The sequence below is a fragment of the Gossypium arboreum genome, chromosome 8 (assembly GCF_025698485.1).
Source record: "Gossypium arboreum isolate Shixiya-1 chromosome 8, ASM2569848v2, whole genome shotgun sequence".
Classification (NCBI taxonomy): domain Eukaryota; kingdom Viridiplantae; phylum Streptophyta; class Magnoliopsida; order Malvales; family Malvaceae; genus Gossypium; species Gossypium arboreum.
This window is the reverse complement of record NC_069077.1, coordinates 17922131-17993214: the sequence shown is the minus strand read 5'-3', so window position 1 is coordinate 17993214 and position 71084 is coordinate 17922131. Positions and strand designations below refer to the sequence as shown.

Below are 71084 nucleotides of genomic sequence, written 5' to 3'. Positions count from 1 at the left end.
GTAACTATTCTAGTTGGTATCAACTCGTTATTCTCGTTCTCTACGACTGTGATACCTCCCTTTTTTGGCACGCACTGGACCGGACTTACCCACGAACTGTCTGAGATGGGATAAATGATACTCACATCTAACAACTTGATAATCCCCTTTTTCACCACGTCCTTTATGATGGGGTTCAGTCTTCATTATCTATCAATCATCCCTTTTTCGCCATCTTCCAGGATAATCTTGTGCATGCATACAGATGGACTAATATCGTGAATATCGGCTATGGTCCATCCGATAGCCTTCTTAAATTATTTCAAGACTAAGATAAGTTTCTCTTCTTGCTCAATAGTCAATTCTGCTGAAACAATCACAGGCAAAGTAGAAGCGTTACCTAAATAAATGTATTTTAAATATGAAGGTAATACCTTGAGTTCTAATTTAAGTGGTTCCTCGATTAACACTTTTGGTTGGGCATACTCCCTCTTCTCTAACTCCAAAGATTCAAAATGAGATTGCGGATTAAATCCCCTTGATTAGCCTCCAGCAAAGCTAAGTACTCATCCTCCTCTTCATCATTTGGAGGTTCTGATGTCAAAATTCTTTCCAATGGATCCTCAACAGAGTTGAGTTCCTTTACCACTATTAAATCCTCTAAGTCGGGTACTGCAAAACAATCATCAACCGCGTCAGGAAATCGCATAGACTTAAAAACATTAAATGTTACCTGATTGTCCTGAACACGCATCGTAAGCTCGCCCTTTTGCACATCAATAAGGGTCCTTCCAGTTGCTAAGAAACGTCTTCCTAGGATAATTGGTACTTCTTTGTCTGCTTCAAAATCTAGAATCACAAAGTCAGTAGGAAAGATGAATTTATCTACACGTACCAATACATCCTCAATTTTTCCTTCTGGATGTGCTAAGGATTGATCTACTAGTTAAAATGTAACCGTAGTAGGTCTAACTTCACCTATCCCCAACGTTCTAAATGTTGACATAGGCATCAAGCTTATACTTGCACCCAAGTTACATAGTGCCTTACCACAATATGTTGCTCCAATATTGCAAGGTATAGTAAAACATCCAGGATCCTTTAGTTTTGGGTGTAGTTTTTCTTGAAGATATGCGTTGCATTCCTTCGTCAGAGCTACCGTCTCAAATTCTCCAAGCCTTCACTTTTTGGACAGGATATCTTTCATAAACTTGACGTAGTTCAGCATTTTTTCAAGTGCTTCTACCAACATGATGTTGATATGAAGTTGCTTGAGTACATCAAGGAACTTCTTGAATTGAATTTCCTGTTTCTGCTTCAGAAGTCTTTGAGGGTAGGGTGGTGAAGGTTTCATTACTAGAATTGGTACTGGTTGATTTGTCTTTGGTGGCAATTCTGCATCTAACACAGTTGTTAGTTGGTCAGAATTAGGTGGTCCTGAGGTTACCTTATCAGATTTTGTGGGTTCTGGTTTCGGTGAAACTGGAATTTCAGCATTCGATTAAACTTCCTTTAAGTCTTGAGTGTCAGCTGGCTCCTTTTTAGCTTCAATGGTGTTGGGCTCTACCGTCTTTCCGCTCCTCAATGTTAACGCTTTGCAATGTTCCTTCCCCGGATTTCTTGGATTCTCCGTATCATTAGGTAAAGCACCTTGTGGTCGGTTTCTGAGTTCAGTTGCAAGCTGGCCCATCTGGTTCTCCAAGTTCTTCAATATAGCTGCTTGGCTTTGAATTAAGGCATCATTCTTCACCATGTAAGCCTTCAGTAGATTCTCTAAGCTATTGGATGATTCAGCTTGAACTGGTTTCTGAATTTGTAGGGAAAAACTAGGCGGCAGGGTCAGTCTAGGTTGGGTATAGTTGTTACTGATTCCAGCCCATTGGTTACTCTAAGAAAAATTCGGGTGGTTTCGCCACGATGGGTTATAGAAGTTGGATTGCATTCCTTGCCCTCCTCGATTTTCGTTCTAGTTACCCATGTAATATACGAATTCGGGGTTTGATAGACATTCTTCGAACAAATGTCTTTCCCCAGAATAAACACAGGCTATACTCTCAAATTGGTGAGGTGGTTAAGTTAGAAAACTGTTAGACCCATTAGTGGTAAGATTCTTAAGTATTAAGGATATTGAAGATACCTGAGATGCGAGTGAAGTGAGAGCGTTCACTTCATGTATTCCAGTGACTCGTCTTCCTGACGCGGTTTGATTGGTTGGCCATTGATAATTGTTACTAGCGATCCTCTCAATGATTTCGTAAGCCTCATTCTAAGACTTAGAAAGAAGGGTACCATTAGCGGAGACGTCCACTACCATCCTCGTGTGAGCGTTGAGACCATTATAAAATGTCTCAAGTTGGATGCAATGTGGGATTCCGTGATGAGGGCATTTTCGTAATAATTCTTTATATCGTTCCCATGCCTCATACAAGGACTCATCATCCATTTGTTGGAAGGCAGTGATCTCGTTCCTCAACTTATCATTCTTGCTTGGCGGGAAATACTTCATGAGGAATCTTTCGGCTAACTCTTGCCATATGGAAATTGAGTTTGGTGGCAATGAGTTCAACCAGGCTCGAGCTCTGTCCTTAGTGAGCACGGGAACAGCTTCAATCGTAATGTATCTTCGGTACTCCGGCTAATTTAAAAGAATCGCTCACCTCCATAAACAGTCTTAAATGAAGATGAGGATCTTTAGTAGGCATTCCACTGAATTGGCCCACTGTCTGAAGCATTTGGAACATGACTAGCTTCAGCTCTAATTGTTGTGCCTCAATTTTGGGTCTCCTAATACCTGGATTAAGATCATTAAACACTGACACAGCATATTGTCTTAAGGCTCTATCCTTATCATCAGCAATAAGGATAGGATTTTAAGCAAGGTTTGCTCCATTTCCTTGATTCATATTCTTGAAATTCATTCCTTCAGTCCTTCTCTGGTTCACTTGTCTTCTTCACTGTCGAAAAGTTCGTTCTATCTCAGGGTCTACAGGGAGTAAGTCAATAATCTGGTCAATACTCATAAACACTTGTAATAATCACAAAAAAATTAAGTAAAAATTTAAACAGGAAAATAAACCAAAATGTAAAACTAAAAAATTCAAAAATAATGGTTTTTTAAAACAGTCCCCAGCAATGGTGCAAAAACTTGGAACGACAGAAAATGTGCAAGTGTACACAATCGCAACAAGTAATAAAGTGACAAGTAAATGTCGAGTTATTGTACCCACAGGGACTGTAAAAAAGAATTCTTTATGAAATTAATTGTAAAACACTTTGGTGAGGTAAAAATAATTTGGTTTTGAAAGATGTTCAAAAACTATTTAAAAACTAAGTCAATAATTAAAATAAAACAAATGAGTTCTAATGCACGATTTTAAATAAGATTTAATCAAGATAACATACTTGTTTTGGATTAATTACATTTCTTTAACTTAGAATTATTAAACTTATGTTTATACTACTACGAATAAATTCACGGCACTCGGTAATTTGCTAACTACTGCTCATACATTCTTCTTAATTTAATCAGTCTCTTGAACATTTTTCAATGTCAATCCAAGCGGTTAATTAATCTTCACAAGCATATAAAAGATTAAGTGAGGTAACAGGGTATTTCTACCTTGAAACAGTTTAATCACAAAAATCTTGCAAGTTATTCAAGGCATATGTATCGCCGAATACAATGCTAATTTAAACTTCAGCTACCTTAGAAGAATAAACATGCACTGATTAAGAATTGTGTCTATTAATTATAATTTCAGTACGATTTAATAATTAATTCATTGGTTATTTAACAATTATATTGCAAAAATAACTTAGGCATGATTTTACTTAACCAAGCAATATACCGAGGCCTAAAACAGCATAAACATCATTTTAACAATTCAAGCAAGCAGAATATAATCAACCCAACACAAACTTAATTTAAGATAAATTGATTAAAATAACCATTTCAATAGCATAAATATTCATAAACATGTTCGTCAAAACAACAACAAAAATTAAAGAGATAGGGAACAAGAAGCAAATCTAGTGTTTCTCCGTGGCTTGACTAGTTGCTCCGTTCTTCGTTCTTCGTTGACCTCGGCTATCAAGGTAGCTTATGAACACCTAATTGCTGCTCCAAAATGGCTAATGAGAGCTTCTTTCCAAAGAGAAGAAATCAGCACTTGAACAAAAAGGGAAATGGGATGGAAAAAAATGGAGGGAAAAATGAGAGAGGAAAAGAGAGAATGAGAGAATGTTGTGGGATTGAGGGATGGTTTGAATGATCAGCAAGGGGTGGCTTTTATAGCTGATTGTGGCTGCTAAAAATAGAAAATTCGAGCAGCCAAAGAGCCCCCCTATGGCCGGCCATCTACTTGGCAAAAGTTGAGACTTTCAACTTTGCTAAAAATAACTTGGGGCAAATCTACAAAGCCACAATTAAAGGTGGAGTTTGAATGCAATTTGGAAGTCTTTCAAGGGCATTTTTGCAAGAATATTTAATCAGCTAAAATGCTGATTTGGGCCAGAATATGGACGGTTCTGAGCTTCCCAATTAGTGGCTGGTCCGGTTCACTCACTTTGGTTCGACTAGTGCGGTTCAACTAGACCCTTTCTCCATAATTAATTAAAAATAATTTATTTAACCCAAATTAAATGGGGAATAAATTAAAATTAATTAAATTATGAATTAATACACATTTCTGGATCGTCTTAGGCTGGAAATTAATGTGCCTCGATACTTCAAATTGCTTCTCGGTTTTGTGTTTTTAGTAGTGTCGGCCGAGCCAATTTTCGCCCTTTGCGCGAATCTGTCGAAAATAGTTAAAATTAATCAAAATTAAGTATAAAATTAACTAAAATTCACCATGTTCATATTTTTAACATAATTTAATTATTTTTCGACAAGAATTTAACCGGATTTGCACGAATTTAAGTAAAAATGGGTATGAAAAAGCATATAAATTTTTGTGTTTCCAGTTGCTCACACGAGCTATGGAGAATCCGCAACACATGCATGATCTTAGCCATCAGTAAGGAATCCAACACTAGTAAGAAGTACCTGATACATTTTAGACATTGGTACAAAGTACCTACTGTTTTTTAGACCCTAATGACATATCCTTTGTATCCTAATCATTCACTAGTTCAAACGGGCCTCAATTTTCTATTCGTTCTGTTTTTAATCTCTATAACTGTATACTTGTTTTTCGTATTTTCGAAAACAATTCACATACATTCATGGTGAGTTTTCATCATGTATACATCATTTATTCATGTCACGACTTCAACCAGTCAATACTATACATCTATTCACTGTTATCATTTATATTTCTTATTTTATAATTTAGTCTGATTGATGCCAAAACATTTTATTTTATAATTTAGTCCGATTGATGCCAAAACATTTTATACTTATCATTACTAGCCAAAAACAAAGCAGTATAATACAAACAAATTTAGGATTAATAGAGTAAGTCCCATACAAACTTACCTATCTAAAACAGCAACCAACAAAAATTTGAGGACTAATCTATAATTTCTTATATTTCTCGATTATCTATTGGTTGATTCAAATATTGATCTATAAGGTAATTCATTTCGAATTATTAGTATCAATTACCTTATAACATCCTATTCAAAGCATATGACAACTTAGTTTTATTTTACAAAATTTTCCTAAAATTTTATATTTTATTCAATTTAGTCCTTAAAACTAAAACTATCATAATTTTCACATTTAAGTTCTGTTTTTCATTCCAATTCCAATTTCATTCTTGAACAGTCCTCTAAATTCAAAAATTATGGAAATTTCATGTCAATCTTGAGATATTTATATTTTAGTCCTTAAACTCAAAATTAGCAAATTTTATTCTACAATTTAGTCTATGTTTCATCTATTAGTTTAACCACTAACATAGTAGTATCAAAAACCCCAAAATTCATTAATGGTAACATTTAGATCTTTAAAAACTTCGAAAATGAAGGTACGAGTTAGTTAAATCGAGTTACAACAATCTAAAAAACATAAAATTTACGGAAAACAAATTAAATTAAGCTTACCATGCAAAGCAAATAAAATGGAAGCTTAATTATCCTTCCTTAAGTTCAACTATGAAGAGAATGAAAATGAAAAAGATGATGACATGGTTCATCTTTTCTTTTATTTAATACTTAATACTTATTTTATTATTATTAAATTTTATAAGTTATTATTATTTTATTAAACAATAACTTAGGAAAAATGACTTATTGCCATTTTCAACCATTGGTTTAATTTCTACATAAGTCTCTTAATTAATAAAAATCTATAGTGATTAACTTTTACCACTTTTACAATTTAGTCATTGTACCCTAATTAGTCACTAATTTAGAAAATTACTAATCAAAATTTAACTCACTTATACAATAACTCAGTAAATATTTAATAAAATTTTTTATGACCTCGGTTTATAAAAACGAGGTCCTGATACCTCAATTTCTAAAACCATTGACTTTTAAACTGATAAACTTGTACATTGACTAACTTTCCATATAACCAAAAATGTTAGACTAGAATTCAACATAATATTGTAATAACCTTGTAAATATTAATAAATAATATTTACTGACTCGATCATTGGAAAATGAAGTTTCAAAACTACCGTTTCTAGTACTGTTGAAAATTGAGCTATTACAATAGTTCACTATTCTCATTTAACGTCACTTACACCCAATTTAATAATTTAGCTCACTTAGTATACAATCACTTTAGTTTATAACACTTATTTCAAGCATAATCAATTCAGTAGAATTGATTAACTCACAACCTTTAGTAAACTTAGCAAAATTAAAGTTGGATACTTGGGATTAACTAACCAAACACCTTGAAATAACACGTTGATTGCACTAACGTCTAGGGGCTATAGAAATGAATTTGTAATGCACATAAGTGTTTTGCCATAACACATCAACCACGGGTTTTTATCACATCTTATATCACACATGCACATAAATCTCCTATTGGAAATGAATTTGTAATGCACATAAGTGTTTTGCCATAAGGCATCAACCACGGGTTTTTATCACATCTTATATCACATATGCACATAAATTAAGCTATTGGCATACCAATCGTATCTTATTTAACTTCAGTTACTATGCATTTCACGATTTCCCCTTTCTGTTAATCATATCATTTGAAATCAAATCGTGGAAGCAATGTTTAACACATATTTCCACTTAGCATTATTTCGTAGTACTTATAATTGATGTAGCATTATTTCACCATTCTATTATTCAAATCATATTGTGGAAACAATGTTTAACACATATTTATGCTTAGAATCATTTCATAGCACTTACCATGGACGCATCATTACGTGTGTGTATATCGCATATCTCTTTTTGAAATCTCATTATGCAATTTAAATTAACACTTAAATTTATTTCATGTATACTTTTATTAAGGTATTCAAGTACATAGTGCTCCTAATAAGGTTTTCATATTCACGTATAAACATATTCCTTTTTATGCTTTTCACAATTCCACTAATTATTAAAATATTTATGTTACCATTTAACATTCATATATGTGTAACTTTGTTCATTATTAAATTCTCTTGTTTACTATCTCGTGTTTTGTTTTATCATTTTAAAACCTCTAACCCAACACATCAATTAAGCACCTTTTTACCACATCATAGTAACACCCTAACCTGTATCCATCGTTGGAACAGGGTTACGGAGTATTACTGGACTAACGGAGTAGTAAACCATTCAATTCATATATCAATGCAAACATAATCTAATTACATTCAAATTTATTCATAATATCCCTTAATTGAGCCTTCAAGGCCCTAAAAATACTTTGAAAACAGTCTGGTACTAAATCAGAAACATTTGGAAATTTTAGGAAAAAGTTGAAAGATTTGAACTATAGGGGTCACACGGCTGAGACACACGCCCGTGTCTCAAGCCGTATGGACATTCGAAATAGGGACACATAGCCGTGTCCCACCCATGTTCATGCCTGTGTAACTTACTGACTTGGGTCACACGGCCAAGCCATACGTTTGTGTGCTAGGCCGTGTACCCCTCGAAACGACTTCACACGCTTGTGTACCAAGTCGTGTGCTAGGCCGTGTAATAGCCTATGTAACACCCCCTACCCGTATTCAACACCAGAATAAGATATGAGGCATTACCAGACTTACAAAGCGAGCGAACATACAATTCCAGGTCATAAATTTTCATCCAAGTTAAAACCATTCGCATTCAACCATAAAGTCCCTAATACAATCCTACGAGGCCCGAAACATGCTTCGGAAGTGGTTCAAGATTAAACCGAGCACTTAGGAAATTTTTACAAAACTTAAAAAAATTTTGCTATTAACACGGGTCATACGCCTGTGTGGTTTTGGACACGCCCATGTCCCTAACCCGTGTAACTCTCTATTTTATAATGCATAAACAAATTGATGTCACACGGCCAAGTCATACGCCCGTGTGCTAGGCCGTGTGGTTAATTTAATTTTCATAAAATAGGTGCAGACTTCACACAGTCGAGACACACGCTAATATCTGAGGGCGTGTCCCTCACACGGCTAAGACACGCCTGTGTTTTTGCCCGTGTGCTTAGTTCTGAGCATTTTGTTTCTCAAAATTAAGGTGCAGGGGACACACGACCAGAACACATGCTCATGGGGTAGACCATGTGTCATACACGGCCTAGAAACACGCCTGTATGTCTACCCGTGTGGACAAAATAAGGCTATTTACCAAACCAATTGTCACCCTCATTTACACCTACACACACAAGTTCAATGGCATAATCCATGGCATGTTTAAGCAACCAAAACAATCATAAACAAGGCTAAATCATATCAATCTTTACCAACACTAAACATATTTACTATAGCATAATTTACCAAATCAATTCATACCAAACTCACATTCACAAGTATCAACATGAACACTTTTATCATGCATAATTCTACTTAGATTTCCTAGCACACCAAAGGACCCATCTCATCCATTCTACAACAAGTCATTTAACCATAATAAACACATAGTAACCCATTACCAAACACAAAAACAAGAAGGCATTAACACATATACTTATATAAATGGGCTTACAATCATTTTAGCCAAAATAAGCCAATTACATGGCTAAATACCACTAAATCACATTAAACAAATATAAGCCAATATATTTGGCCAAATCAAATGACACATATAACAAAATGACCAAGTCCCTATACATGCCATGCTCTCAAAATGTTTTAAAATCATCAGTACCCAAAGGACAGTTTGATAGTGTGATGCGAATTTCGATGATCTTTAATCTCGAGCTAGCTTGGTGACACCCGTCCGTAGAGTTAAACTCGTCCACATAATCAATCATACAGTTCATGCAATATTAAAGCATTTATATTAAAGCTTATTTAACATACGAACTTACCTCGGCTACAAAACGACCAAAGGGAGCTATTCGTCAATTACTTTGTCTTTCCCCCGATCTTGACCCGAACTTCGTTTTTCTTTATCTATAATACCAAATTTAACTTATTTAATTATCACATTGTTCAATTTAGCCCAAAAACACACTATGGAAAATTTTACATTTTTCCCCTAACTTTTTAACATTTTACATTTTAGTCCCTAGGATCGTAAAATGAATTTCATTCAATTTTATCACAACCCAATCCTAGCCAAGCATTACTAGTACTCATAACAGCCCACATTTTTCATTTCTTCACACTTTTCTACATATTTTATAGTCTTTTACAAATAAGTCCCTATTTGTCGTTTTTATCGAAAATCACTTTACAAAAGTCGTTTAAGAAATAACAAACATGCATTTTATACCATCAAACATCAAAATACATACATGTTCAACATGGGTGAAATTTTAAACTTCACCTTTCTTTCAAATTAGTCCTTGAAAAGGCTAGATTAGGTTGAGACAACTTCAAAAACATAAAAATCATGAAAAACGGGGCAAGAATGGACTTACAATCAAGCTTGGAAGTGGCCAAAATCCTAGCTATGGACTCCTTGTGAAATTCAGCTATGGGAGGATGAAATTGGGAAGATGGACATCTTTTTATTAGTTAATTTTGTTTTTATTTACCAAATGACTAAAATACTCTTCACTTAAAACTTTGAAATTTTATCTAACCATATCTATTTTTGTCCATACTAAAATATAATGGTCTAATTACCCTTTAAGAATTCATAGCAATTAGGCACTTTTAAAATAGAGAACTCAAGTTTTGAACCTATTGCAATTGAGTCATTCTAGCCAAATTAGACACTCAATCGATGAAATTTCTTAACAAAATTTTCACACAATCATTCAATCATACTGTAGATCTTAAAGAAATAATAAAATAAATATTTCTACTTCAGATTTGTGGTCTCAAAATCACTGTTCTGATTTGACCCAAAAACGAGCTGTTACAACTCTCCCCCCTTAAGGGATTTTTGTCTCCGAAATCTTACCAGAAAAGAGGTTAGGATATTGTTTTCTCATATATTCCTCAGGTTCCCACGTAGCCTCTTCGACCTTGTGTCATTACCACAATACTTTCACTAGAGTTATGCTTTTATTTCTCAATTGTTTAACTTCCCGACCTAAAATCTTAATCGGTTCTTCATCGTAAGTCATATCGGGTCGAACCTCAATCTCTTTCAGCGAAATTATGTGCGAAGGATCTGATCGATAACGGTGCAACATCAATACATAAAACACATTGTGAATCCTTTCCAATTCTGATGGCAAAGCTAATTGATATGTCACTGGCCCTATTCTTTCAATAATCTCATACGGCCTAATGAACCGCAAAATCAACCTGCCTTCATGACCAAATCTAAGAATTTTCTTCCACGGTGATACTTTCAGAAGCACTTTATCACCAACCTGAAATTCAATACCCTTTCGTTTCAAATCAGCGTATAATTTCTATCGATTTGAAGCTGCTTTTAAACAATCACGAATTACTTTCACCTTCTCTTCGGTTTCTCTAACCAAATCAACCTCGTGAATCTGTTTCTCACTGAGTTCGGTCCAGTACAACAGGGCTAGGCAATTGCGGCCATACAATGCTTCATACGGTGCCATCTTTATACTCGATTGATAACTGTTGTTAGAAGCAAATTCAACCAACGGTAGGTATTTCTCCCAACTACGTTCGAATTCTAAAACACAACAGCAAAGCATATCTTCGAGAATTTGTATCATTCTCTTAGATTGACCGCCGGTTTGCAGATGAAACGCAGTACTAAAATTCAACTTTGTACCCAATGCTTCTTGCATTTTTTTCCAAAATAACGACGTAAACCTCCGATCTTTATCCGAAATAATAGAAGTAGGCACCCCATGTAATCTAACAATCTTAGCAATGTACAATTCCGCTAGCTTATCAAGTGAATGATTGGTACGTACCGGAATAAAGTGGGCCGATTTCGTTAATCTATTAATAATGACCCAAACAATATCTTTCTTCTTTGGAGTTAGAGGTAATCCGGTTACGAAATCCATCGTAAATCTGTCCCATTTCCACTCAGGAATCACACAGGCTAAAGTAATCCTGAAGGTACTTGATGTTCGACCTTTACTTATTGACAAATTAAACATCTCTATACGAATTCAGAAATATCTCATTTCATACCCGACCACCAATACAATTTCTTCAAATCATTATACATCTTAGTACTTTCTGGATGAACAGACAGACAACCACTGTATGCCCCGTGAAGAATTTTCTGAATAAGCTCGGTATTTCTCGGTACACAAATCCTACCTCGAAGCATCAAACATCATCGGTCCCTATCTGATAGTCTGCATCACTAGTTGATTCTCACTGAACTCTTTTAGCTTGAAGTTCTTCGTCACATTTCTGAGCTTCACAAATTTGCTAAAGAAATACCGGTCTAGCTTTTAACTCAGCTGGAATCGAACCATCATTAAATAAAGTTAGTCGTGTATTCATTGCTCAATAAGCAAACAAAGACTTTTTACTTAAAGCATTGGCGACAACATTTTCCCGGATGATAATCGATTACCAACTCATAATCTTTAAATAGCTCGAGCTATCTCCGTTGTCGCAGATTCAAGTCTTTTTGAGTCATCAATACTTTAAGCTCTTGTGATCTATAAAGATGTGACACTTTTCACCGAATAAATAGTGTCGCCAAATTTTTAAAACAAACACAATGGCAGTCAATTCCAAGTTGTGCGTCGGATAGTTCTTCTCATGCGGTTTCAACTGTCTCGAGGAATAAGCTATCACTTTACCCTCTTACATTAACACATAGCCAAGACCGTTTAATGACGCATCATTGCAAATTACAAACTATTTTCCCAACTCATGTTGTACTAATACCGGTGACTCAATCAACAACGCTTTCAACTGTTCAAAACTCTTTTCACATTTCTCAGACCACTTGAAATTTACACCTTTTCGTAACAATCTAGTAATAGGTGTAGCAATCATCGAAAATCCCTTAACAAAACATCGATAATAACCAGCCAAACCCAAAAATCTTCTAACTTCGGATACATTTCTCGGAGGTTTCCAATTGACAACTGCTGAAATCTTACTTGGATCAACTCGTATACCTTCCACTGAAACAATGTGTTCCAAAAGTCCAACTTCTCGGAGCCAAAACTCACTTTTGCTGAATTTAGCAAATAATTTTTTATCTCTCAAAGTCTGTAATAAAATTCTTAAATGTTCGGCATGCTCAGACTCATCTCGTGAATAAATCAAAATGTCATCAATTAATACAACTACAAACTTGTCCAAATACGAACTGAAGATCTGATTCATCAAATCTATATAAACAGCAGGAGCATTAGTTAATCCAAAAGTCATAACAAGAAATTCATAGTGCCCATACCTCATTCTGAATGCGATTTTCGACACATCCAAATCTTTAACTCTCAACTGATAATAGCTTAATCTCAAGTATATCTTCGAGAACATTGTTGCCCCTTTCAACTGGTCGAACAAATCATTAATTCTAGGTAAAGGGTATTTGTTCTTTATCATAACCTTATTAAATTGACGATAATCAATACAAAGTCTTATGGATCCATCTTTCTTCTTGACGATTAACACTGGTGCACCTCAGGGCGAAAAACTCGATCTCGTAAAACCCTTATCTATCAACTATTGCAACTGAGATTTCAATGCTTTCAATTCAGTTAGAGCTATTCTATACGGAGCTATCGATATTGGTGAAGTTTCCAGTACCAAATCAATAGTAAATTCAACCTCTCTGATCGATGGTATTCCAAGCAACTTTTCTGGAAACACATCCGGGTATTCAAAAACTATCGACACAGATTCAATATTCAATTCAGACACTTTCATATTCAGTACATATGTAAGATAAGCTTCACAACCCTTTCTCACATACCTCTGAGCCGACATCAACAAAATCACGATAGGCAACTCATCCGATTCAATCCGAAGAATTTCATTATTTTGACATTTCAATTCAATAATCTTTTGTCTACCATTCACTACTACATCATGTAGAGTCAACCAATCCCTTCCAAGAATTACATCGAACTCATCAAACTGTAAAAGCATTAAATCAGCCGAAAAACAGTGACCCCGAATCATTAAAGGACAATTCTTGCAAACTTTATTAACTAGAACATATTTGCCTAAGGGGTTCGACACTTTAATCACATACTCAGTAGACTCAACAGACAAATTCTTACTAGATACCAAATTCATGTAAATATAAGAATGAGTCGATCCAAGATTAATCAATGCAACTACATTAGTATCATAGAAAGAAAATGTACCGATGATAACATCAAGGGATGACGCATCTTCGCAAGCGCGAACAGCGTAAGTTCTAGCAGGTGTTCTGACCTCAAATCTCGTAATTAACTCTTTTGTTACACCTCTGCTATTGTTCCCACTCCCATTATTTCTCGGTGGCCTTCCTCTAGTGGCAGTGTTACTTGGCCTTGTATTCTAAAAATTATCTTTCTCAGCCATTTCAAGGTAATCTCGAATGAAGTGATCTTGGGAGCCACATTTAAAGCAAGCCCGGTTATTCATCCTATATTCACCAGGATATCGTCTGCCACAGTGTTGACATTCAGGTCTATTAGACCTAGCATTACCAACGCTCGCTATTGACGTAGCTTGGGCCTTAGAACCCGAATACTGCTTTCCACGATCTTTGTTGGGATACCCAGCTAAAGGATTCAAACGAGTATACAAATCCCTCGATTTCTTTGATGAAGACTGAAATGACTTATTCATTGGTATTTTTCTTGAGTCTCTAGCCTCAAACTCAGCCTTTCTCTTTTCTTTGCTCAACTCTTCGGCTTTGCAAGCTCGATCGACCAGCACAACAAATTCCTTCAACTCTAAAATCCCAACTAACAGTCTGATATCCTCATTTAGCCCATCTTCGAATCTCTTGCTCATGATAATCTTGGTAGAAACACATTCCCGAGCATACTTACTAAGCCTAACAAACTCTTGCTCGTATTCAGTCACAAACATACGGCCCTGTTTCAATTCCAAGAACTCCTTGCGTTTCTGATCAATGAAATGCTAGCTAATATATTTCTTTCTGAACTCATCTTGAAAGAATTCCCATGTAACTCTTTCCCTCAGTATCACAGATACAAGAGTATTCCACCACTGATACGCTGTGTCTCTCAAAAACGATATAGCACATTTCAAGCACTCATCTCGTATGCAAGAAAGCTCATCAAATACCCTGATAGAGTTCTCATCAAATACCTTGATAGAGTTCTCATCAAATACCCTGATAGAGTTCTCAAGCCAAAACTCTACTCTTTCGGGATCATCGTCAATATTAGCTATAAATTCTTCGGCCTCTTACTTTTGAATCTTATCAACTGGAGGCTTGTTCAGTCTTACCAATTCTAGACCTTAGGGAGCTGTGGGAACCGGTTGGGGTTTAGGTGGGGGCGGAGGCTGTTAGGCAGTCGAATTTTTTCGAACAAACTCGGCAAACCACTCATTCATCCTTTAGAAGAAGGCTTCTCTAGCCTCTCCTCCCCGACTAACCATTACTGGTCTACTTTCAGATGGCGCTGTCCCTTCGATGAGAGCCGACGCATTACTTTCAACATCGTCAGCTACTCTCAGTTGGGATCCATTTACTAGAGGAAAACACAATTTAAATTGTCAGGAGTCATCACACTATCACAAATTAAATATGGCATGTAGAGTTAAACTCTCATACACGCTACGTTAGTCCGAGAATCGACTAAACTATAGCTCTGATACCATTAAATGTAATACCCCTTACCTGTATTCAATATCGGAACAGGATACGAGGTATTATCGGACTTACAAAATGAACAAACATACAATTCCAGGTCATCAATTTTCATCCAAGTTAAAACCATTCGCATTCAACCATAAAGTCCCTATTACGAGCCTACGAGGCTCGAAACATGTTTTGAAAGTGGTTCAAGACTAAACCGAGCACTTAGGAAATTTTTACAAAACTTAGAAAATTTTTGCTATCGACAGGGGTCACCACGCTTGTGTGGTTTAGGACAAGCCCATGTGGGCAGGCCGTGTGGTCACACATGCTCGTGTCCCTAACTTGTGTAACTCTCTATTTTACAATGCATGGACAAATTGATGTCACACGGCCAAGTCACACGCCCGTATGCTAGGCCGTGTGGTTAATTTAATTTTCACAAAATAGGTGCAGACTTCACATGGTCGGGACACACGCTCGTGTCTGAGGTTGTGTCCCTCACACGAGGTTAAGATATATGCCCGTGTCTCTGTCCGTGTGCTCAATTCTGAGCATTTTATTTCTCAAAAGTAAGGTACAGGGGACACACGGCCATAACACATGCCCATGGGGCAGACCGTGTGTCACATACGACCTAGACATACGCCCTTGTGTCTACCCGTGTAATAAAGCTATTTACCAAGCCAATTGTCACCCTCATTTACACCTACACACACACAAGTTTAATGGTATAATCCATGGCATGTTTAAGCAACCAAAACATTCATAAACAAGGCTAAACCATATCATTCATTACCAACACTTAACATATTTACTATAGCATAATTTACCAAATCAATTCATACCAAACTCACATTCACAAGTATCGACATAAATACTTTTATCATGCATAATTCTACTTAGATTTCCTAACACACCAAAAGACCCATCTCATCCATTCCACAACAAGTCATTTAACCATAATAAATACATAGCAACTCATTACCAAAAATAAAAACAAGAAGGCATTAACACATATACTTATATAAATGGGCTTACAATCATTTTAGCAAAAATAAGCCAAATACATGGCTAAATACCAAATCACCTTAAACAAATATAAGCCAATACATTTGGCCAAATCAAATGACACATATAACAAAATGACCAAGTCCCTATACATGCCATACTCTCAAAATGTTTTAAAATCATCGGTACCCAAAGGACAGTTTGATAATGTGATGCGACTTCCGGCGATCTCCAATCCCGAGCTCGCTTGGTGACACTATAAAACATTGAAAATAAAATGGAGTAAGCTATATAGCTTAGAAAGCTCGTATGAAGGAATAAGCAACCTTACCATACATTAATCATGCAAGTATTATAACATAAGATGACATAATTTACCACAATATCAAGATCATAATTCACTTCCATCACAACTTACCTTGAAATCTTCATTTCACAGATTAATAATCATAAGCTTTGAGCACATACCTGTACCATCTCATAACGAATTTACACTTATTCTCATATTTGACATACCTGTGAATCACTCGGAATAATAATTTCGGATACTTGGAATCTTGCACACTAAGTGCCACATATGTAGCCAACGCTACCTCAATCTTATATCGCATAATTGCTCGTTCTAGAGCTAATCAACGGGCATGCTCACACAAGCTGTCAGTCAAGACGTAGCTACTCGATGTTGCTCACACAAGCTGTTAAGTAATCACAACATATGCTGGTATACTCAGCCACCGGTAGGACGTACGAGACCAGCACCTGGATCATATAATCACATAACACATGGTAACCCTAGTGACATGTCACTTGTATCCTAATCTATTCCTAAGGTTCAAACGGGATTTCTTGCTTATCGAACCGTCGTTGAACTCGTCCGTAGAGTTAAACTCGTCTACACAATCAATCATACAGTTCATGCAATATTAAAGCATTTATATTAAAGCTTATTTAACATACGAACTTACCTCAGCTACAAAAACGACCAAAGGGAACTATTCGTCAATTACTTTGTCTTTCCCCCGATCTTGACCCGAACTTCTTTTTTCTTGATCTATAATACCAAATTTAACTTATTTAATTATCACATTGTTCAATTCAGCCCAAAAACACACTATGGTAAAATTTATATTTTTCCCCTAACTTCTTAACATTTTACATTTAGTCCCTAGGCTCGTAAAATGAATTTCATTCAATTTCATCACAACCTAAGCCTAGTTGAACATTACTAGTACTCATAACAGCCCACATTTTTTTATTTATTCACACTTTTCTACACATTTTATAGACTTTTGCAAATAAGTCCTTATTTGTCGTTTTTACCGAAAATCACTTTACAAAAGTTGTTTAACAAACAACAAACATGCGTTTTCTACCATCAAACATCAAAATACATTCATGTTCAACATGGGTAGAATTTTAAACTTCACCTTTCTTTCAAATTAGTCCTTGAAAAGGCTAGATTAGGTTGAGACAACTTTAAAAACACAAAAATCATGAAAAACGGGGTAAGAATAGACTTACAATCGATCTTGGAAGCAGCCAAAACCCTAGATATGGACTCCTTGTGAAATTCGGCTATAGAAGGATGAAATTGGGAAGATGGATATCTTTTTATTAGTTAATTTTGTCTTTATTTACCAAATGACTAAAATACCCTTCACTTAAAACTTTGAAACTTTATCTAACCATGTCCATTTTTGTCCATACTAAAATATAATGGTCTAATTACCATTTAAGGACCTCTAATTTAAGAATTCATAGAAATTAGGCACTTTTAACATAGAGAACTCAAGTTTTGCACCTATTGCAATTTAGTCATTCCAGCCAAATTAGACACTCAATCGATGAAATTTCTAAACGAAATTTTCACACAATCATTCAATCATATTGTAGACCTTAAAGAAGTAATAAAATAAATATTTTTACTTCAAATTTTTGGTCTCGAAACTGTTTCGATTTGACCCAAAAATGGGCTATTACAACCTGACTTGCATGACGTGAACCTACAGAGAACACACGACCGTGTCAGATGGACGTGTGTCATACATGACTAAGACACACAGCCGTGTCACATGGCCATGTGTCACACACAGCTGAGACATACGCTCGTGTCTCAGGCCACGTGGACTTAAAATGTACCTTAATCAACAAGTTTACCATTTCAAACTTACTTAGAACCTAAGCAAACCATTTACCAATCAAAATACCTATCCAAATTGAGTTTAATCATGTTAAAAACATACCAAAATCAACCTAATTCAGTGCCTAACCAATATACCCTCATTGGTACCACAAGTATATATATTTATATCAAAACATAACATCAATTCAACTATTAATTCATTCAACATATCACCTATAATCACCAACTCAAACATACCATATCTTAGCTACTTAACAACCAATTCATCACATACACGCTTATCCATTCCAACAAATATCAAATGGACATACTAACACATATTGATAAAAATATCAAAAGTACCATGTAATGACCCAAAATTCACGAGCACCGAAAAAGTACATTATCGGGCCTCCGTCTTAGTAAATTGAGTTCGTAAATAATTATTAGGAATAATTATGAGTCTAGTAGTGTGTCTAATTAAGTTTTAATTAGGTGAACTTAGCTTAATTAAGAGTAATTAAGATAAAGGATTAAATTGAATAAAGGGCAAAGGTTCAATTATAGATCAATAGAAAATAAAAAGAACCAAACTGGCAATTGTACCAATTAGCATAGGTGAGGCGGCATAAGCCGTTAAAGATCTAAGGCTTTTCTTAGATAATTGTATATTATTTAATTAATTAGTTATTATTACTATTATTTTATCTAAGTTATAAATTATATTAAATAATATTATATTTAGAATTAAATTAAGTAAAAACAAATCTTTGAAAAAGAAAATAAACATGTGTAATAGTACATGAATATACACTTGTAGCATGATTACATGTTTTCTTATTAATTAAGTAGAAGATATTTATATATTATATAATTAAATTATTATAATATACTATTAGTAACTAAAACAAATAAAAGAAATAGAATAAAAAAAAGAAACAAAAGAAGAAAGAAAAGAAAACAGAAAGCAAAACAGGGGAAGGAAAGAAGGAAAAAAAAGGGGGAGGGGAAATAGGGTTTTTGAAGCTTGGAGTTTAATTGGTAAGCTCAATCAAGTCATTTTCTCTTAATTTTGATGTTTTAAAAGTATTAAAACAAGGTTTTGATGGAATTAAGTTGGTAGTTTAGAAGTTCTTAGGTTTTTAAACAAAGTTCATGTTGAATAAAATGATGAAATAGGGGTTTAATTGAATGAAATTTAAGTTAGAATAGATAAAGGGATTGAAATGTAAAGTAAGCTATAAGTTTTGTGTTTTAGGGACTAAATTGAGAAAAATTAAAAATTAGGAAAATATTTTGAAAATTTAATAGTTAAATTTGAGTTTAAATGAAATTTGAAAAGAAATAAGTGTGAATTGGTGTTGTAAATTTGGTTATTAACATTTTACACCAAAATAGTTTTGGGCAGTAGTAGTGTTTTGATTTTGAAAATTCACCAAAAATTGTAGAAATCGAACTAGAGAATAAAAAAAATATGGAATTAAATCTTATTTAGTCTAGTTTCTCATAGAAGAAACAGTGTAAGCAAAAAAATTTTATATCATGAGATATTATAAGTTTTGTGAGACAAGGTTAGAATAGATTCTGGTTCTCCTGTTCTGGCTTTGAAAAATCAATAAAAATTATATAAAAATAATTATGGGTTGTAATTTATATGTTTAAAATACTTAATGAACCTATTTTCAAGATAATCAAATAGGAACATTGTCTGAATCTTGTACAAGGAGATAATTAATTTTTAGTGAAGAATGGTCGGAACTGTTTGACAGTAGAACAGGGGAAACTTTAAAGAATAAACTGTACTTATTGGCTAAACAAAAAATTCTAAAACTTTTATGGAAAAAAGATATGTGAGTCTAGTTTTAGGGAAAATTAGTGGATCTTAATTTGGAGTTTCTTATCTCAAGATATAAATGATTTAGTAACAATGACTCAAGTAGATAGCTTTGAATGAATATATAAGTAAATAGTGGAATTATATGTACAAAAAAAAATTGTTAAATTAGTATGTTTAGGCTCATGGATTAAATTGAATTGTGTTGTATTGATGATTATAAAATATTATTATTTTCGTAGTTAACAAAGAACCCAAGACATCGGCGCACAAAGGAAAGGAGAAAGCTATCGAGGATTAAAACGAGAAATTCAAGGTTTTTATTACTATAATTCAAATTACTTTTTATTAAATGTTTTATATAAATTCTATATTTAATAAGTGAGTTATAAGGTAAGTATTGATATTTGAGTTGAATGAGAATTGAATTGAATGGTGAATGTGTATGTATAATTGAATTGTAAATTGATTTGAATGTGAAATTGTAATTGAAAAGTGATCTTGGATTGGAAATAAAAGTGAATTGAGAATTGAAATACGCTATTAACTAGTCGGGCTGAGTCGGATATAATTGGCATGCCATAGGATCTAGAAGTGTACGGGATTTGCCGGGTTTACCGATCAGGCACTTTATGTGTCGTATTTCAGGCACCTCGTGTGCCGTATTAGGCACCTCGTGTGTCGTTTTAGGCACTTTATGTGTCATATACTGATCAGGTACTATGTACCGTTTTAGGCACAATGTGCCGTAAGGTGTGTTTGGATTGGAATCCGTGTATCCGTTAAAGTCCGAGTTTGTTAATAGGGTGAACAACTGAAATGAGAAATTTAAAATAAATTAATTAATTATATTATTGAAATATTGAAAGAAATGAGAAAGTTGAATTATGGATTGAAATTGAGATTGAAAATGAAAGGCATGAACTTAATGTTCATGTAGTGATTGAAATTGTTACATATGATATGTGATGGAAATTGAAGAATAGCTAAAAATTGTATTGTTATTATTAATTAATGAAAGTTTAAGAATGATTTAATATTTGAGAAATTGGATAGTTACATGTTTGGTAATTATAATTCTTTATTGCTATTATAATTTGAATTATGGTAATATCACTGAGTATGGAATACTCAGCGTACGGTTGTTTTCGTGCGCAGGTTAATAGGAGCCCAGTGTCCCGGTTCAGCATCTGAACGATCCTGACTCCAGGAAAAAGATTTTTGGTGATGTTATCTTTTCTTAATTAAAAGTGGCATGTACTAGGTGTTGTATAGGTTACATAGATATGCTTGTAATGTTGACTGTAAGAATGGTATACCATATTTTGTTATTAGTTTGATAAAATGGTAAAGATTATATTATATAATTTAGTATTAAGTTAGAATGAAAAATGAATGAAGTTATTAGTTAATTTTGATTAATATTATGAAAGTTTAGTTATTAAATTATTATGTTAATGAATTGGTTATGATTTAGGTGTACTTAGGTTTAAATTGTTTTTGATTGTGTCATTAGTTTTGGATTAGTTGGTTTCTGGTTTGAAATTGCAGGGGGTTTTATGTAAAAATAAGAAGAAATACTGTCGAATTTTTTATAAAAAAAATTTGAATGAATGAAGTCAATTACAAATAAAAATATAATTTATATGAATTTATGATTATACTATAATATGTTTGTTAAATAATTAATTGTTTAATTTTAATTTTTTTATTAAGAATTATCTGTAATTTGTCTGATTTATCTGGTAATGCCCCATAACCCTGTTCTGGCTACGGTTTAGGGTTGAAAGGTATTACATTCCAAAAGAAGATCAACCAAAGCATTTTGTACAACCAAATTCATACTTAGCTAATTACAAATCCAAACATTTGTATCATCATTCAACCTATTACATGCCATATAATTTGATACAAACATTTAAAAAGCTACCCAATTAAGCTAGATAGTGTGACTTAAGTGTTGGTTCGATCGTCCAACCTTCCAAGTATCTACAAGAACGAAGTTTAACATAAGTAAGCTCAAAGAAGCTTAGTAAGTTCGATGAAATAAATCAGTAAATCTTACCGAAGTGAATACAACAATTCAAAAAGTAATATAACAACCATGAAAGTTTCCTGTCATCCACAACCCCAATTGGTAATTCATAACTAATCAATTCAAATCCCAAGTACATATGAAAAAATTCATCAGAATTACTCAAGAAGTTAACCTACCGAGATTTTCAATCCGATGAACGACTTACGGATAAGAGTACATCGTCAGTCCAACCAAACACATCGGATGCTCACCTGAGTCAATCCTTCCAACACACTAATGCTTATAAGAGCTAATCCAACCATCACACCAATACTGATAAGAGCTAAACCAACCATCACACCAATGCTTATAAGAGTTAAAGCAATCATCACACCAAACAGAGAGTATAACATGAGAATTCGTAATAAATACTAAACCTCGGTTTACTTGGGTAATGTCCAAAAATATCCCTCCAAACCATCTCCACTCAAACCACCGTAACGCACCAAAACACATCTATACTCTACCCCGTGTTCAAATCAAGTCGAGGATCAAGTTCAATATTAAACTTCAAATTACCATTCATCATCAGCAATTAAGACTAATTATATAAATTTTATCATCTTGGACTACTCAATAATTTATTTTGATATTAAATTCAAAACGTACGAACTTACCTGAACCAAATTGTAGAAGTTGCAGAAGTGTAGGGACTATTTCGTAATTTTTTTCTTTTCCACGAGTATCTACGGGATATTGATCTAAAATGTAAAATTATTTATTTATCAGCATATATTTCATTTCCAATCCATTGTACAATTAATACCCTTTTATTTTTCAAAATTTCACAATTACCCCAAACTTTTACAATTTTTACAATTTAGTTTTTAACCCTAAATTCATCAAATTAACCATTTTTTTCTCAAATTAATATTTATCCAAATATACTAGGCCCTCAACAGCCCCTAATAAATATCAAATTAACTATCAAAGCCTAATATTTCGACACTTTCACAATTTAATCCTAAAATCAAAATTTAACAAAAATCACTTTACAAAATCATCAAATAACAAAATCAAAGCTCCCAATACATGGTATTTATCAAGAACATTAAATTCTCATCAATGGAAACTTCCAAAATTTTTAACAGAATCGAAAACAAAGGTACGGGCTAGCTACACCTAGTTGCAATGATCTCAAAAACATAAAAATTACAAGAAACAAAATTAAAACGGACTTACATGCAAGCTTCCAATGCTAGTCGAATGTTAAGCTTAAAAAATGGTGGAAATACCCTAGGTTTTCTTGCAAGAAGATGAGAAAATGATGATTTTGGCTTTTGATTTTTATTAAATTTTAGTTTATTTACTAAATTACCTAATTACCTCTTAATTAAAACCTTTTTAAACCACCATTTAAAATCCATTATGGTCTATCAATAATCATATGGGCTAATTATTATTTAAACCCCTTTTAATTTCATAAATAAGCTATTAAATCTGTGGCATTCAAGATTTACTAAAATTTTATACCTTTTTCAATTTAGTCCTTTTCTTTCAATTAACTATCTAAACGTTAATATTTCTAAACCAAATGTTAATATGACTATAATGACTCTATAAATATTCTAAAAATAATATTTATGAGCCGACATGAAAAAAATTTATGGTTTCGGAACCACTGTTCCATCACCAATGAAAATTGGGTTGTTATAATAGCATAAATTCTCATGGCACTTCTTTAACTCAATTTTATGTAACTAATCTAAGTTTCATAAATTCCATTATATTTCTTCCAGCTTTCATAACTTACTAGGCCATTGCTTTTCTTATATTATTGCTCATATTCATATTTTAAACATACATACTCACCACACATTATTATTCCACCAATTATATCAATTTCTAAAACTATCTTATTAAAAGAAAGTTAAGAAAATCCAAGGTACCTACTTTTTAAATAGCAAAAATTCAACATAAGGGTTTCTCTTACATTCTTAACACTTGAGTCCAATCCATCCATAACTTAAAGTTTTTTCTTCCGTCAATCTCTCTCCCACCATAAAAAAAAACATACGTACAAAATCATATTACTATATTCTCCAACAACATTTCTTATACTAAAATCTCAAGTATCAAAGATGAAGATGGTGTAACACTGTAATGGCCTAAATTCAAAGTTATCGGAACAGTGGTTTCGTAACCATAAATCTGATTTAAAGAGAAATTTATTTCAATATTTTTGCATGAAAATTTATATGATAGGAAAATCGTATGAAAATATTGATAGAAAAATTTTACCGATTTAGTGGTTAGTTAGAAAAAGAAATTATTGAAGAAATTGGGTAAAAACAAGGTATCGGGACCTCTATCGCGTAAAACCGAGTCAAAAATAATTTTATAAATATTTATGAAATGTTAGTAATGTGGTATTAAAATTTCGTTAGGAAATTTTAATGTTTGGGTAGTCAATTAAATGAAAAGGACTAAATTGTAATAGGTGTAAAAGTTGCTAGAATGATTAAATAGCTTAAGAGTCTAATGAGAAAGGATTTAAAAGGAATTAGACCAAAAATTTATTTGGGCTGGACGGCAAGGGCATGAAATCAGCAGGAAAATTGATAAATTAAGGGTAAAATTGGAATATTGCAAAATTAACTAAATAAAGCTAGGACTAAATAGGAAATATCTAGATTTCTCTTCATTTCTCTTCAATTCCAGCAGCTAAAAACGCCATAGGAGGGTTATCTAAGCTGGTATTCCATAATTTTTGCACCAAGTGAGTTAATCCTTGCCTTTTTCTTGTAATTTTTGTGTTTCTAAGACTTTTACAACTAGGTCCTACTATTAAATTCATTAGTTTTTGATTTTATGGATGAAATTGAAAGTCACCATGGTTGAGTGCTGTAATTTTATGATGAAATAGAATGAAATTAAAGATTTAATTTGTTTATGAGATGATTTTATTAGGTAATTTCAATAGAAAATGATTTTTAAGACCTAATTGTGAAAATGCTTGGAATTAAAGTCTATTGCTAAAATTATGATTCCTAAAGGTTGTAAACTAGTTTAAGGTGATAGAATAAAATGTTAATTGAGAAAATCAGGTCAATTGAGAGGCTAATTGAGTAGGGAAGAAATTATCATTTATTAAAAGCTTAAGGGAAAAATGATAATAAACAGCTTGCACAAAAACAGTTTGGACAGCAGCAGTAGACTAACTTTGAAAAATCACCAAAAATTTTAGAAATCGAATTATAAGATTAAAAAATATGTAATTAAATCTTATTGAGTCTAGTTTCTCATAGAATAAATAGTTTAAGCAATTTATTTGTAAATTTTGAGATATAATTAATTTTGTGAGACAAGGTCAGAATGAATTTGGGTTCCCCTATTCTGACTTTGAAAATTCATAAAAAATTTAAGAAAAATAATTAGGGGCTTAAATTTATATTTATAGAATCCTGAATGAGTATATTTTAATAGAAACAAACAACAACATCATTTGAATCCTTTATGAAGAGATAATTAATTTTTAGTGAAGAAGGGTCAGAACTATTAGACAGCAGAATAGGGGTGACTTTAAAGAATAAACTGTACTTATTGGCTAAAGCAAAAATTATAAAAATTTAATGGTAAGAATATATATGAGTCTAGTTTCATTGAAAATTAACTTATCTTAATTTGGAGTTCTGTAGCTCGAGTTATAAATAATTTAGTGACTATGACTCAAATAGACAGCTTTGAATAAACTATAAATAATAATAGTTGAATTATAGAGAATGTTGCATATGAACATGAAATGTATTAAATTGATAATTAAATTTATTTATTTAGATCCAGAAGATTCAAATACGAAGATAGATCGAGGAAAGGAAAAAGTTCGGGATTAGTAGATTTTTTTTACAAACAAGTATCAAGGTAAGTTCGTGTAACTTGAATTATATTCTTAAATGCTTGAGATTGTATGTTATTGATGTAAATATGATTTGAATGTCCATTGTATGAAAATTAATGAAACATTGATATATTTGATAAAATGGGAAGAAATACCGGTTGAATGAAAGGAAAATTCGATGGATCTCTGAAAGGGAATTGACGGTAAAAAGGATCTAGCCCGGACGGGTGATCCTATCTTTGATATAGCCCTCCCGAAGAATATGTGTAAAATGGATTTAGCCCGGACGGGTAATCTGAATTAGAGTCTGAATTTAGCTTGGATGGTAATTCAGATCCAAGCTCATTAGAGTAATTATCGTTGCAGGATTTAGCTTTGGTGGTAATCCCGACAATACTCTATGAGTTTATATTGCGGGATTTAGCTCGATGGTAATCCATTGCAAGGTTGAGGTTCAGGGAGTGTGCTCTCTGAAATGGAAATGTGCGCACATGAATATGAATTGACGGACCCGAAATTGTACACTAAAAGTGTACCTTTGAAAATCCATCGAAATTCCGATAAATTCAACGAGATAAATATGGAAAAATAACAAGGAAATGGAAATTATGATATTGATGAGCTCATCAATCATGGTATATATTATTGGTACATGGAAATTATTGTACTAACTTGAATGTTGAGTTTGTGTATATTAGGGTAATGATGCATTGAATGGATATATGAATGTTTATTGTATTGTATTGAAAATATTAGGTAAGTATAATTCTTGTTACATGAGCTTACTAAGCACAAAGTTACTTTGTTTCATTTTCCCCTGTTTTGTAGTGTTAAGAGCTCGGAGGTCGGATTTGGTCGGAGACACATCACACTATCAACCTCAGAATTTCGGTATATAAAGAAACTTTATTTTGGAAATCAATGGCATGTATAAGCTAATAAAGTAAATGTTAACGTGAAATGAATGTAAAGTTAGCCATTAGTATGGTTAACAAACCTGGTTTTGGGTATGTGATGAGGTTATTTTATAAATATGCATGAATTTATCTTGAAAATATGTTGAATTGGATTGGTTGATGTGGATTGTTTTTGGTTTAAAATTTCAGGGAAGGTTAGATATCTATAAAGGGGTTATATTGAGTTAAAAAAAAATTAATTCGTAAACTCCGGTAATACTTCGTACCCTATTCCGGCAATGAATACGGGTAGGGGTATTACAAACACCCTTCACCTAGAATGAATCGTTACATCACAAGCAGTGGATGCCACATTTGGAAACTAAGACTACTCAACTCAATCATCAATTTTATAACTTCAATTTAACAAAATCAGACTCTTTTAGAGTTCTTCAAGTCATTTATAGGCATTCTTTACAATTTGGGTACAAATGGGGCATAATCAAGGCTTACTTGAGTCAAAACAGGTTATGCATGATCAATGTCGTGACATTGGTTGATGTTGTAACACTGAGTTACTGGTGGTGAGACACCGGAAACAAATTACCAAACATGGTCAATGTCGCGACATTGGGATGTTGATGTCATGACATCAAAAATAGATTACTCTAAAATAGGTCCAATGCCACGACACTAGAGATAGATTGCCCAGAACATGTTTGAAACATCTAAAACTAAGTCTCAACTATTGGCAACCATTCTAGATCATTTCTAAACATTATAAAACATAAATCACCATCAAAACATCATATGTTTCTACATTTATCTTAATCAAAATTTAACTAAACTTGTAAAGTTTAACAAAATGATCAAGATTTCTTCAAGTATTTTTACTAGAAACCTTATCCATATATTTTGCATTAACCTATGTACATGTCATAATCTATAAGCAAAAATATCAAAGTCGTACTCTTGTTCAAACCTTGAGATGTGATAAGTTGAGATGATATCTTCTCTTTTTAAGATTCAACTCGAGTCTCTACCTATGCGTTGAAAAATAAAGTGTTAAGCTTATAAAAGCTTAGTAAGTACATCAAGAATTAAACCTACCATTAAATGCAACTGATATTAACATCTAAATACTTGATTAATAATAATATACCATGAAATTAAATAAAAAGTAACCATATTAAACTCTTAAACTAACGTTCTATAAATCACTTACCAATTTTATTAATATGATCACTTACCATTTGAATTGTTAGCCCAATTATAGACTCGATAAAACATGTAGGATATGAGAAATGAACACTGAATCATTGCATAATTGTGCATATACTATCTTACACCGAAGTGTAATGCTAATGAAATGCACCGAAGTGCCATTGTCACTAGCACCGAAGTACAGAATCATTTAATTGCACCAAAGTGCCACTATCACTAGTGAGCATAAAGATTCCTAATGGCATGTCATCTATATCCTATTAGTTCTCATTTTGTCTACGTGGGCATTTAAATACTTAATTTCATTACACTCTCTTAACAACTAAAGACAATTCAATCTTTACACTTTTTTTATTTAGTACTTATTTATATAAAAGTCAACAATCATCAAATATCACTTGACATTTACTTTATTTTTTCTCACTTATCTAACTTTTATAAACTTTTTAATTTAGTCCTTTTACTTCGAATTCACTACACATAAGCTATTCAATTTATTTTTAAATTCACCTTCACTTTTAAATAAATTCCATAATACACATAAACGTTTTCTTATATTGATGAATCCCATAAATATTACTATAACCAATATAACAAATTTTCACTTAGATTTTAATTAGGTAAAGTAAAATTTTGAAGTACTTACTATCAAGTGCTTGGATGAGCTTTTTCTTCTTCCTTCACTATTTAGTTACTTTTTTCTCATTATCAAGACTTTGTTGATCACCTCTCTTCTCTTTCTTTTCATTAACATATCACATGCATACAAGGTTTAATATCAAAATCATAATCACATATCATTTTCATGCACATTTAATGAAATAAACATCAAATCCTTAAAGAAACTTTATCATCCTTACCTTGAACACTAGCTAACTTTACAAGAAACTTAGCTTGCTATGAGGTTGCTCTATTGATTTCATTAAGAATCTACGAAAGAAATTGGAAGTTTTTGAGATTGAAATGATTAAAAATGGTGGAAAGGACTAAAATGAAACAAAAATGAAAGTTTGTTGAAAAGAGAGACGGAGGTGACGTGAAAGAGAATGGATGAAGGTGATGAAGAAGTTTTTTCTACATCTTTCTATGTTAAAATATATTTAATTTAATATTTTAAAATTTTAATAATATTTATTTAAAAAGATCTAAACATCATCATACACAACAAGTAGTCCACATTCAATTTTAATCTCATCCACAGTTTATTATACTCTCTTGGTTAAATTTGCTCATCTAGTCCTTCCTCGTTTTTTTCTATCAATCTAATTCAATCTTTTATACTTTTAATTTTTCATGCTTTTTATCCCAACATTTTTCACACTATTTCAATTTAGTCAATAACTCAATTTAATTTCTCTCAATTCAAAAGTCTTTCTACTAATATTCATGATTCTTATCTTATTTACTTCAAAAATTCTAACACGTGCAAGTTCTGAAATAACACTGTTCTCTTCTTATGAGGTGTTAGGGTTGTTACAGATGGTGGAAACTCATTTTCTTACCTTGCTTGGAGCTTTCCCTCTCTAGCAATATCTTTCTTTCACTAACTCACTTAAACCCTTAAATTTTAATGAGGAAGATGATTGTGGAAATCAAGCAAAAATTTTGTTTCCTAGTAGGTTTTAATAATCGGGTGGAAGTATAAGGACAAAATATCTTTAATATAAAATTTATAAGTACAATCTCATATGAAAAGTCTAAAATACTCTTATGTGATAAAATTGCACTTTAACCCCCATTTTTTTCTCATCACTTTACTTTTTCACCATACATGACATTATACACTTGTAGGCTCCACAATCATAATTATAAACCATATTATAATATGGTTAAAGGAAAATTGCACTTGTCTCCATGTTGGAAAAAATGAAAAAATTACAATTCTAGTCCTCGTACTTTCACTTTTATTCAACTTAATCCAAAAATCCAGTTTCTTCACACTTATTGTTATGGTTGTATAACACTTTATTAATACCTTTTAACTCACTTCCTTATCATTGGGCAATTTACACTTTTGGGCTCTTATACTTTTCAAAATTTATAATTTGATTCTTTTTACCAAAATCTCATATTCACAACCATTCTCAAATAGTTCCTTTTCAAAAAATCAAATTAATTCATTAAGATTTCATTTATTACACTTGTTTTCAAATGATTATTCATATTAAGATTATTATGTCTGGACTAACAATACATTGCACATAAAATTCAATAACATATTACACTTTGGGATCTTATACTTTTCAAAATTTTTAATTTGGTCCTTTTTACCAAAATCTCAAATTCACAACCATTCTCAAATGTTTCCTTTTCAAAAAATCAAATTAATTCTTTAAGATTTCATTTATTACACTTGTTTTCAAATGATTATTCATATTAGGATTATTATGTTGTCTATAAGTCCAAAGGTGTGTTTGTCTAGACTAACAATACATTGCACATAAAGTAAATTGAATTAATTTTAGATCTGATTCACTTATAGCCTATAGGTTCATATCGTGACTGAAGAGTAAGAGAATAATTATTATATTGAAATATTATGTGTCTCAAAGTAGTTTTTATTTTATAATTAGGGGAAGGGAATGGGGTTGCTTGGGATTGAGTCCAAGCTCTCATGTCTACAATATAATATCTTGCTACTGGGCAAGAGGTTATTGGCTATGTGTCTCAAAGTAGTAAAGTTTTATACTTTAAGTGAATAATTATGTAATAATTATGTATGTATAACTTATACATGAGTTACGTTTAATATAATTAGGAATTGGGTAAATTACTTGGGTGGTGACCCAACTTTTGGGTAGTTTCTATTTTGGTTACCCAACTTTAAAAATTTTTAATTTTATTATCAACATTTTCACAATTTAAAATTTTAGTCACCAAGGGTTAAATATTTAACCAAAAGCTGACTTGGGCCTGTTTTATTTATATAATAACAAGTTTAGCCTTCTAATATTTATGCATTTTATTAATTTGATCCTAAATCTAAAAATTCAATAAATTTAGCTTTGAACATTTACAAAATCTATTAATTTAATTCTAATTCTAAAAGTTTGAAGAAAGGAAAAATATTTAAAACAATGATTTTATAAGATCTAAAAAGTATTTTCTCGAATTAGATTAAATTCATTTTTATCATTTTGAAACACATTTTATCACCAGTTATTTGTGCCATTGCTTCCATTCCCGCCAAGTTTGCTGAACTTGTTTCCATTATTGGCTTTTACGTTGCTGTCATGATACTCATCATGTTATGGGGTAAAAGAATAAGTGGTTATGAAAATCCACATGAGCAGTATGGACTAGAGTTGACATTATCAACTGTACGGATTCTTGCTTGAACCTTTTATTGGGGAAAATCTAACTGGAGGGCTATTGATATCTCTCTCTTATGTTAGCTTCTGATTCTTACAATGCATGTTGGTTTATATCTTTCAAGTTGTCAATTGTCATAGACGGAGTGAGTTAATATGAATATCTATATTATTGCTTGCAAATCAAAGGTCTTACCTGAAATGAAGCTTAGATGTCCCCCTGCAGTGCTGTAGTTGCTGCAAAGGGCTGCACTACGCCCTCGGTTGCTGCCTGCAAAAATGCTTGTTATTGTTCTCTTAGGCACGGCGGTTAATGTACCTTTGGGTGTTCGGAAGGAGCACACTAGGAAGTTTCCATTATCATGGTTTGCAGCTGTGCCTTTCATAGTCATGGTTAGGAAGTCTGTCTTAATGCCTAAAACGGGTATGGCATTGATCGTTGGGGGCTTCTATGATCTATCCTAGGGAAGGTTATTGGCTCTAGAGCTGAAAGAAGTGGCTGCTCAAATAGCAATTACTGCTGCTGTGGCTGGATATAATGATTTAAGGCAGGTTGATTGCGTCGCTGTAAGCCAAGGCAGTAGAGAAGGAACTCTATATGGGACATCTTCATCATCCAACAATGTATTTTGTTGATTTCAGCAAATGCAACTAGTTGATTTAATCTGTGAGAATATCTAAGGTGAATTCTTTCAGTTTCTACAGGAAAAAAGGAAGACTTTTGAAGTGCATATTATCATTATCATATAGCAAGTCAGTTTATATTATTTTATTTATTAAATCTACCGGACATTGCTGATTGCTTTGTATTTGAACCATGGGGTTGTAAGTAGTGTTGTGCAAGATGGGGAGCAACTAAATCAGAGTTGAAAAAGTTGTCAACTAAGTGAGGGCCATCATGTCTCCTCTTCTCTCGTTTCGTCTGCTTGGTTGGTAATTTCTTATATACAAATAAAGACATATGTATTCATGTGTAGAAATGTATGTATGAATGGAATATAACATCAATCTATATCTATATATATTCCTCGTCAAAACTTAAAAAACATGCAACTGGTAGATTGCTGACTGAAAATTCAAAATTAAAATCAAAGTTTGGGCCTCTACTATACATATACATTCATACATAAATATATATATGTGAGAAATTACCACCCCGGCAGAAACTGTTAGGTGGTTTCCCCCTGTGCTGATAACGCTCAAGGTCGATGTGGACGCGGCTTACAAGGAAACGAGCAATAGGAGTGGCATTGGTTCGGTGATTTGAGACTACGAGGGTTTTGTTATTGCATTGATGAGGCCTTTGGTTTGGGCATTCTCAAGGCACAAGCATTTTTGTTGTTGCGTTTAACTTGTGCATCGAGAAAGTCTATCCATAAATATACCTGTTAAAAGTAATAAATTCGAAATTTGAAACCATTTTAATTGAAATATTAGACTTAAAAATGAATTTGAATAATTTTTTTTTGGTGATAAAAAAAAATTAATTAGTTACATCCAACATACTGTAAAAAAATTTTTATCTGATCTAAATCTAACATACTCGAACTCTAAGGGAATGAGTATCAAAAATTGCAAATCAAATTTTTAATATATAATATTATAATGTGAGTATTAAAATGTTAAGTTATTTTATAAAACTTCAATAAATGAATCATTATATATTAAATTAAAAATAATATAAATTTTTAAAAAGATATTAATTTACCTAAAATAAATTTAAATTAATCATTTATAAATATTAATGAGACTGAATTTTTAAAAAACATAAAATATATAATTGTCATGCTAAATTTCAAGCGGGTTGATGGGACCTCATGACTCTTGAACATATATAAGTTTTCTAGACGTTTGCTGCCGGCTTATACGCCGGCTTCCTTCGGATTGACCCTAAGACTAGAAATAGTGTAGCACACCACTTTGCTCAATTAGGCCTTTAATGTGATGAGTCGTTATCTTTTAATTTCGATTATCCTCATAATATTTATGAGCTTATAATGAATGATGCGATTTGAATTGCTGATTAAGAAAGGATACCGATATTTTTATTTAAAATATATGAGAAATTATTAATTTAAAACTTCATGTTCTATTATATATTTATAGATTATTATTAAACATACGTCTATATTTTAAATACATAATTTTTACCATGAAACATTTCAATCGTGTATCCTAGTATTAGAATATTAAAACATGGATGCATGCTCAAGAACATGTAAAAGAAGAAGAAAAAAAAAGAAAAAGAAAAGGGTTTTTGGTACATAAGAAAGAATATAATTTATTGGTTATCTTATTTTGCTAACCAAGGGCCTGAGAAAAGTTCAAGGAACATGCAAGGGCTAAAAATCGTGCATCCAACATCCGAGCCTGTGGCTTCATTCTTTGGGCACATAAGCAGATGAAAATACAGAGTCAACATATATAAAATTAATTAATTAAGAAAGGTTCGCGATTAGCTGAGCAGCTGATGATGAGATGGATTTGAAGGGTGAGGCAGATGGGGGATGGGGAAGAACATGGTATATTTGTTTATATATTTCATATGGATATAGCGACAGCTCCATCCTGTTAGGTGAATATCAAGTCACGTAGCTAGGAATGCAATTTACCCATGTGCATGTCTTTTTATAATTTTCTTTGATTTTGTAAACTAATGAAACGTGCCTTCATCACACCCACGCCCACCCCTAAAAAGGCTAAAACGCAGACATCACTCACAGATCATTCGTTTCTTGTATGTATCCTCGCTCTATCCCAATCCCTTTTATTATCATAATTTTAATGATAAGCATTTGATGAAATTGGGTAAATTTTTTTGAGTTAATTCAAATGAGGAGTTCTATTTTATTATTTTAATTTAATTTAAAAATTTTCTTGAATTGAGTGAAATAGTTTAAGTAAAATTAAAAATTAAATATGTCAAATTAAAATCTTATTGCAAGATAATTAATCCCATGTTATAACACATAAATTTGAAAACTTTTTCAAAAATAATAATAATAAAATAAGATATTTTAGTATGATAAATTTGAATCATTAATTAACTTATTTAGGTTCCAAAATTATTATTTTAGATTTTTTTGAAATTTTAACTTTCTTTATATTTTTTAAAATTTTTTAAAATTTTAATTTTTAAAATATATAAATTTTAGAATTTTATAAATATTTTAAATTTTAAAAATTATTTTTAATTATTTTTAAATTTTTGTTGAGAAAGATTAATTTTTCAAGTTGACTCATTTAATTAATTCAAAATTTAAAATTTTTTAATCGAATTAAATTTTACTCAGTTAGAATTACTGTTTGAGGTGGCAATCACATTCACTTGAACATCATGATATCATCTCAAATATTCACCCTTCAAATTTACCCTTTTTCACTTCATCAAGGGCAAAGAAGCAATAAAAGAAAAACAAGCCCTTCAAATTATAATATATAAAAGTTAATATTATCCATCAGTTTCTTTAAATTTTGTTTATATTTAAAAATCTAAAAAAATTTACTTAGGAAGGTAATAATGAAACACATGCATTATCATGAATAACTTGGGAATTAAGTTACGTTAAGCTACCAAATCCCGCTAAATTTCAGTCCTATAGATATTGCTATCATTTTAAGCATAATTATTGAGTTGAGTGTGAGTGGAAATCCAGCGTAACAAAACCAGCAAATATTAAAGCAACTAAAATCATTACTATTAATTTTGAAGCTTTTATGTCATCATCAACTACTTTAATTAAACAATTTATTTAAACATAATCAACTAAAACTATAATATCCAGGGTGGATCTAAAGGGTTTACAGGCCCCGCACCTTAAAATAAAAAAATTCATTAATAATGATAAAATTAAATTTCATCCTACCAAAAAATGATAAAATATATAAATCATTAAAATAATATAATTACAATTTTATTATCATAAAAATATATAATTTAATTTTAATTCTCAAAATATTTTTGACTTTACTTTTACCCCTAAATTATATTTCTAAATCTGTCACTGTTCATATAAGCATAAATGGTAAACTTCATACAAGTTTTTAATGGATCTTAAGCAATTTTAATTTTTGATTAAATTTTGCAATAATTTAAAAACTATATCATGTTGTGAATTTTTTAAAACAAAAATCCAAGATTAAACCCCAAAAGAGAAGAAAAAAAATACACATGAGACGGCATCCTCATTCCTCACTCCGTAGCAGATTAAACGCTAACACATGCTGATGCTATTTGCTTAAATGGTAAATACAACTTAATACAAAGGAAAAAGGCATATTTTGTATTTATCTAATATTTATGTTGATAAGATCATATGCAATAATTTATTCTTAATAAACTAATTAGAAAAACTTGAATTAAATAATTTTTAAATGGAATATAATCCAAAATTCAAATGGATGCCTTTTCCATTTTTTTAATATTTAAGAGAGAATAAAGCAGAAAATAAACAAATAGAAGAAAATCTTTTCTTGTTTTCATATATAGTTTAATATGGAATTTGTGGAATACCAAAGCATTTGTCTACGTCAATGTATAATTTCCATCTCTTTATTTCATATTTTTATTTACTTTTTAAAAAAATCAAATTAATAATAAAAGATAACATGGTGTGATACACAAATGTATTATCTACAAAAATCACTTAATACATACATTCTGAAATAATAATAATAATAATAATAATAATAATAATAATAATAATGTTATTTTCAAATTTTAAATTTACATTTTTGTTCGAAAATATAATGCGACTTGCTATTATAGTGTTGTTCATTTGTTAGTTATAATTGAAAATTACGTGGGGAAGAAGTAAAAACAACGGAAGATCCCTATCTTATGTCAACAAATTCTTGAATTCATACTTATCAATTAATTTTGAAATGGAGTCAAAATTATCTTTAAATGGAGATAAAAATTTTAAATTTTGTTATATTATTCACCATATTCGAGTATAAATGTGTGTATGTCGTGGAATTGTTAGGTGAAAAACAGAGCAGAATCTTTATTTAAGGCCTGAAAAAGGGTGAAGGACAAATTAAAAAGCCAAGTAAAAGCTGCCATTAAAATCACAGGATCAACGACATCAACTGTTGAACCCATGAACAAGGCAACCAAATTCCCTGTCTTCAACCCCTTATGTGGCACGCTATGATAGGATCTTCAACACTCTCTTTTCACTCCGTGTGATTCAACTCCTCTTTACAAAATTATCACTCTTCCCCACACTTTATTTAAAGGTTGAGCTTTTTTTTTTTTTTTTTTATAACACATTTGCAGGCGATGTCTCGGTGTGTTTAATGCAAATCCCTGCACTATAATATTTTTCTTTCATTTCTTTGTAGAGAGATTAGAAAGGTACAACAAATAAAAATCCAAATACAATCTCACTCTTTTAGTAATATAATTATGTTTCTTTTTTTCGGTTCTCTTTTTTACTACTAGGGTGTGTCTGCAATTTTCTTTTTTGTTCATTCATTTTTGGGGGGTTTATGCTTTGCATTGGCTGGACAGATGTGAAACACTTTTTTCTCTGGTGAAGCACGTTTTCTGTATAAATTTCCTATTTTTAGATATCTCTTTGGGAAAGACTTGGTTTTTACCTTTACCCCATATTTGAAAATCCCATGAACTTGTGGTTCTTCTCTCTTCTACCTTTGTTGCCCTCTCCCTCTGAATTACTATCATTAGGTTCCTATCTATATTAATTCAAATCACCTCCTAGTCAAACAAGAAACCTTTTCTTCTTTGTGCTTTCTCATTTCTTATTGCTGCAAAAATTTTGTGTGAACAAGTTACATGCTTTGTTTTCAAGGGTATGCATATTGAAAATGAAATCATTCAACCTTTTTCTTCAATGTCAAGGAAATTGTTGGAATTCATGTTTGTTTGTTTATTTCTCTGTTGCCTTTTTGAATGGGACCATGTAAGTAGGGGTCCATATATCTTGTGAAATATATATAAAGGCAAAGTGACATGTAGGTGGTGGTTGGTATTTAGATCTACATGTTTTTTTTTAACACCTTTCAAGGGTCTTGTCTTAGGGTCAACATTGCTTTCATGGTCTTTTGTGATGTTGCATTGCCTTGTTGATTTTGTATCACTTGTGCTTGAGCATATATGTTGATTGGTGGCATTCCGAATTTTGCAGTAGCTAGATTATTTCTGAAATCATGAAGCAAAAAGATGAAAAGAATCAGTCCCAATCTGATAGAGCTTTGAAGATTATCCCTGTAACGTTACTGGTTTTCGCGTTATGCGGGTTATCGTTCTATCTTGGTGGAATCTTCTGTTCTGAGAAAAGCTTATTGGAAGGGAAGATAGTCCAAGAGCTTTCCAAGGCTGTTTCTTCGCCCGAATATTCTGCAGAAAATGCCCTTCAAATCAAATCTGTTACCTTCTCGGAATGCAGCATCGATTATCAAGACTACACTCCATGCACCGATCCCAGGGTAACGGCACATGATCATTCCTCTAATGGTGTTGCAAGATGCTTAGTTTTGAATGCTATACTGATATGACTTATGTTTGTTGCTACAGAGGTGGAAGAAGTACGGTTACCGTCGGCTTACTTTCTTGGAACGCCACTGTCCTCCGCTGTATGAGAGGAAGGAATGCTTGGTTCCACCCCCTGTAGGATACAAACCACCAATCAGATGGCCAAAGAGTCGGAAAGAATGTTGGTACAGGTATTATTTATTTTTATAGCTATTTTCTGGTTTCGGTGTGATTTATGTTTAGAGGGTCGATTGTGTTGTTACGACACACGTTGATCTGCTCTTTTTAGGAACGTCCCGTACGATTGGATCAACAAGCAGAAGTCTAATCAGAATTGGCTGAAGAAAAAAGGGGAGAAGTTCCTTTTCCCTGGTGGTGGTACTATGTTCCCTAAAGGAGTGGGTGCATATGTTAATTTAATGCAGGATCTGATCCCTGAAATGAGAGATGGCACAGTTCGAACTGCAATCGATACCGGTTGTGGGGTGAGTTGCAATTCTGAAAGCGTGTGGAGTTCCAACTGTTTCTTCTCATTTCCCTCATCCCATTATAGATTTAAAACTCTTTTGATTCCAGGTAGCAAGTTGGGGGGGCGATCTATTAGATCGTGGAATTCTGACGCTTTCTCTTGCTCCGAGAGATAATCATGAAGCTCAGGTCCAGTTCGCGCTAGAACGTGGGATACCAGCAATCCTTGGTGTCATTTCTACACAGCGCCTTCCTTTCCCTTCAAGCTCATTTGATATGGCTCATTGCTCAAGATGCCTTATCCCATGGACTGAATTTGGTAAAATGAGTATTCCTCATTGTTTAAGATGTTCCTTCCTTATCCACCAAGTAACACATTGCTTTGGATATGTTGTTGGTTTTCAGGTGGAATTTATCTCCTTGAAGTTCATCGAATACTCCGCCCAGGTGGTTTCTGGGTCTTGTCTGGCCCTCCTATAAACTACGAACACCGCTATCAAGGATGGAATACAACTATCGAAGAGCAGAGAGCAGCTTTAGAAAAGTTGCAGGACTTATTGACATCAATGTGCTTTACAGTGTATGCTACACAGGGTGATATTGCTGTGTGGCAGAAATCTTCAGATATTGGCTGCTATGAGAAGCTCACCGGTCCAGATGTCTATCCAGCCACGTGTGATGACAGTATCGAACCGGATGCAGCATGGTACACTCCGTTACGCCCATGTGCTATATCTCCAAGACAAAAGCTTAAGAGGTCATCCGTGGGTTCCCTGCCAAAGTGGCCACAGAGGTTAAACATCGCACCTGAGCGCATTTCAGATGTTCCTGGTGGGAGTGGCAATGCTTTAAAGCGCGATGACAGCAAGTGGAAAATGCGAGCCCAGCACTACAAAAAGATCCTCCCAGCTATTGGGACTGATAAGATTAGAAATGTTATGGACATGAATACAGTCTATGGAGGTTTAGCTGCAGCTCTCATTGATAATCCCTTGTGGGTCATGAATGTAGTCTCTTCCTACTCTGCCAACACATTACCAGTTGTCTTTGACCGGGGCCTTGTTGGCACTTATCATGACTGGTAATCTACAAATACATTTATACCAACCATGAATCCGAGACTGCAATACGATTGACATTTTAACTTGTTTTCCGTTCATAGGTGTGAAGCTTTTTCGACATATCCTCGAACATACGATCTCCTTCACCTCGATGGCCTCTTTGCTGCCGAGAGCCACAGGTACATTGTCGGGCTTATAATAGGTTCATTACGTTTTGCCCTTTTACAAGGATTGAAATATCCAACATATAAGCTAACCATTGTCTTGTCAGGTGTCATATGAAGTATGTGCTGTTGGAAATGGACCGAATCCTGCGACCGGAGGGGCACGCATTAATACGGGAATCCAACTACTTCATGGATGCTATCGAGACCATTGCGAAGGGAATGAGGTGGAACTGCCACAAAGAAGATACTGAAAATAGTGGGGAGAAGGAAAAAATACTAGTATGCCAGAAAACTCTGTGGTATGCCTCCTCTACTAACAGTACAAGATGATCCCAAAAGTCTTCTTTGCCTAGTTAAAACCATAATTATTGTTCCAACAGTATGGGAGCTGAATGAAACAAATGAGTATTCCCTGCTTTCGATACACAAAAATGGATAAATTAATAAGATATTCCAAAGAAATCAACAAACTTTTGAATTCATCATGTTCTTCAGCTGAAGAATTAGCCCCCCAATAATATCATTTTGTTACCTTATAGATATAACGTCTTTGTAAGGCATCTTTATAAATATATTTTATATATATATATAAACAGTCCTCATTATTATTATCTTCATTTTTGGGGGGCCTTTATTCTTTGTTGTTAACAAGTCCAAAAATCAAAAACCCCAATGGGTTATTCATGAATAGAACAGATATTTTATCATTCCAGCTGTGATCTAATAAACAGTTCTTTGGTAGTTGAGTTTAGCTTTATCATTGTTTTTAAATTAATTAATTAATCGGAAGATAATTTAAATAAAATGAAATGATGAGATTATTATGTCCACCACACAATCATCAGAAATATTATGAAGATTACAGAGCTGTAGATAATCTATAAATGCCTTAATAATCTGAATGATTGGCGTCAAGTATCATATTCTTCCGCCAAAGATCTCAATTTGGACAACCGGAGGAATGTTCGTGATACGATATGATAGCCTGATATATTCCCCTTTTATTTCTCTTTTACCTCCTAATCCAATCAAGAACAATTCCTTAGTATGAACTTGACATCGTCATCATTTTAGCTTTTAATATTTATTTTTTAATTATTTTTGCCATATATTTTTAATTACTTCCAAACCAACCATTAAAATTTTATTTTTATTACCGTAATTTTAACAGTTCAGTTAATTGTACTGTCTTGAGAAAAGCAATGTAGCTAAACTTTGAAGGTTGGGACCGTAACGAAAAAAAATATTAAAGCGTTACGGACTAAATTTTGTCAATATTGATAGAATGTGTAAGGTTGAGGATAAATTTGTTATTTTTTTAGAACTAGGACTAAATTGATAGAACATTTAGACCTTGGAGGGCCAATAAAAAAGTCATATTAGCATTCCATTAATGATTTAACAGAGAAGTGACTAAAATATCAAAATGTTAGGGACTAAATCAAAAGATTTTGGGGTTAGTTGATCAATATAAAATACACTAATAGTTGAGTGACTACTATTGTATTTTACCATAAAATTTTCAATAAATATGAAAGATAATATATTTTATATATACATTATATTTAATGGGTTAATTGAGTTCAGATTATCCATCAATTAGGTTGCAACTCAATCATAAAGTTACTAAAAATATTTTAATTTTACAAAGAAATAGATATTTTTTTAGACATTTTATCTTTTCATATAAAAATTTTAAAAAACTTTCACAAACTCAAAACATTATAACTTTTAATATCTTTATTATTTTAGCTAAACTCATATTTAATTATTATATAATTTGTTTAAAAAATTATTACATAAATTGTCACCCAAATTTTAAGTGTCATAATCTTAATATTTATAAAAGGATTGGAATTAAATTTTTACTTGAAAATTAATGTTGATAAACATTTATTGGTTTCAGTGATAAGAAGTTTCAACTGTAAGCAAAATTTTAGATATGAGTTTTATAAATAAAAATAGTAATATTAAAAGAACTTTATCTCTGGCTGTACCAATGTATGTCATGTAATCTGAGGTTAATTTTGAAAGGTATTTGAGAGGAGATGAAGAAAATAATACGGTAATTTGTCTGGGGACATGGCACGGATAGAAGTGAGATTAATCTTGTGAAATGGGATGAGGTTTGTAAGCCGATGGAAAATGGGGACTTGGTATAAAATTTACCTAAAAACAAAATGAAGCTTTTCTCATGAAACTAGGATTTCGGTTAGTAGTTCATGGGGATAAATTATGGGTCCGGATTTTACGTTACAAGTATAGATGGAATGAAAAGTGTCCTTTTTCCATCAAGAGGAATAATTACTAGAATTTGTGGAAAGACATTTGTCAAGTTGGGGATATGGTTCGGCAAGGAGTGGTGTGGAACACTAGGAATGGTGAGAGTGTAGAATACTAGAGTGTAGAATTTGTGGAAAGACATCTTTCAAGTTTGGGATTATGTTAAGTGTCTTGCCGACGTTAGTGGCTTCAATGGTTGCTCCGAATGGAGGGCGGGATTGGAGATTCTTGGAAAACGTTCTATCGCATAATATCCTGCTTAAATTGGAAGCAACATTTCCACCTAATCATGAGGAAATTGCTGATTCGATTGGTTGGAAACGGGATGTTAAGCGAAATTTCTCAATTAGATCCGCTTACTTAGTGGCTTCGAACAATGTGGCTGGTGATGGTCAGAAGTGGTGGCAATCAATTTGGAAGTTTAGAGGACCACATCGTGTTCGAGTGTTTTTATGGTTACTTTGTTTGGGTAAGCATTTGACAAATCATGAGAGAAAACGAATACACATGACTATGGATGATATGTGCAGCTTATGTGGGAGAGCAATGGAGCACACAGATCATGTGCTGCGTGGCTGCTTTTTAGCACCCGTAATATAGAAATAGTTGGTTCGTGAAGAGAAATTTTTTGAGTTCATGAATATGCAACTCCCTGACTGGGTTCTTCATAATATATATAACCCCTGTTATTTTGCTCATGAAAATGCTGATTGGGATGTTCTACTCAGGCTCCGTTTGTTTCATTGAAAATAACTTTTGGAAAATAATTTCTGGAATATGATTTATTTTTCTGGAAAAATTAATATTTTCTAGTGTTTGGATGAATTTGTATAAAATATTTTCTGCTGTTTGGTAGATTTCTTAAAAATATTTCATAAAAGTTATTTTCAATTAAACGAACATTCATTTGAAATTTTCTTATTTTTCATTGTTTAATTGAATTCATTTTTATCTATAATTTTATATTTTACATTGTTTTTGCATATATTAAAAATATTATGTTAAAATTTAGATTCATTATAATATCATTTTTAATTACATAACTACTAAGTGAGTATTTTTATTTAAAAAGTGACATCAACAAAATTGACAAAAAAAGTAATAATGTCAACAATTGGACTTGATTTTCAAATTTAAAAAGTAAAGGGACTAAATTCTTGAAAATAAAAGTATGAAGACTAAATTACAAAGTGTGAAGTCTACATAGACTTATAACATATTTTAACCTTTATACTACAAAAATTTATTATTAATATATTTATAATTGTAATAAATATTTATTATTAAAATATTAATATTGAATATTTTTAATAATATGTGAATAATATTATTTAAAATTATTATTTTTAAAATTTATTATTAAAATAAAATTGAAATATTAAATAATTCATTAAAATAATAAATTATATTTATTATATTAATAATTTATTATATGACTAAATATAAATAATTGAATATGTATGTTTAATAATATTGAAAAATATAATACTTTAAATATTTTTAAAATAAAATAAAATTTATTATCAATATAATAATATTAAGCTTGATTTAAGTTAATTTTATATAAAAATAAAATTATCCATAGATGAGCCCTTCTCCAAAAATGACTTATGCTTTTAAAAAGGTAAGTCATTTTACAAGAAAAATGGTTTATTTTACTTTGACCTGTAACTCATTTTCCGTTGACCAAATTATTTTTTGTGAAATAGATACAGGAAAATGCAGAAAACATTTTTTATAAAACATTTTACTTGTAAACAAATAAACCCTCAGTTTGTTGTGCTGGAATCTTTGGAGGCGTCGAAACAAGCTAATTTTTTACGAAGACTTTGTGGAAGTTGAATCTATTTTGAAGGCTGGTTTAAAATTGCAACAAATATGTGTCTGCTATAGATGTCCCAAGCAATAGTATTAGAAGTGAAAATTTAAGAAGAATGCACTTGATAAAGTGGGAGAATCTATCTATTGGAGGGTACAAATTAAATGTTGATGGTGCGCGCAAAGCAAATGGATAAGGCCGCTTGTGCGGGGAGTTATACGAGATTGGAATGGAGAATGGATTATTGGATTTTCTAAATTGATTGGTTCTTGTTCGGCATTGGAAGCAGAACTTTAGAGTGTTGTTGAAGGACTTCAAATTGCCTGGAGGAATGGACATAGAAGAATCATTCTGGAAATAGATAGTATGGAGGTTGCTAATATGCTACCAGTAGTGCTAAGTTTGGCGAACACCGGTTGTGTAGAGAGGCTCGAAAATACATGAATAAGGAATGAGAAATGATTATTCAACATACCTATAGAAAAGATAATAAGCTCGCTGATGGCCTAACTTCAATGGCTTGGGATCAACCGTTACAATGTTTTGTCTTTTACTCTCTATTGGATGCAATTCGTAACTTGCTGAATATAGATGCAAATGGAGTTGTGACACTAAGATTAGTGGTTGGTTAGTTACAGTTTTATGTTTTCTCTTCTTAAAAAAGAAAACTTTACCTCTATGTAAGTGTCTAATTCAACTTTATTCCAAATCATATATATTATTTAAAAAGATACGTTGACACAAAAAAGGGAACAAATCATAAGTTGATTACTACCGTATAAGTATTAAATATCAAATAAACACTATTTATAATGGTCCTGTTTGGCAATTGGTTGATAATTGATTGTAGTGGTTGGTTTAATCGACTGAATCTATTAACAATTTATTTATAAGTGTTTAGTAAAACTTAGGTGATAGGTGATATGTGTAAAATGACAAATAAGAGCATGACACATTTTATTATTAAGTATTTATTTATGTATAATATTTTAGTCTTTATTGGGAAATTATTGAAATAAAACATTATTATCAAGGAATTAAAACACCCATTATGAAAATTAATTAGTGAATATTTTTAAAATTTTAAATAAACAAAATTCTTTAGTTCCTTATTTACAACTATTAATCTTGTGAAAATTGATAAATATTAATAGTGTATCAATATAATTGTAAATTATATTCTCATGATAATTATGTCATGTTCTTAGTATGTAAATTAGTGATATTTATGTCACACTCTGAATAAATATGTTAAATAGCATATTTCAATTAATATAAAATTGCATAAGAAATCATTTTACACAAGTAAATTGAAAATAAATTAAGAGTATATAAATATTCAAGAAATGGATACGTGTGATAAATGGAGTAATTTTTGAACAAATATGATCAGATATGTCATTCCACATATCTTATTCCCGATTAGTTGTGGAAAAAATTGCTCATCCTAACATTTTTTATTTTGGAGGTTCTAGTTTAACAAGCTCTTGAAACCTCACCAAACATTACAATTAAGTGATTTGACTACCCAATCTTTTATTTGTACCCAAATAAGCTAAAAGAACCCAAAACTATTTATGAGTTGAAGATTAGAAGCTATGGATAGTTTTATACATTATGTAATAAAAAAATAGATATGATCGAAGTTATAATAAAATTATTAATAAAAAATATTTTTTCCGAAGAAATATACAACAAACATTTCAAATTAAACATTAATTTTAAAATGCAAGTATGTTTTAATATTATATTACTAGAAATACTATGAAACGCTACGAAACACCTTCAAGCAATTATTTTTTGTTGAAAATGCGAAAACATTGGACTTAATTTATACCTATTTGGTTATTCACCAACTCAATTATGCTTGGCATTTTACAGGTGTTATATATTATTTGTTAATATATTTTACAAATTTAATTGTGAAAATTATAAATTTAAAATATAAATATGTATTAAAAATGACATATAATAAATAATAAAACATATGATTTGAAATTAATTAATTATAATAATAAATAAAATTTATACGATATTAAAATAAAAATAAATAAATTAAATTATGAGTAAAATAAAATTTAAAAACATAAATATATTAAATAAATAATACTAAATTGTTACAATTATTTAATGGTTTTGTCACCAAATTAGAGGTGGCTCAAGGCTCGCCCGAAAAATGGGAGGTTTGAGTAAAATATAGGCCCTAAAATGAGCTTGGACAAAAACGAGGCCCGTTTAGAAAGCGGGCGGGCCCCTGATAAGATTTTTTGGCCCGGTCTGCCCGTCCGATTTTAATATTAAATTATTTTTATTTTTAATTTTAAGTAACTTTAGTACTTTGACTTTACTCTTTTGTTGTTTTTAATGTTATTTTGATATTGTAAAACTTTTGTTATTAATATAATTTGGTTCTTAATTTAGTTTTAATTTGTTTCAATTTTTCAATTTTAATATAATTACTTTTTATTATATTTTTAATTTATGTATTATTTTAAGAATTATTTTTGTCTCATTTTTATTTGTTTTTGTTTTAATATTTGTTTTATGTTTTTAAATGTATTTGATTTATTATATTTTAAATTTTTTATTTAATAAAAAAGCAAAAAAAATTAATATGGTCGGGCTAGGCGGCCAAAGCTCGGCCTACTATTTTTTCCTGAGCCAGACTTGGACAAATTTTTAGGCCCATATTTCAGGCAGGGCCGGGCCTAAAACGGGTAAAAATTTTTATGGGCCCGGCCCGCCCGCCCATGCACACCTCTACACCAAATGTAAGTTAGTGTTAAATTAACTTGTGACTCAATTAACAACATTATTAATATATACAATTGATGGAGATAATAAATTGTGCATATTAAAATAAAAATATATAAAATACATTAAAATAAAACTTTATTTAAGTAGTAAATTTAAAATTTTACTAATCCAATTGGTATGGATTTAAATCTCATAATAAGTATATTTTATTGGTTTTGTTAAAATAAAAAACTAAAAAACCGTTTAATAATATAATTTTTTAATTACATAAAGGCATTTTCAGAGTTTCTTAATCAAGTCGGTGCTCAATTGACACGTGATACAAATTCAGTTAAAGGCTTTATTAATAGTATAGGTACTATATATGCGTCAAAAACATATATTATTATTTATTAATATTAAACTAATAAAATATTTCATTTTTTTAATATTTTAAAGTAAATTTTAACTTAAACTCAAGTGGGCCGATTTTAGATTACAATCATATATATTATTTAAAGTAAAAGTTTCATGTATTTTAGAAAAAAATTTAACTAGTGAAAAATTCTTTTTGTGACAAGTGGTATTATTATTTGTGCAATAAATTAACATTTTATTTGTTGTTATGAAGTACACCTTTTCGTATTATTTCGAAGTTAAAATATGATCGTGTAAAATATGCAATAATTATTAATTACTGTATATTTGATTATAAAATATGGTAAGAAATAAATAAAATAAAAATTTCTATTATATTTAGATTCTAAATATAATTACCAACTAACGAATTTATATAATATATTTTTATAAAATTTAGATATTTTATATATACATTTAAAAATATTAATTTCAATTTAATTTATTTATCACCTATTTTGATAGCATTTAACGCTAATTTCAATTAATTAGATTAAAAGGTTAGGCTATTAATGTTTTCTTTTAAAGTACATAAGTTATTTTAAACTTTTTCTGTTAAAAAAGTAAACATAGATTACAGAGACACTCAAACTAATGGTTGTTATACCATAGATTATAACATATTTTAATTATTATACGCTATCAATTCTTATATAGATTTTAAAATTTAAATCTAACGAATTGAGTATTAATTGATTGACATTGATATATTGTTAGTGTAGGAAGACATAAGTTTGAGTACATTAAAATATATTATCTTCTTATTTAAAAATTAAAAATATTATAAATAATTCTAGATATTATATTAAAATGAATAGATATAATAACAACCATATATATTACCTACTACAAGTTTTACTTTTCTTTTTCCCTTTTTAAACGTCAAATTTTGAATTTTCTTTGTATTTATAATTATAGAGTATTGGTTTTCATTTGAAATTTCCAAATGACAATTAGATGATTAGTTTTGTGATTAACAGTGAAAAGTTAATAGAAGTAAAAAAAGACGGAAATAAATTGATTAATATTATGGAAAGAAGAAAAGGAATAGGCGTAGGAGTCGTGGACGTTGGTTGTCCCAAATCCCAATCAAGAAGAGATTAGAAAATGATGACGGCATCATACGGCACCCACCGTAACATAATAATAGAATAAAGCTTGAAAGTGATCGACCGACCGGGCTAATCGGGTCACTATAAATAGATGGAAATAATAACACCCGAGTATCCAGCATGGGCATTGATTAAAAATAACCCCTAAAATAAAGCGGTTTCTTGGTTCACACGAGAGGGACTCCCCCGATTCTCAAGTCTCTCCCCCCCAAACATATCACAATAAATTAGGTATTCCACCTTTTATTTTTTCCCCCAAACACGCATGCAAATCGTTTTTCTTTTTCTAATTCTTTTCTGACACACACACAAATTTCGAAGCTCTGGATTCCACCTCTTCCCGTCCTCGCCGACGGTGCTTATGCCGGTTGGTTTCCAGGTATCTAATTCCGTTTGTTTTCACATGGATCTGATCTCATCCGGTTTAATTTCTTCTTTTCTCTTCTCTGTGTTTTTTTTTTGGTTAGGATTAGATTAGGAGTTTTTTTTTTCAATTCAAATGGATCTATTGTCTTTTATTTTTGTTTTGCGTTTTTAGTAATTTAATCTATTATGTTTTGCACTTTTTATTTTGTCACGAAATTTCTTTAGTATTTATTTATTTTTTTTCGTGAAATGTTCTGTTGCTGTTTCTATTTGGCGTGTTTGTCTCATATCCTATTTGTTTGGTTTATATACAGGGAATATATATACAGGGAATAGGAATTGTTTTTATTTATAATCAGGCATTGAAATTTTTTTAATGATATGATTGCTCGCTGCTAGTTATGCATTCTTGCTTGAATATTGCTTGAATTTGATATAGCCTCTACTCCTTTATGGGGTTTCGCTTTCTAAGATGTATATACTACTCCACTTTTTGGACATTCTTTGATGCCGTATGCTTAAATTAGGATCTGTGTTGACTCAAGTTTCCATTGATGTTATTTTAATGTTAGATTGCACCGGACTTGGATTTAAAGGGATTTAGCTTTCCTTTCAAGACATGGAGAAAGCCTGCTTCTGGTCAAATTGCAACCTTTTCCGGGTTTTTTTATTCCAAGAAGCACTTGATTGGCGGTTTATTGTCCATGGAGATTCTCTTTTGGTTTCTTTTGTCAATTGCACTTAGTGCCCAGCCTCCTCTTAATACTCAACACGGAGCCGCAATGCATTTTTTTTTCTAAGATAGGTGCTAGATCTTTAGCACACTTGTGTAAGTAAGCGTTTTTTATTCTCTTTTTGACCAAAGAATATGATAGGTAGGTTCTGAATGTTTTAATTGGCAGTGCATTGTTGATACAACATGCAGTCATCAGAAAACACCTTCCAGGTACACTATATATTCTCATATTTATCTTTTCTCAATCCATCAACGATCTATTCCTTTCCTAACCTTTATCATATTTTGTTTTTTTCTCTTCTATTATCACAGGGCTTGTAGTAATTGAGTGAAAGTTGCTTACTAAGCATTAGCATTAGTAGTTCTTAGTTAATGTTTTGCTGTTTGTCCTGATGGATACTGATTAATGAGGGTATGTTGGTTTGCTGAGCATTCTGCAACTGCTTCTATTTAGTATAGATGAGTTAACTGCAATTAAGCTCTTGAACTGAGTGAGTGTATCTTGAGCTTGGAATCCTTCCTTTTGGCTGGAGCAATCATTCTGATCGTATCAGTATGTTTTGTGGAGCTCATCCATTCCTTTCGTTGATGCCTTTTTTTGGTCTTGAAGCTGCGGGTTTGATACCAAATAAGGCTTTGAAGCCCATCCACCATAAAAACACTGGCTTAATGTTATTGCACGTTTCCAGCCGAAATTAATGGTGGATTTAGCTGATCGCCAAAGCAGTTTGTTTATGTTTTATAGTTTTAAGTACAAGCCATCTTTTACCGAAGATAATTGTCACATGTCTATCCTTGGTTCTTATAAATCTCCTGAATAAAGAAAGGGCTAATTTTTGTTCCGCAAGAAAATGGACAGGTAAGTTGTTTAGTTTGGGATGTGCTATACAGTATTGATTTTCTGCATGGTAATTTATGCTTATCATTGTTTGGCATGATATTAGGTACAAGTTAATTAAGGAAGTTGGAGATGGAACATTTGGGAGGGTGTGGCGAGCTATTCATAAGCAGTCTGGGGAAATTGTGAGTATGCTTGGAATGTTATTTACTTAAAAAATTTTAATAGCATTTTTTGTTGATTAAGTTGATATTGGAATATCCTTTTCAAATGAATACTATCTGTTTTGAAGGTTGCGATTAAGAAAATGAAGAAGAAATATTACTCGTGGGAAGAGTGTGTGAATCTGAGAGAAGTTAAGGTAGTACTAGTTGCTTTATTCTTGTTTTTCTTGTATTCATTATATTTCTTATACATGATAGTCTGTTTCTTTTGACAGTCACTGCAGAGAATGAATCATCCAAATATCGTGAAGCTTAAGGAAGTCATCAGGGAACATGACATTTTATACTTTGTTTTTGAATACATGGTAAGTGATCAGCATCTATTTGTGTTCTTTAATCATTGGGGTTTTACTGAAACATGAAATTCTTCCAGGAATGCAACCTTTACCAACTTATGAAAGACAGGGAAAAACTTTTTTCTGAAGTTGAAATCAGAAATTGGTGTTTCCAAGTCTTCCAAGGTCTTGCATACATGCACCAGCGTGGATATTTTCATCGCGACCTAAAGCCTGGTATTCTGTTTAACTTTTTCCTACAAAATTCATGTTTATATCTGTTTCGTCTACTCTAAGAAATATCCTGCAACTAACTGCCCTTCTCTTCTAGAGAATTTGTTGGTTACTAAAGATATAATCAAAATTGCTGATTTTGGTCTTGCACGTGAAATAAATTCAAGTCCACCATACACTGAGTATGTCTCAACACGCTGGTAGGTTTGGTACTTTAGAATTTAGTGTTTGGGTTTCTTTTTCTTTTTAATTTTATATATTCATTGCAACTTATCTGTGTCTTGTATTCCTTGCATTTTAGGTATCGTGCCCCTGAAGTACTCCTTCAATCATACCTGTATACTTCAATAGTTGGCAAGTTTTCACTGCATTTGATAGTCATTTACTTGAGGATAGAAGTAGTGACAGCCTTTTATAACTATGCTTTTTCTACTTATTGCAGATATGTGGGCGATGGGTGCAATCATGGCTGAGTTATTCACCTTACGTCCTCTTTTTCCTGGAACAAGGTATGTTCTTATGATGTTATCTAACTATCTTTTCTAATTTGTTTGGCATGGCTGGTTATTCATTGAAACTTCATCATTGGTGCAGTGAAGCAGATGAGATCTACAAAATTTGTAGTGTAATAGGTACTCCAACTAAGGATTCATGGCCTGATGGGCTTAATCTTGCAAGGGCTATAAACTACCAATTCCCACAGGTCGTCTTCTTGATGTTCTTTTACACAGATTGTACCATTGTAGCATGATTTCCAAGTTAATTTTAGCAGGTGGGGCTGCTATTGATTATCTTTTGAGTGCATGAAATCTTATATTTTTTTCAATCTCTTTTATTCAACATTGCAGTTTGCTGGTGTGCATCTGTCTGCATTGATACCATCAGCAAGCGACGATGCAATCAGCCTTATTACAGTTAAGTGCATTTCTGCTGACTTTGTTAGTTATTATTCTTTCACACCCTACATTTGAAATGGATTTCTGTTTTTGTGATTCGGACCATTATTATTTTTATTTGGATGCTTGAAGAAAAATTGACATTTGCTTTGTTGCTTGTTTTAGTCTCTCTGTTCGTGGGATCCTTGCAAAAGGCCAACTGCTGCCGAGGCCCTTCAACATCCATTCTTTCAGGTGGTATCCTTTATAAGTAGATTATGGTATCTAATTATGATATTTAAGATGCATTTATGTTATAGCTAGTGCTCCGCTGAAGGAATTTCTTATGATGTGCAGGGTTGTTTTTATGTTCCTCCATCTCTTCGTCCCAGAATAGCTGTTTCTAGAACTCCTCCATCTGGTTTGTTCTAAAACATTAACATTTTTCTATTATGTTTGGAGGAGGTATATTATTTGGTTTCACTTGTTGCTAATTTCTAATTCGCATGCTTGTAGCTGGGGTTAGAGGAACATTGGAACAGCAATCTGTTAGGAGGTATTCTGGGGCTCAGCCCAATGGGAAATTCACTGGCAGTTTTTCTTCTCTGAAAACAAATGCTTCCTTCAGCACAGGTGCTGATTGTATGTGTTTTAATACAGACTTAATTTACTATTGATATTGGATGTTGAATGCATGAACTAGTATCTTTAAAGGGCATTGATATGATAAAAGGTGTTGTAGCTATGTTTATGATCAAACTAAGCAAGACATACAACTCGTTTTTGTTAAGCTTGAGTGCTCGCTGAAGGAAATCGCAATTAAATTGTCAGCAATACATTTTTTTATGGAGTTGCATTTAGTTGTGATTTGTTGTGGATTCTTGCAGGTGCGCAACGCAAGCCTGAGTTGCTTAATCAGGTAATCCATGTTTAAATGTTATTGCTTATGTAATGATATTTTTCCTTGGGTTGCTCCTAAATATGATCTTTTGTCTTTGCCCTTCTCTGAAGGATCTGAGAAAGAATGATAAACCCTTGAAGAACTATAGCAAACAAACAAGGTATTGGCCACCTGGAAGAAGGACAACAAGTAAGTGTTGGTTTTTTGTTGTAGCAAATTCAATTATATCTTACTAGTATTATCAGCTAAAGAATGAGTTGAAAAAAAATGGTGTGGGTCCAGCAATATCAATGAACAAGGATAGAAATGGACGTGGAGCTGGGGCTTCAGAGGTGGTGGAGAAGTTGGGAAATGTGACAATTGGAAGTCGGAGGCAGTATGGTGGACAAATAGGGGCACCACCTATGAAGGCTGGGGTGCAGTGGACTGCGGAATCTAATGACATGTTTCTGAGGCCAACCCAACAGATACCGTCTGGCAGAACTTTTACCAGAAAAGTAGCGGGATGAGATAGCTCCGCGTCATGCCTTTATATGCTTCATACTGATACTGCTAATAATAAATAACAATTCTACTACTACTACTAATAATAATGCATGTCATTCAATACATGGATACAAAGAATGAGTGCTTTGGTTTGTTTTCTTTTGTTCTGTTGGAGTGGTTGTGCGTAGCAATAACCCATACAATAAAACATGGTTTCTGTTACAACCAAGTGATTGGATTTGCTTCTTCCTATTGACGTTGCTTGATAATGAAATGTGAGCTGTTTGTGTTTTTCTTCATATGTTTCGACTTTGGACTTAGTGTGCATTTTCCATTCTCTTAATTTAATTTATAACTAGTATCTTATTATATATACTTGTATACATATACTGGTAATATTAAGTTCTTTCGTCTACACAATCAGTTTCTCGAAATTTAATATTTCGTTTGCTGTTGGCATATTTCTGTATTCTAGTATCTATAATTTAGCTTATACAATGTTCAGGAAATAAAGGGTTTATAATAATCAGTGTTTGATTATAGAGGAAAAGGAAATGGAAGGATTTTTAAAATAACTTTTTATAAAATATTTTATATAAAAAATGATGCAAAAGGAAAAGGTAAGTTATTTTATAATAGAAATGAGTTTATTACAAGTTTATGTATTTATGTTCCTTAAAGTTATATTTTGATCACAAAACTTTAAATAATATTATTGCCATTTAATGTAATTATTTCAAATGAAAATTTAAATTAAAGTTTGTAATTAATCTTTATAAATTTTCTATTTAGCAAATTTAATATTTTCCTTTTGTTTTCTTTTAATGTTTATTTATTCTTTTCTTCTCTTCTTCTCCTTTCTTTTTCACTCTCATTTTCAAATTGGGGTAGATTTTGGATTTCGTGGGACAAGAAGAAAATTTCTTATTACCAGCTCCAAAATTGAAGAAAAACGAACTTTACTCAAATATATAGCCATAGAGACCGTCTAAATGCAAAAATTAAAAATTAACCAAATAATGAAATACTACATTGAAGCATTTGTCCAAATGAGAAAAAAGAAAAAACCCTTCAAAAACCCAGCTCCAAACGAAAAAGAGATACAAAGTTGCCCTTTTTTTTTTATGTCAACGATAAATCATAAAAGTAATTAACTAAAAATATATCAAACAATAAAAAATGGTATTTGTTTCTTGAAAAACAGAACCAATTAGCGATATCTAAAGAAAGAAAGGTTTTCTTTTTAGTTCTAAGAGAAAACAATGAATATTATTGGATTAATAACCAAATAAAAGAAAAGTTTTCAAAATTTCCCTGGCTTTTCCTATTCCTTTCCCTCCTTGGTTTTATTGGTGATTAAGCGAAGAATGCTGGGGATATAGAGTGAGCAAAGCACTGCAGCTTAATGCTATCTCTTCTCTTGACGGCCAAGCCGGCCTAGCCTCAATCAAATCTCTTTAGCATTAATGGATTGAGTGAAATGAATTTATAAACCATAAAGCATTTGAATTTAGAGCAAAGCATAACTTAAATAATATAGCATAATATGAATTAGTTGTAAACTCGAGACAAAAATACCAGTACGTAACCATGTATGTAATGTCCCTTTTACTTTTTACGTGATCCACCCCCCCAAATGGATTGCCAAAAAACAGGCCAGTTCTTCTGAGCCTCATTCCATCCCAAGACTGACCCTTCTCTCAATGGATCCCAACTAGATGACACAATCCCATAACTCACCCCTAACAGTGCTGTCCCGAAGAAGATGAAGGACACAATAAACGGCACCCACGTTGGTACATCGATTTTCAATCCAACCTTGAGATAATAAAAGAATGGGAAAAACAACAGCCCTACCAACAATGGAATCCCAACTGTGAATCCCATTCTGCTTATCATCCTGTTTGTTACCACTTCAGGTATCACCCCTGCCTCTGCTTCATTCTCCTCCTCTTCTTCTTCTTCTTCATTGTCATCACCACCACTCTTTGATTTCTTTGTCTTTTTGTTATTCTTGGGTGGGGATCCAAAGCCTTTTGGGCTATTCAAGGTGGCATGTAGGGGTAGTAAGTACAATGGTCGGATTTGGTTTTGGGGGTTAACTGGGAATGGGGAAGATGATTTTGTGGGTTGGGCTGATGTCAATGAAGAGGGTTCCATGGTCAACTGCCTGCAAAGCTTACATACAAAACTCGATTTTTCATTCTGCAAATTCTATATAGATGAATCATATTAATTTCTATCTTAAGGAATATAATAAAGGAAACATGCATACCTTGAAACGGCAGTAGGATAAAGACGACAGTGCCAGAGCTGCCATTCACTTGAGCTACTTCAATTTTTTCTTTTCTTGGAGTGCTTATTAAGTTGGTCCAGATATTGGAAGAAACACCCACAGATGAGAACACAAAAGCTTACCTTTTTAAGTTAAAATTGTTGCAGAATTCAGAAACTCAAGTATGATTGCCCTCACTGAAACCCCATTCGGATTCAGAAACCTTCTTACCACCAATTTACCAGACCGAAAGGAGAAGCGATAAGGTTATGATTCAAAGATGATCCGAAAGATCTCTAATAAGGGCTGGGCCGACTCGGGTAGTCCAACAATTTTATTTTCTTTATCTAAATTCATTTTCGGTCCAAGTCGTCGATTTTAATATTAAAATTGATGTGATTAGTTAATTAAATCCAGTTCAATTAAAAATAACAAAACAAAAGAGAAATTTACAAAAAAGAAAAAAAAACATAATTATGTGGATATTTTAATATAAAAAAACCACGTTCATCTTTTTCACATTTTATTTTTTATAAAAAATTCACTCACAAAATCAATATATTTGTATAAAAGAGATCCATTTACTTTAATATAAAACTATAGTAGTTTTACATATTTTCATAATTTAAATGGTTAAATTTATCAATATAATCATAATTATAATACATGTAAAATTTTAAATCAATTCCATATTACATCAATCTAATAATATTATATTTTTAATATATTTAACAACTAAAATTCTTACATTTAAGACAAATAATTAGATAATCTTTTATTTATTTCACATGCATCATTAGAATCAATAAAAGGAGTAAAAATATCATGAGAGTTCTTGTGCTAAAAATCAAAATGTATTTTGCCTATTGCCTCTTAAAAATATATGTTAAATCAATGAGCAAATTGATATTTTCTATAAAAAATTATATCTATTTGTACTATTAAAAACTGACATAATTGATAGAACAACCAAATATACCTCATGTTGAGGTACAATGACCAAATTTTAATAATGGGAGTAAATACAATTACCTATACATGGCCTCAAAATACCAAAATAAAATATAGCCCATAAATTAAATGAGATTCATTCGTCAATAAATAATCTTTAAAAAGTTTATACAGAAAATTAGATTAAAAATGATTAAAAGAGATTATACTAAATTAATTATATTGGGGCTTTCTTAAACCAATAAAATAGATGATATAAAAAAATTTCAAACACACACGATTTCTATTAAATACCAAACAAATTTCCTTGTAAAAAGTTAGTCCCGTCAAATATGGAACCGAGTTGACATATGCAAAGACCGATCCGATAATACAACTTATATAACAGTGAACAGTTCTGGTGATGTAGCATATGACTAGAGAGACTGTGGATATTGCAGGACTTGTTGTTGAACTCTTTTCCGGTACTCATTTGGGTTCTGTATTAGCAAAGATAGCATATCGGAAAACAAAATTATAGAACAATAGAAATAAGTAAAGGCTAAACTTTTGTTACTTACCGATACGTAAAGCTGATGTCCCTCTGTTTGTGCAGCGTCGGTAGCATTGGGTTGATCAAGCAAATCTTGAATCCCCACTAGGATTTGTTTCACTGTAATGGATGGTCTCCATCCCTTGCAGGAAAAACAAGGTTTTTGCTTTAGCAAAAATGGAATTTTAAATAAAAAAGATTGGTGTGGAAGTTACTTACACGACGCTCGCTGAGGATAGACAAACACACAATTCCAGAAGGATAAACATTAGGGTGGAAGAATCCATTTGGGAACTTGCATTTAGGGGGTTTGCTTGGGTACTCCTCACTGAAGTTGAGTGTCAGTGGAAAGTACCCCCCTTCCCAATCTGTCTGGAACATTTAAAAAAAATTGTGATTTAACTAATAAACAACCATAGAAATTTCAATGCAAATAAATCCTAGGCTTACATACAACATAAGAAAACTTCAAAGGTCCAAACTTTGATTAAAAGAATTTTTTTTGTGGACTGACCCCTTTTTTGCCGGGGATAACACAATGCCAAACCATCAAATCAACACTCCCATCTGCCCTTGTCTCAGGTTTAGCCACAAAACCCTTCAAAAAAAAAAACTATAATATAGTACAGTAAAAAAGAAAAGAGTGAGAAGAGAAGAGAAAAATGTTGATACATGGGGATGATTTTTGCGCCAGGCTTTTCGTTCCTCTGCAAGACGACTGCGTGCGATACCATCCGACATGATATTTGGGAGGGTTTGTTTCTTTGTGTGACTACTGAGATTTTGAAGAGTTTGAAGATCAGTAGAGGTTGAATTGAAATGGGTCTTTTAAAACTGACTTTGTAATGTAACCTTTTATTTCCCTAACAAACGAGTCAAATATCAAGGCACTCTTATTGGCGCACTCATTGTCTTTATAGTTATACCACTAATAAAAAGGCGAGGAAAGGCTACGCAAGGAATAAATATATTGGGGGTATATTATATATACATTTTAAATACTACTAATAAAAAGGATCCTTAAAAGGTAAATTTTTTTCTTTTTTGAGGTCTCCACCTGAAGAAAGGAAAATCCAAGTCTCTCTCTCTCTAACCATGAGTCTCTTCGGTCTGGGCAGGTGACCTCTAATTTGTAATTTCCACTTCTTTATATAATTTTCTCGTAAATTAGTTTATTATTTTCCTTCAATTTCTTTTTTTTTCATTGCTTATTTGCTATATTACGTTGATAAATCGTGTCGGATCTGTTGTAATTCTGCAGCTTTTTTGTGATTCAAGATCAGTTATCAACTCCTTTTTTTTTTTGGGCTTTTATTGAAAGCTTTGATTAGAATTCTGGAAAATTTTTCATCTTTCTTACTAATTTAAGCCTCGATTCTTTTTTTTTTTAACTGTGCTTGCAATCCAATTGTTTTCTAATCTTGGAGTCATTTGTGACGGTTTAACTATCGTCGTTAATTATTGTTCTTGCTGTGAAAGTTTCTAATCTTGGATGCATGTTGACCTAGTCTTTTATTTCTACGCAATTAATGGGTTTTTTTTTTCTTCTTCTTCTGACTGCTTATAATTAGTATGCAAATCAGGTAGTTCTCATGACTGGCATAATTAGAAAGGTCGAAAAAGGTATGCTAAATTATTGGTTTTTGACCTTAAAGATTATATGGCCATTATTCACAAGGTTGAGCTTTGCATTTTCAAGCTGAACTTTATTGACTAGGTTGCAAATTAGGTCTGTTGACAATTTGCAGCCATTTTTAGAAGGCTCGCGGTGGCAGAATGATAACAAAAATTGAATTTACTGGAGCGAAAGAAAAAAGGGAATGTCCAAATCTAGTCTTAGGCTAATTAATATTTCCAAAAATCAATTTATTAATCATCTTTGATCTTTCACAATTTTCAGTTAGAGAAAGAGTTCTGGCTTTCTATCTTGCTCTCCGCCATGCTATAAGAGTCCATGCATGTCTGATTAGAATGCACAATTAATCTACTGAAGTTATGTGTTAGTTTTTATAATAAAAAATTAATTTGATATTTTGCTTGGATTGAATTCATTTGCACTGTGCTGCTTTGAATCTTTAACTTAAATCCTAATATACTTGCTGTAAACATATAAAATAATTTCAATGGATATAAACTTTGGGTGTATGATCTCTAAATATACCGAAATACTTGTGAAAATTTTAACTTACTTATATTGAGTATCTGTATATTTCTGACTCCCACTCCCAATTCTGAGCAGCATAGCTGGTAAATATTTGTGTATATTTTCAAATTGATGATTTTTGCTGATATTAAGTTGCTTTGTAAACAGAAATCAGCGAACATTCCGTCCAAAAAAAAGTGCACCTTCAGGAAGTAAGGTTGGTTACTCTTTTTTCTTAAATAAAATATAGTTAACACTGTCCATTGCCTGCTTGTTAGAAGTTGATGTGATTCATTCTTTTAAAATGTGCTTGAATCTTTTCATTGTTGATCTTCTTTCCTTCGCCTGTTTGTTGGGAGAGTTCTGGACTCTTATTTCCAGTGTCCAAGGATCAAACCTTGGCAACTTCAACTATCAGAAAAAAGAAAAAGAAAAAAGGAAGTTCTTGGGTGTGAGCATGCAATTTTAGCACTGGAAGTATGCTAGAAAGTGTCCAGAAGGAGAAACAAAATATAGCCAAGCACAACTTAACACCTAAGAATGCATCCAAGAGAAGAAGAAAAAAGGCTCACTTACCATTATTTCTATTTAATAAATTTTATTGCTTTTGGTGTCACTTATTAAAACAATAACTTTACGTTACTATGTTTTACTAAAAAATTCAGTGGCAAAGTTGAAATACTACAAACTTCAATTCTCCACTGATATATGTGATGGTCCTACAGCCCCACCTGTGGAACCTAGTCATGGATGTTAGAGGGCATTTTATGCACATAATAAATGTGATAATTTGTTTTTCTAATTAGAGATCCACTTTTAAGCATGGTTAGTACTGCTGTTCGGTTGTGCTTGATAATAATTGAATAGCCTTGTTGAGGTTTCTATCCCGTTCCTAGAGCTGGCTTCTCTATAATGTCACTATATAAAATTCTTTCTGGACTTCATTCTGCCGTATTAGTTGCTTAGCAGAATTTGCAGTTCTCATCATAGTATTATCTTGACATAATGCAGGGTGCACAGCTTAAAAAGCACATCGATGCCACCTTAGGCAGTGGAAACTTAAGGGAAGCAGTTAGACTACCTCCTGGGGAGGATTTAAATGAATGGCTCGCAGTCAATAGTATATCTGGCTTCTCTCTTTCTTTCTTACATCTGCCCCGCAAGCACATATGCTCACAGTTTGATTAAATCCTTATCTTTGCAAAAAAAAAAAAAAAAAAAAAAGCCCTGTGGATTTAATTTATCCATGTATTTTCTACTTTAGTATGGCCTTGCTGTCATTACTTCCATAACAACTAATTTAGTTGTATTCCATTTATTAGTTTATTTTTCATTGAACGTTTTAGTACTTTCTTCCCTATTTCTAGGTTACTATCGATTGTTTTTACTATCGATTGTTCTTTGAAGCTCATTGCTAAAGCGTAATTGTTGGATCTTTTTCAGCTGTGGATTTCTTCAATCAGGTGAATCTGCTCTATGGTACCCTCACTGAGTTTTGTACTCCTGAGAATTGCCCCACAATGACTGCAGGACCTAAGTAAGAGATATAAACTAGATTCCTTTTGCCCTTTTCAATAAATTAGGCGAACAATTCCTAAATATTATTGTTGTCCCTCATGACCTCTGTCGTGTTTGATCCATTGATGGTATTGAAAGCTTTTCTCTCAAACAATGCATGTGTTCAGTCTCTAAGGATCTAGATAAATCGAAACTCCCTCAACTTGAATTTAGGCTCTTTATCTCTTCGAGCTAGATGATACTGTATTAATTTATTTTTGTTAAAGTCATATATATCTGCCTTTTTTTTTTTTTTTTTGAATTTTGATGTCAAAATATATCATATAATCTTGGCTGATTAGTGGGATGAGAGTTTGACTTTATATCATGTTTTCTTTGATTTTGATAGTCCTAGGTTATGATGAGTTGATGTTTATTATTATTATTATGATTTGGCTTTGTCTTTTGTAATAATTTGATTTTTGCCATATTTTAAATTTCAGTAGAAAGACATCAAATATGTTAAAGCTAAAACTATTCTTAAGAGTCAAAGGCCTTATAGTCGTGTGATTTTGTTCAACGATTCCTTTTCTCCCCAAACTACTGTAAAATTTCTTATTATGTTTGGTTCATGTACCTTTTGCTTTCAGTCAATTAATTCAACGATTCCATACTAGTTCTCCGTTGTAATTTAGTGTACTTGTATTTTAAAATTCTTTCAAATTGTATATATTGGGTTTTCTGGAGTTGATTATTTGTTGTCCTACAAACTTACAGGTATGAATATAGATGGGCTGATGGTGTGCAAATCAAGAAGCCTATCGAAGTTTCTGCTCCAAAGTACGTTGAATATCTAATGGACTGGATCGAATCACAGCTTGATGATGAATCCATATTTCCTCAAAAGCTTGGTAATATCTTCCACTAGTCATGTGCTTAATCATCTTTTAATTCTCTATGGTGAAGTCTTGACATACTGTCACTAGAGAAAGGTAGCTGTTTGTCTATGTACAGTGATGATACTGATGGATACTTCTTTTTTTCTACTTGTATCATGCTCAGTACTTTTCTATATTAAATTGCATCTTCCAAATTTGCTAGGCGCACCATTTCCTCCCAATTTCAAGGAGGTGGTGAAGACTATATTCAAAAGACTCTTCCGTGTATACGCCCACATCTATCACTCTCACTTTCAGAAAATTGTGAGCCTTAAGGAGGAAGCTCATCTGAATACATGCTTCAAGCACTTCATATTGTTTACTTGTGTAAGTCTTCTTCTGCTTGATGGTTAATTTTTTATGCTCTGTCCTCTTGTTCAAGGCTGGCCTCTTCCACTATTTGCCTATTTTATACAAATCTAAACAAAATCCGAAGATTCTACTTCAAACTTGCTTAGATATAATTACTTTCACTCTATTCATTAAACCTCCCCCTCCCCCACTTTTCTAAAAGAGTAGTCTTGAATGTTTCTTTTATCTAAGAGACTTATCTTTTTAAACCACGAAGGATATAAGTGTAAACTTACCATTAATTTTGCCAAGCAGTCCTGATTTCTTCTCATGTATGCATGTATCACGGTTCTCAAGGACGAGTCTGGAACACAGTTTTAGTTGTGTCCTTGTGTTCCCTGTTTCGAGTACCACGAGGTTATACTACTGCTCAAGTTTAAGATAGTTACCCCAATCCTCAAACTAACAACTACCTGAGTTGAGCCTTAGGTTAATTTGTTTGTTGTTTTTGGTTTATTTTGCATCTGAAACATGCTTTCTAGGATATGCAAGAATGGTTAGTTGAGTAGGAAGTTGTTAAGGTCAAATGAGGCTGTTGTTGTTACCATGTGCAGGAATTTGGGCTGATTGACAAGAAAGAGTTGGCTCCACTCCAAGAGCTCATAGATTCCATCATAGTCCCCTACTAAATATATATATATACACGGAGGGTTGGAGAATGGAGATCCTGATAAAGAGTTTTATTTTAGGGGTTGTTCCAAAAGTAGTAAAGTTTGTTTTATTAGTATGTGACCTGAAAAATTTAAGTGTCTATATTCTCTATGTTATAAATGCAAATCCATATGCCATATTCCTTGGATTTAAAATATTGCAAGAGTATGCCTGTTGGTTTTTCTTTTCCTCTTCATTTTGGAAGCCTAGCCCTAAATCAAGCATTTTTTAAAAGCTAACAGCTTTTGGGTAATTGACCCTAAAATATTATTTTTATGATTAAAGTGTTTTTTATTTAATTATGATTTTAAATATTATAAAATTTTAATTATATATTGAAAATAAAAATTAAGTTCATAACTCGTCGAACTACGAAGTAATCACAGCCCTAGTTTCCATAAATGATTGCGATTTGTTATTTGGTGGAAATAATTTCAATGGAAAGATACAAGATTATGCTGTTAAATTGCTTTTGCTTGATCATAGCTACAAAGTACTACTTGTTTGCCATAAAGGATCACTTACTTCCAGATTGATCCTAGAACTAAGGTCTGAATTTTTTTTTAATACAAGGCTTAAATTAAGCATAAACTTTAAAATTTAAAGCGGAAAATATGTTTGTTCTATGTTTTTATATTGTTAAAACTCATGACTTAAACTCCTTTTTTGGTAAAAAAAAAGTCTACGTTTGGTAGTGTTATTATTATTATTTTTACATCTTAGTACATAAATTAGCAATAAACTAATTTTACTTGATAATACATATTTTTTTTACTTAAATCGCCTTTTTTTTTACTAGAGTTCTACTCAATATTAATTATTCTTTGTAGGCTTAAGGGTGTAAAAAGTTCTCAATTTAAAAAAAAAAAGTAATTAAACCCTCTTTTTTTTTTACTCAATTGAACTCTTGAACTTTCAAAATGTATAAAAAAGACCCTTAAACTTCTTCAAAAAAAGCAATTAAATCCCTGCTTTTTATTTTCACTCAATGGGTACTTGAACTTTCAAAATGCATAAAAAAGACCCTCAAAATTTTTCAAAAATGCAATTAAGCCCATGCTTTTATTATAAATTAGAAAAAATTATAAAAATAAAAATAATATATTAGAAAAATTATTAAATTTTAAAAATATATAAAAATTAGAATTTTATTAAAATTAGAAATTTTTATAAAAATCTTAAAAAATAAAATTGTAAAATTTTATAAAAATTATAAAAATTAATGGCCCTAGTTTTATTCAATTAAAGTCATCACGTCGTAACACACACAAGTGACATGTGACAAAAAATGATAAAAAAATAAAAAAGTAAAAGTTATAGAAAAATTATAAAATGCTTCTTTTGGTACGATAATTTTTATAATTTTGTTTACAAAATTTATATTTCTTTACATTTTGTATAATTTTCTTACGACTTTATAAAATTTTATAATTTTTATATTTATATATATTATAAATTTTTTAATGATTTTATAAAATTTTACAATTTTTATATTTAATTTTTATTAAAATTTAAAAATATTTATAGCTTTTATTGATTTTAAGTTTTTATAAGTTCTAATAAAAGCGGGGCTTAATTGTTTTTTGAAAAACTTTGAAAGTTTTTTGATGCATTTTGAAAGTTCAAATAACCAATTGAATGCAAAAAAAGAAGAAATAGGAACTTAATTGCTTTTAAAAAAAAAGATTTGAGGACTTTTTTGATGCATTTTGAAAGTTCAAGTACCAAAAAAATATAAAAAAAAGTATGAGCTTAATTTCTTTTTTGAAAAAAATTGAGAGCTTTTTGCACCCTTAAAACGTCTTTATATGTATTAATTAAGCTTCTTTTCGTCGAGTTAATACACTAAATAGCCAAAGGAGACATTAATATTTTTATATAGATTTTGTATACAAATGATGAAAAGACATTTATCCCCTAAGTGCTTTAGCAGATTAGTTTTTCCCTCTTTCATTTGTTTAATTATTGTTATATGTGGGCAATGTGAATTAGTCATTCACCGACATATTCAATTAAATTTGACTATCAACCGTCATCATTAGTTTTGCAGTTTGTAATAAAGAGTAAAATAACTAATTAAGAAAATAATTATCAACCATAAGTACAGTCACATTACTTCATCTTTCGGCGGCCTTTTCATTGTCAGTTCTTGTTTTTCATTCAAATTTATTAGAAATTTGAGAGTTTCGAAGAGAAAGCTTTGTTGAAGAAATGGAAATTTCAAACAAAATACAAAATGCTTATATAGTTAATGTAAAAAGGAGCTAATTCATGAATTGAAGAATTAGAAAGTCGCGACCATAACCAAAACAGTGATGTCCCTAAAATCTTGAATGATTTGTTTGGGTTCTGTGATGATGATAATTTATTGAACAGAGAAAGGAAGAAATGACAAATCATCTGATGGGGGTTTTCGTTCAAACACAAACAATGTTGATTCGATTCAATGTGAAGAATTGATTATTACATTATGTTTGGTAGTCATTCCCTCCTTAGTAATACTTTTGTTTGGTTCACCGTTTCTTCATTCGGCCGAATTACTTAAAGTATTTCTATTCCCTCGAATGCGTAATAAGGATTCAATGCTAAAAGCTTTGAATGACCATTCCTACCATTGCCGAATAGAAATGAAGAAAATTTTTTCCAAAATCTCCTTCAAACTTTCTCTACAATTTTATCACAGCAATACCCTTTCAGGTTAGCAGATTTTTCTTTTCAAGTTTAATTTCATCTGGTTTCTGTTCTTGCAATAATCGAATTTTGTTTTAGAAGGGTTTTGGTGGGGTTTTCTTTAAAATTTCTAAAAAAAATAAGCTACAAGTCAACTCCCAAATCTCTGTCTTTTGGGAGAGATAATGTTTCGTTTTCTCTTATGGGAAACCTACGGATTAGAATTGAATTGCAGGGAGTCAATCGTAATCATCATATCGATCTCTTCCTCTTAATGCTTATTTTATTATTTCGATTTTGCTGCTGGAGACGAGAAAAATAAACTAATTAAAGGAGGAGATAACTCAAATTTTGATGAATTTATATTGTCTGTAATACTCACACATATCCCTTTTGCAATATTTTTCCTTCTTTAAATCAGAGTTTTATCCAAATTTCTTACTGATAATCACTTAATTTTCATTATTGTATTTTACAGTATTTCAGATTAGGAGATATGGTGCAACAGACAAAAAATTATTAAGAAATATACATTATAGTGCTTTGGAGCAGACACAAATTGATGTCCAGACACTAGAGGGTCAAATGGAACCAGAAGTTCTGCTAGCAGGCAATATAGACGGCTCATTCAGGTATAAATGGAGTTGGAAATAGATATAGATGTATCTGCATCCTCTTCCAAGTACAAGATGCCTCCGATTTCCTATTATTGTACTATAAATTCTAGTACTTTATTTGGATCTACAATTTATTAACATGGGGCATTACTTGTTGGCATTTCTTTGTGTTTATCACATTTATTGGTGTCAAAATACAATGCTGAAGTGTGTCATCTGTTACTCTGTTTTGAGTAATGACCTCTAATTTGAAATGGTTGTGTCAGTTCTTCCAGTGCTCATGCATCAGGGTTGGGTGACCTAAACATGCCATACTTCTTGCAACTTGCTGTCAAGTGCGATAAAAATTAGGTCTCCTTTTCAATTTTGTTGCTACATTGGAACCTCTACATATCTTGCTCATCTTTTCGTTCTGCCAATGATCTGCTATTCTTTTTGGCGTTACCATCTAACATTACATATCCCTTCCTATTGTTGTATTGGAGCTTTTACATGTTGTGATGCATGGTGCATTCTGTTACTACTGCAACATAGACGCAGATGCACTTGTTCTTTCTCACTTCCATTTTTCCGTTCACTGTCTATTACATTGTATTTCTAAGCATTTGTCTCGTCGATTTGTTATTTTCAACTGGCTTCTATTGTGACATATGTTTAGCTTCTTTCGATGGCATTGCAAAGGAACTTATATATTATCCATTTTCTTTGAAACATTCTATTAGTGTTGTGGATACTGTTTAGCTATAGTTTTTGAAGTTTGGTTTTCTTGCAGTCTCTTAAAGGTTGGAAGTGAACTCCATTTTGACTATGGGATCACACGCATTCTAGATCGTGTTTGGCCTTCCGCCAAAGGGGATGTGGAGAGTGATGAAATGCCTCCGTATGTCTCAAGGCCTGCAGCTGCTCCACTTCATATGTCGTTAAGAATATCTTGTATAAGATTGTGTGAAAAGCAATCTTTTTCTACAAACAATGCTCACTGTATCCTTTAGTGATCACTTATCTTGACAGGTTCTTAAATATAATGAAGACATTAATTCCTGAAATCTTCATCTTCTCTGTCATCTGGATAACCTATAGTTCTGTGGTTTATGAAGCATGGATGTCGAGACCATTTTCGAAAAACGGGAATTGACCGTTTTTTTTAACAAAAGTTTGGAGTCGCCACCAATCCTTTTAGTTTAGGTGAGATCGGATCACCTAATAAAATATTTATTAGTTTATTTGAAATAAAAAATGAAATGAACAATTTAGAGTAGACAAGTTGGTAATCTCAATTATAAATCAATACACGAAACTAAAAAACGAGGTAACTAATATGGAACATGTACATGGCTAATGTACTGCACCATTTATCAACAATAATACAAAGGTGTAAAATATACAAATTAAAACCCACAAAACAATAAAAAAAAACAAAAAATAATACATAAAATAAATTATATATATATAACAGACAATACATGCAAAACTTTGAAATAGATTATAAATGAATGAAAATAAAAATAATTAACGATAGAATATAAAGTTTATTATATAAATGAATTTTAAAATAAAGATTATAAGCTGAAATTTAAAATTAATTACATACAAAACAATTTAAAATAAAATAAATACAAATATAATGTCAATTATATACATAAAAATAATGATGTATGCCATGCAAAATTTTAAAACAAATAATGTGCATGAAGTGTAACACTTAGTAAAAATAATACATATAAAATAATAATGGATGAGAGTGTAAAAATACATAGTAATAGGATCTTTAAGAGAAATAAATTTTATATAACTAAGTTTAAAAAAATATAAATACAAAACAATCATGAAATTGAAAATGTACAGAAAATAACTAATTTTAATGTAAACTATATATATAATAGGGTAATTAAATTAAAACACAATATGATATAAAAGAATATCTTAAAATAATAACTATATGATTAAACGGTAAAGAAACAAGTGAAAGTAAAAAAAAAAAAAGATTAAAACAAGGCACGACCATTAAAATAGTTCAAAAATATATTCAAATAATAAAAAATGTTAAATAAATTAAAAACTAAAGAATTATACTTATTGAAATAGAAACTTAATTGAAACAGATCCAAACAAAAAGGGATAATTTATAAATGAAATAAACCATTGAATAAAAAAATAAGGACCATAGTGAAATGCGCACGGATGCCCAAGGATTAGAGTTGCAAACATCCCAGTCGCCCAAAATGCAGTGTTCCAACATGCGCACTTAAATGGCTCAAGGACCAGATTGAAACCAAAATTAAATTGCTGGGTCAAATAAAAAATAAAAAAAAACATGGAAATGACGAGATTGAATAGCCACGAAAATGCGGAAGGACTTAGGGAGCAAATTGCCCCTTTATTGAAACTCGCGGATCCTCCCCGGGTCGGGTCACATGCGCGGGTTGAGGCCTTAAAACGACATCGCTTAGACGTCTAGGCCTCAGGCACCAAATGGTGCCGTTTTATATGCGGTATAACCCCATTTTTGTTGAACTTCATTTGATCTGCTGCCCCTTTTTTTTTTTTAAAAAAGAAAACAACACCCCTTTCCCCAAATCTTTAGGGTTTCAGCCTAGAAGCCACTTTTGAGGGTCATCGGTGCTTCTCACACCTTCATCTCTGCTGAAGATTCAAGAGGAGCATCCAGGTAACCCTCTTCTCTCGATTTTACTTAAAAACAACTTGTATAGAAACAAAAAAGAAAAGAAGAAACAAGAATGCGAAGAGAGAAAGAACGAAAGACAACCTTCTGAATCCATAATATGATTTTTATTGCTTATTGACTTTTGTTTGTATTCTTTTTTTTTTGTATTCGTTAAAAAAAAAAACCCCTTTTACATTCGATCCTCTTTGGTTTTATAGCTGAATGAAAGAAAAACCAAAAACTTCTTTGCTGCTGTCCCTTTTTTGTGTTTGTTTACAGGTGCATGTGTGGGCATGCCATTGACGTGGAGTGGTGGAGCAGCGCACGGCGCGGGGCGTGTGAAGGTTGTTCGGCAGTTGAGGGCCACGGCGTAAAATGGTTGGGATTAGGGTTTGTTTGGGGTGTGGGTAGTTGGACTAGTTTGGGCTTGGGGTTTTAGGCCTAGGTCTTTAGTTTGGGTTGTAATTTTGGATTAATTTGGCTACTGGGCCCCGGGATAAAATCAGGCTTTACAGCTGCCCTTAAAAGGGCCAATTTTGCCCGGTCTTGTTGAGTCTTGATTTTTTGATGCCTCTTTTCTTCAGGTAGCCTCGCTTTAACCCACTGCCTCTTCAGGGGTAAAGGAATTTTCATTTCAATTTGCTCCACTATTGCTTAGGGAGATATGATCTGTAATTTTCAGCCTGCTCCACTGCTGCTTAGGGAGATAAGATCTGCACTCTTCAGCCTGTTCCACTACTACTTAGGGAGATAGGGTTGGTGGCTTGAATCTGCTCTATTGTCACTATATGGAGATAAGATTCGTCGTCTTCGATCTGCTCCGCTACTACTTAGGGAGATAAGATCTGCAATCTTCAGCCTGTTCCACTACTGCTTAGGGAGATAAGGCTGCTGGCTGAAAACTACTCCATTGCCACTACATGGAGATAAGATTCACCGTCTTCGATCTGCTCCACTACTGCTTAGGGAGATAAGATCTACAATCTTTAGCCTGTTCCACTACTGCTTAGGGAGATAAGACTGGTGGCTTGAATCTGCTCCATTTTCACTACATGGAAATACGATTCATCGTCCTCGATCTGCTCCACTATTGCTTAAGGAGATAAGATCTGCAATCTTCAGCCTGTTCAACTACTGCTTAGAGAGATAAGGCTGGTGGCTTGAATCTGCTCCATTTCTGCTACATGGAGATACGATTCATCATCTTCGATCTGTTCCACTACTGCTTAGGGAGATAGGGCTGGTGGCTTGAATTTGCTCCATTCCCGCTACATGGAGATAAGATTTGTCATCTTCGATCTGCTCCACTACTACTTAGGGAGATAAGATCTGCAATCTTTAGCCTGTTCCGCTACTGCTTAGGGAGATAAGGCTGCTGGCTTGAATCTGCTCCATTGCCGCTACATGAAGATAAGGTTTGTCATCTTCGATCTGCTCTACTACTACTTAGGGAGATAAGATCTTCAATCTTCAGCCTGTTCCGCTACTGCTTAGGGAGATAAGGCTGCTGGCTTGAATCTGCTCCATTTTCGCTACATGGAGATACGATTCATCGTCTTCGATCTGCTCCACTACTGCTTAGGGAGATAAGATCTATAATTTTCAGCCTGTTCCACTACTGCTTAGGGAGATAAGGCTGGTGGCTTGAATCTGCTCTATTTTCACTACATGGAGATACGATTCATCGTCTTTGATCTACTCCACTACTACTTAGGGAGATAATATCTGCAATCTTTAGCCTGTTCCACTACTGCTTAGAGAGATAAGGCAAGTTGAAATTTGTAACTTCAACCAAACTTGCTACATCATCCTCTTGGGGACATACCTGTAAAAATTGGTTTCATAGGCCTATGTTTATGTCTAATGATTAGGATGCCATGATAAGAATGAGTCAAATGCTCCTAACTAGATGTATTATGAATGACATTTGTATGAATGTAGAATGTCATGAGAATGCCTTTTTTAACGTTTGAGCTATTATTGCTTGCTGTTTGTCTAGACCGTATCATTGGCGTATGTCTTCTTGTTCAACTGACAGAAAATTTGAAGTTTTCTCAAGTATTTTTAGCCCTTAGGCTTGGTGAATTCTAAATAATTGTCCTGCTTCAGGTTATTGCACATTTTAGAAGCTTCCAGAGTAATGTGTAGAACTCCTTTTGTGAAAGTGTTATTAGTCCATTAATTATTATTTCAATACGAAATGCTTAAAAAGATCATAAAAATAGACAAAATTATAATTTATTAGGATCAAAATCTGAAAAGAACGAATTAATCAAAGAAAACAAAAATTGACGGGATACAAAAAATAGGTAAGGGGGAAAAATAAGTGCCCCAAATAGCGCAGTTTGAGTTTCTCCGTACGAACTCTCCGAGGACCATTTTGAGCTTAACATGTGCTTAGGAAATCTAGAGTACTTCGATGATGCCCCAAGATGTAGCATACTTCCTCTTTGTTAATTCAAGCATAGCATACTATCACATGCCTCCTCTTCAATTGAAATTTGAATTGTCCTTTTCGGGTTTTCAATCCAAAACCCCTTTGGTCTCGAGGCGCCCTTTGCGAGTTTTCACCTCGGCCTCTCCTCTTTTTTTTTAAAGTGCCCTTTACGGGTTTTCGCCTTGACCTCTCCCTTTTTAGGTGAAGTACTTCTTGACTGAATCTGAATTTATTGGGTTGGAAAGGCTTTTACCATCCATCTTCGTTAATATCAGCGCTTCCCCAGAAAAAGCCTTCTTTACCACATACGGTCCTTCCCAGTTTGGCA

General features: G+C 32.2%; 6 protein-coding genes and 1 non-coding gene across 18 annotated transcripts; 5 read left to right on the top strand and 2 right to left on the bottom strand.

Moving 5' to 3' along the window:
• The first annotated feature begins 2348 nt into the window (after positions 1-2348).
• LOC128279927 (small nucleolar RNA R71) lies at positions 2349-2455 on the top strand. The gene has a single exon (XR_008270112.1). It is a non-coding gene; the product is annotated as a small nucleolar RNA R71 (small nucleolar RNA).
• Positions 2456-36521: 34066 nt separating this feature from the next.
• On the top strand, positions 36522-40478 carry LOC108481930 (probable methyltransferase PMT21). 4 transcript variants are annotated; one of them, XM_017785020.2, is made up of 8 exons: positions 36522-36773; positions 37685-37985; positions 38074-38222; positions 38321-38516; positions 38608-38818; positions 38905-39580; positions 39662-39739; positions 39832-40478. In XM_017785020.2, exons 2-8 carry the CDS (start codon positions 37707-37709, stop codon positions 40055-40057), a joined length of 1815 nt encoding a protein of 604 aa, XP_017640509.1. In that variant the 5' UTR covers positions 36522-36773; positions 37685-37706; the 3' UTR covers positions 40058-40478. The 4 variants fall into 4 exon arrangements, with proteins under 4 accessions (XP_017640509.1, XP_017640510.1, XP_017640511.1 ...); XM_017785021.2 differs by lacking the exon at positions 36522-36773 and adding an exon at positions 36801-36891; XM_017785022.2 differs by lacking the exon at positions 36522-36773 and adding an exon at positions 36917-37069.
• Positions 40479-48177: 7699 nt separating this feature from the next.
• LOC108483111 (cyclin-dependent kinase F-4) lies at positions 48178-53328 on the top strand. Of its 7 annotated transcripts, none has more exons than XM_053031455.1 (20): positions 48178-48325; positions 48416-48473; positions 49033-49289; positions 49363-49406; positions 49509-50055; positions 50141-50219; positions 50327-50395; positions 50474-50563; positions 50632-50770; positions 50865-50967; positions 51069-51121; positions 51210-51276; positions 51362-51470; positions 51616-51681; positions 51829-51897; positions 52000-52063; positions 52159-52275; positions 52530-52561; positions 52654-52732; positions 52826-53328. In XM_053031455.1, exons 5-20 carry the CDS (start codon positions 50048-50050, stop codon positions 53050-53052), a joined length of 1371 nt encoding a protein of 456 aa, XP_052887415.1. In that variant the 5' UTR covers positions 48178-48325; positions 48416-48473; positions 49033-49289; positions 49363-49406; positions 49509-50047; the 3' UTR covers positions 53053-53328. The 7 variants fall into 7 exon arrangements, with proteins under 7 accessions (XP_052887415.1, XP_017641819.1, XP_052887414.1 ...); XM_017786330.2 differs by having other exon boundaries at positions 48178-48473; positions 49509-49608; positions 49807-50055; XM_053031454.1 differs by having other exon boundaries at positions 48178-48473; positions 49509-49608; positions 49807-50055; positions 52159-52284.
• A 1210-nt stretch (positions 53329-54538) lies between these two features.
• Positions 54539-55616, bottom strand: LOC108481983 (protein PAM68, chloroplastic). 2 transcript variants are annotated; one of them, XM_017785087.2, is made up of 2 exons: positions 55305-55616; positions 54539-55207 (listed from the first exon to the last, which is right to left on the bottom strand). In XM_017785087.2, exons 1-2 carry the CDS (start codon positions 55347-55349, stop codon positions 54638-54640), a joined length of 615 nt encoding a protein of 204 aa, XP_017640576.1. In that variant the 5' UTR covers positions 55350-55616; the 3' UTR covers positions 54539-54637. The 2 variants fall into 2 exon arrangements, with proteins under 2 accessions (XP_017640576.1, XP_017640577.1); XM_017785088.2 differs by having other exon boundaries at positions 54539-55199; positions 55305-55615.
• A 903-nt stretch (positions 55617-56519) lies between these two features.
• LOC108481173 (SUMO-conjugating enzyme SCE1-like) lies at positions 56520-57693 on the bottom strand. Its single transcript, XM_017784333.2, has 5 exons — positions 57460-57693; positions 57302-57385; positions 57007-57159; positions 56816-56929; positions 56520-56734 (listed from the first exon to the last, which is right to left on the bottom strand). The coding sequence occupies exons 1-5, from the start codon at positions 57526-57528 to the stop codon at positions 56672-56674; spliced, it is 483 nt and encodes a 160-aa protein (XP_017639822.2). The 5' UTR covers positions 57529-57693; the 3' UTR covers positions 56520-56671.
• Positions 57694-57699: 6 nt separating this feature from the next.
• On the top strand, positions 57700-62522 carry LOC108480149 (MOB kinase activator-like 1A). Of its 2 annotated transcripts, none has more exons than XM_017783041.2 (7): positions 57700-57905; positions 59099-59147; positions 59942-60050; positions 60374-60467; positions 61205-61338; positions 61529-61692; positions 62271-62522. In XM_017783041.2, exons 1-7 carry the CDS (start codon positions 57883-57885, stop codon positions 62343-62345), a joined length of 648 nt encoding a protein of 215 aa, XP_017638530.1. In that variant the 5' UTR covers positions 57700-57882; the 3' UTR covers positions 62346-62522. The 2 variants fall into 2 exon arrangements, with proteins under 2 accessions (XP_017638530.1, XP_052873953.1); XM_053017993.1 differs by having other exon boundaries at positions 57791-57919.
• Positions 62523-64499: 1977 nt separating this feature from the next.
• On the top strand, positions 64500-66700 carry LOC108482732 (uncharacterized). Its single transcript, XM_017785848.2, has 3 exons — positions 64500-65064; positions 65516-65669; positions 66427-66700. Exons 1-3 carry the CDS (start codon positions 64932-64934, stop codon positions 66644-66646), a joined length of 507 nt encoding a protein of 168 aa, XP_017641337.1. The 5' UTR covers positions 64500-64931; the 3' UTR covers positions 66647-66700.
• The last annotated feature ends 4384 nt before the right edge of the window (positions 66701-71084 follow it).

What these genes read in the sequence shown, in the direction of transcription:
- LOC108481173 (XM_017784333.2), bottom strand. Translation starts at nt 57,528, where the DNA reads ATGTCGGATGGTATCGCACGCAGTCGTCTTGCAGAGGAACGAAAAGCC. An exon ending in GGCGCAAAAATCATCCCCAT is followed by an intron (nt 57,386 to 57,459) that starts GTATCAACATTT and finishes TTTTTTTTGAAG; the next exon opens with GGTTTTGTGGCTAAACCTGA. An exon ending in CTATCCTCAGCGAGCGTCGT is followed by an intron (nt 56,930 to 57,006) that starts GTAAGTAACTTC and finishes TTTTCCTGCAAG; the next exon opens with GGATGGAGACCATCCATTAC.
- LOC108480149 (XM_017783041.2), top strand. Translation starts at nt 57,883, where the DNA reads ATGAGTCTCTTCGGTCTGGGCAG. An exon ending in TGAATGGCTCGCAGTCAATA is followed by an intron (nt 60,051 to 60,373) that starts GTATATCTGGCT and finishes GATCTTTTTCAG; the next exon opens with CTGTGGATTTCTTCAATCAG. An exon ending in CATATTTCCTCAAAAGCTTG is followed by an intron (nt 61,339 to 61,528) that starts GTAATATCTTCC and finishes CAAATTTGCTAG; the next exon opens with GCGCACCATTTCCTCCCAAT.
- LOC108481983 (XM_017785087.2), bottom strand. Translation starts at nt 55,349, where the DNA reads ATGGCAGCTCTGGCACTGTCGTCTTTATCCTACTGCCGTTTCAAG. An exon ending in TATCCTACTGCCGTTTCAAG is followed by an intron (nt 55,208 to 55,304) that starts GTATGCATGTTT and finishes TTTGTATGTAAG; the next exon opens with CTTTGCAGGCAGTTGACCAT.
- LOC108482732 (XM_017785848.2), top strand. Translation starts at nt 64,932, where the DNA reads ATGCGTAATAAGGATTCAATGCTAAAAGCTTTGAATGACCATTCCTAC. An exon ending in TCACAGCAATACCCTTTCAG is followed by an intron (nt 65,065 to 65,515) that starts GTTAGCAGATTT and finishes TGTATTTTACAG; the next exon opens with TATTTCAGATTAGGAGATAT. An exon ending in AATATAGACGGCTCATTCAG is followed by an intron (nt 65,670 to 66,426) that starts GTATAAATGGAG and finishes GTTTTCTTGCAG; the next exon opens with TCTCTTAAAGGTTGGAAGTG.
- LOC108481930 (XM_017785020.2), top strand. Translation starts at nt 37,707, where the DNA reads ATGAAGCAAAAAGATGAAAAGAATCAGTCCCAATCTGATAGAGCTTTG. An exon ending in CGGAAAGAATGTTGGTACAG is followed by an intron (nt 38,223 to 38,320) that starts GTATTATTTATT and finishes TGCTCTTTTTAG; the next exon opens with GAACGTCCCGTACGATTGGA. An exon ending in TTTGCTGCCGAGAGCCACAG is followed by an intron (nt 39,740 to 39,831) that starts GTACATTGTCGG and finishes TTGTCTTGTCAG; the next exon opens with GTGTCATATGAAGTATGTGC.
- LOC108483111 (XM_017786326.1), top strand. Translation starts at nt 50,112, where the DNA reads ATGCTTATCATTGTTTGGCATGATATTAGGTACAAGTTAATTAAGGAA. An exon ending in TCATCGCGACCTAAAGCCTG is followed by an intron (nt 50,771 to 50,864) that starts GTATTCTGTTTA and finishes CTTCTCTTCTAG; the next exon opens with AGAATTTGTTGGTTACTAAA. An exon ending in GAGTATGTCTCAACACGCTG is followed by an intron (nt 50,968 to 51,068) that starts GTAGGTTTGGTA and finishes CTTGCATTTTAG; the next exon opens with GTATCGTGCCCCTGAAGTAC.